This window comes from Bufo bufo, chromosome 6 (assembly GCF_905171765.1).
Source record: "Bufo bufo chromosome 6, aBufBuf1.1, whole genome shotgun sequence".
NCBI classification, from domain to species: Eukaryota; Metazoa; Chordata; class Amphibia; order Anura; family Bufonidae; genus Bufo; species Bufo bufo.
In genome coordinates, this window is record NC_053394.1 from 162,503,122 (window position 1) to 162,575,210 (window position 72,089).

Genomic DNA, 72,089 nt, shown 5'->3' on the forward strand with positions numbered 1-72,089 from the left:
TCCCACTAGGCGGCGCAGGCGCGTGACGTCAGTGAGTGAGCGCCGCCCGCATTGCCTGCTGTTACCGGAGCTATGAGTAAGGTATCCAAGTAAAGAGATCAGTGATGATTAAAGTTAAAGTTACTGATTACAGTTTATAAATGTACTCCTGTGAGCGTCAGGGAGGGGGATCTGTGGATGGCACTGTTTAGGGGGGATCTTTGGATGTCACTGTTTAAGGGGGAGATCTGTGGATGGCACTGTTTAGGGGAGGGGGATCTGTGGATGGCACTGTTTAGGGGAGGGGGATCTGTGGATGGCACTGTTTAGGGGAGGGGGATCTGTGGATGGCACTGTTTAGGGGAGGGGGATCTGTGGATGGCACTGTTTAGGGGGGGATCTGTGGATGGCACATAGGAAGGGGTGGGGTTTAGAGAGGAAAGGGTTTGGCCTTGGCAGGAAGGGGTGGGTCAAATTTATATTAGGGGGGTGCCTGAGTTTAGTCTCGCCTAGGGCAGCACAAAACCAAGATACACCACTGGGTATATGTCACCCAAAAATTGGTGAATTTCACCCGAATATGTAACAGAAAAATTAGTGAATTTTTTTTACCTGTCTACTAGGTATAGCAGTGGTATATCACAGCCAAAAATTGGTTAATTTCACCTGAAAATGTAACAGACAAATTAGTGAAATTGTTTGTACCTGTCTACTAGGTACAGCAGGGGTATATCACACCCAAAAATTTGTGAATTTCCCCCGAATATGTAACAGACAAATTAGTAAAATGTTACCTGTCACTAGGTAGAGCAGGGGTATATCACACCCAAAAATTGGTGAATTTCACCCGAATATGTAACAGACAAATTAGTAAAATGTTTGTACCTGTCTACTAGGTAAAGCAGTGGATTATCACACCCAAAAATTGGTGAATTTCACCAGAAAATGTAACAGTCAAATTAGTGAAATGTTTTTACCTGTCTACTAGGTAAAGCAGTGCTATATCACACCCAAAAATTGGTGAATTTCACCCAAAAATGTAACAGACAAATTTGTGAAATGTTTTTACCTGTCAACTAGGTACAGCAGGAGTATATCACACCCAAAAATTGGTTAATTTCACCCGAATATGTAACAGACAAATTAGTGATTTTTTTTACCTGTCTACTAGGTATAGCAGTGGTATATCACACCCAAAAATTGGTGAATTTCATCCGAAAATGTAACAGACAAATTAGTGAAATGTTTTTACCTCTCTACTAGGTACAGCAGGGGTATTTCACATCCAAAAATTGGTGAATTTCACCCGAATATGTAACAGACAAATTAGTGAAATGTTTTTACCTGTCTACTAGGTAGAGCAGGGGTATATCACACCCACAAATTGGTGAATTTCACCTGAATATGTAACAGATATGTTAGTGAATTTTTTTTACCTGTCTACTAGGTATAGCAGTGGTATATCACACCCAAAAAGTTGAAGGGGCCAGACTTGTCATTCAGTATGTGTAGGCATGTGCACACATACTGCTCCACCATGTTGCTGAAATGCTGCCTCCTGCTAAGAAGAAACATATCAGCTGGTGGTGCTGGTTGTTTTGGCATGCTGACAAAGCTTTTCCACATTTCGGCCATGCTAACCCTGCCTTCTGAGGTGCTGGTGGTGCCCCAGCTGCGTTGGCGACCTCTTCCTCCTCCTCTGCCTCCGCCTTGTGTTTCCATGTGCCCCCGCTGTAAGATGGGAATGCCACCAGCAGCACGTCTACCAGCGTGCGCTTATACTCGTGCATCTTACGATCACGCTCCAGTGACGGAATTAAGGACGGTACGTTGTCCTTGTAACAGGGATCCAGCAGCGTGGCCACCCAGTAATCAGCACAAGTTAGAATGTGGGCAACTCAGCGGTCGTTGCGGAGACACTACAGCATGTAATTGCTTATGTGTGCCAGGCTGCTCAGAGGCAACGAAAGCTGTCCTCTGTGGGAGGTGTATCGTCTGTGTCCTCTGTATCCCCCCAGCCACGCACCAGTGATGGCCATGAGCTGGTTTGGGTGCCACCATGCTGTGAACACGGTTCCTCCTCCTCCATCTCCTTCTCCTCATATTCCACCTCGTCATCCTCCAGAACTGTGCCCTGGCTGGACAATTGTGTACCTGGCGTTTGTGGGTGCAGGAACCCACCCTCGGAGCCCCTTGTGAATGACTGGCTGGAAACCCTATGAAATGATCCCACTTCCTCCTCCTCCTCCTGTGCCACATCCTCTTCCATCATCGCCAGCAGCGTTTTTTCAAGGAGGCATAGAAGTGGTATAGTAACGCTGAGAACGGCGTTATCGGCACTGGCCATGTTGGTGGAGTACTCGAAACAGTGCAACAAGGAACACAGGTCTCGCATGAAGGCCCAGTCATTGGTGGTGAAGTGGTGCTGTTCCGCAGAGCAACTCACCCATGCGTGCTGCAGCTGAAACTCCACTATCACCTGCTGCTGCTCACACAGTCTGGCCAGCATGTGCAAGGTGGAGTCGCATATGAGGCGGTGAGCGGAAAGTCCAAAGTTACGCTGCAGCGCGGACAGGCAAGCAGCAGCAGGATGAGAACGCCGAAAGCGCGCACAGAAGGCCCGCACTTTATGAAGCAGCTCTGACATATCTGGGTAATTTTTAAGGAACCTCTGCACCACCAAATTCACCACATGCGCCAGGCAAGGGATGTGCGTCAAACTGGCTAGTCCCAGAGCTGCTACGAGATTTTGCCCATTATCGCACACCACCAGGCCAGGCTTGAGGCTCACTGGCACCAACCACTCATCGGTCTGTTGTTCGAGGCCTGTCCACAGCTCCTGTGCGGTGTGGGGTTTGTCCCCCAAACAGATATGTTTTAAAACTGCCTGCTGTCGTTTACCCCTGGCTGTGCTGAAGTTGGTGGTGTTACGCTGACCGGATGAGGGGCCGGCAGAGGATGAGGAAGTGGAGTAGGAAGCAACAGGAGGCAAACTGCTGAAGCGCCCTGCAATCCTCGTGGTGGAAGGACATGCGCCAAACTGCTATCCGCCTCAGGCCCAGCCGCCACTGCATTTACCCAGTGTGCTGTTATGGAGATATAATGTCCCTGACCATGCTTACTGGTCCACGTATTCGTAGTTAGGTGGACCTTGCCACAGATGGCGTTGCGCAGTGCACACCTGATTTTGTCCCCCACTTGGTTGTGCAGGGAAGGGATGGCACGCCTGGAAAAGTAGTGGCGGCTGAGCACGACGTACTGTGGGACAGCCACCGCCATAAGGCTTTTAAAAATCTCCGTCTCTACCAGATGGAATGACAGCATTTCAAAGGACAGTAATTTTGAAATGCTGGCATTCAGGGCCAGGGATAGCGGGTGGGTAGGGGGGTACTTCCTCTTCCGCTCCAGTGTTTGGGAGATGGAGAGCTGAATGCTTCTGTGGGACATTGTGGAGATCCTTGGAGACCCAGGTGGTGGTGTTGCTGGCAGATCCTCTGTTTGCGGGGTGGCAGGTGGCACTGTCACTCCAGAGGTGGATGAAGAGGCCGAGACTGCAGCAGAAGAGGAAGCAGGAGGAGCCAGAGACCTTTTTTTGGTTTTTGAGGTGTCTACTCCACTGCAGCTCGTGCTTTGCACTTAGATGCCTGGTCATGCAGGTTGTGCTCAGGTTGAGAACGTTTATGCCTCGCTTCAGGCTCTGATTGCACAGCGTGCAAACCACTTGTGTCTTGTCGTCAGCACATTGTCTGAAGAACTGCTACGCCAGGGAACTCCTTGGAGCTGGCTTTGGTGTGCTCAGTCCCTTGCTGCAGTGGGCAGTAGCAGGTGTACTGTCTAGGGGACAGCCGCTCCGCTTTTGCACCCTGCTCCCTCTTCTGCTGTGCTGGTTGCTCTGTGCGACCACCGCCTCTTCCTCCGAATTACACAGGTCACTCACATGACCTTGATTCCATGTGGGGGTCGAGGACCTCATCGTCCTCCACATCATCTTTCACCCAGTCTTCACCCCTGCCCTCCTTGTCGGTCTGCACACTTTCGAAAGCCACAGCAGTTGGCACCTGTGTTTCGTCATCATCCAAGATGTGCTGTGGTGGTCCTCCTATGTACTCATCTTGAAACATAAGTGGTTGGGCATCGGTGCACTCAATCTTTTACACTTATGGGGCAGGTCTAGGTGGATGGCCCTGGGAAAGCCTGCTAGCAGAGTCATCAAAAAGCAGAAGAGACTGCTGCATGACTTGGGGCTCAGACTGCTTGGCTGATTTGCAAGGGGTGAGGTGAAAGACTGATGGACATCGGCTGCAGGTGCCAACTCTGATCTTTCAGCAGGAGACTGGGTGGGAGACAATGTAAAGGAACGGGAGGCACTGTCAGCAACCCAATCTACTATCGCCTGTACTTGTTATGGCCTCACTATTCATAGAGCCGTATTAGGCTCAACCAAATACTGCTGAAGGTTCTGTTGCCTACTCGCACCTGAGGAAGGTGTTTCACTTGTGCGTGTAGCTGGCACAGATCGACCACGTCCTCTCCCTGCAACAGGAGCTCAACCAGCAGCACCACAACCGGGGCCACGTCCCTTATTTGATGCTCTCCTCATATTTCTTAAATTTAAGATCTTGCCCAAAATGGGTGTTTTTTTAATAACAGAATAGAACAACAGTATCTAACGCGTGTATTTCACACTGACAGATGCAGCGAAGGCTGCAGTATTAAGTACTTTGCCCAAAATGGGTGTTTTTTTAAACCCAGAATATTATTGCTGTAATTCAAGCTTGTATCTCACACTGACAGGTGCAGCCAAGGCCGCAAATTTAGTATTTTGCCCAAAATGGGTGTTTTTTTAATAACAGAATAGAACAGCAGTATCTAACGCGTGTATCTCACACTGACAGATGCAGAAAAGACTGCAAAATTAAGTTTTTTGCCCAAAATAGGTGTTTTTTTAAATAACAGAATAGAACAGCAGTATCTAACGCGTGTATCTCACAATGACATATGCAGCAAAGGCTGCAAAATTCTCTATTTTGCCCAAAATGTGTGTTTTTTAATTACAGAATATGACAGCAGTATCTAACGCTTGTATTTCACACTGACAGATGCAACAAGGGTTGTAAAATGTAGTATTTTGCCTAAAAAGGGTGTGTTTTTTTATAACACAATATGACAGCAGTATCTAACACTTGTATTTCACACTGACAGATGCAACCAGGGCTGTAAAATTTAGTATTAGCCCAAAAAGGGTGTTTTTTTAATAACAGAATATGACAGCAGTATCTAACGCTTGTATTTCACACTGAAAGATGCAACAAAGGCTGTAAAATTTTGTATTTTGCCCAAAAAGGGTGTTTTTTTTTATTACAGAAGAAGACAGCAGTATCTAACGCTTGTATTTCACACTGAAAGATGTAACAAGGGCTGTAAAATTTAGTATTTTGCCCAAAAAGGGTGTTTTTTAAAACCCAGAATATTATTGCAGTATTTCAAGCTTAAACTTCACACTGACTAATGCTGCATAGGCCCCAGATGGAGGGTATTGCCAAAAATGGGTGCTTTTTTAAACCCAGAAAATTATTGAAGTATTTCAAGCTTATATTGCACACTGACAAAACCTGCATAGGCCCCAGATGGAGGGTATTGCCAAAAAGGGGTGCTTTTTTAAACCCAGAAAATTATTGCTGTATTTCAAGCTTGTATTTAACAATGACAGATGCAGCCAAGGCCGCAAATTTTGTATTTTGCCCTAAATGGGTGTTTTTTAATAACAAAATATGACAGTAGTATCTAACGCTTGTATTTCACACTGACAGATGCAACAAGGGCTGTAAAGTTTAGTATTTTGCCCAAAAAGGGTGTTTTTTAAAACCCAGAAATTATTGCAGTATTTCAAGCTTAAATTGCACACTGACTAATGCGGCATAGGCCCCAGATGGAGGGTATTGCCAAAAATAGGTGTTTTTTAAAACCAAGAAAATATTGAAGTATTTCAAGCTTGTATTTAACAATAACAGATGCAACAAAGGCCACAGATGTAGGGTCTTGCCAAAAATGGGTGATTTTTTTAAACCCAGAATATAATTGCAGTATATCAAGCTTCTATTTGAATGCCACAAAAGCTCAGATGCAGTGCTGGTGCACTGAGCTTGCATAAAATGGCCGCGGCCGCCCACCTAACTAACAGACGGATAAAAGTTATTTTTCTGGGTCACTGGGCTCAGGGCAGGTTAAAAAGATTGTGCACTGCACCCACAAAACAAAATCTAGGTGGATCGCTGAGTTAACAAGCACTTCAGATTAAAGATTCTGTCCTGTTCTCTCCCTCACAGCAGCAGCATCTTATCCCTACACTAATCAGAGCAGAGTGACATGCAGCGCTATGTGACTCCAGCTTATATAGAGGCTGGGTCACATGCTGCACTGGCCAATCACAGCCATGCCATTAGTAGGCATGGCTGTGATGGTTTCTAATAGCACCATTAACTCGCCGAACACCGAACCCGAACCCAAACTTTTACTGAAACGTTCGGGTTCAGGTCCGGGGTCCAAAAATCCTAAAGTTCGGTACGAACCTGAACTTTACAGTTTGGGTTCGCTCAACCCTACTCAGCAGCCGTAACTCCAGCAGAAACTTCATCTGCAGTCTCCTGATGGCATGCTGTGGCAGAACTTGGAATTGAAGTATCGTCTTCTTTTGGAGAATCCTCTGTAAGCCTTGGCTTTTTCCTTGTAGGTGACAGATTCTCTGGACAGCAATAAAGAACGGACCCTTGGTCTTTCATAGCAAGGAGCTTCGCATTTGGGGGTGGCTCTGGAGTGCGTGAAGCAGTATCAGTGGACTCCTCACTGGTGGGTAGGTCACTTTCAGTGGCTGTCGGATCTCATAGAGTCATATAAGGTGTGCTGTCTTCAGCAGGCAGCTAAGAAGAAGACTTGGAGGCTTCATCCAATTCCCTTTCTCTGTGCTCGTTTTTCTCCACAATTTCTTTATGTTTTTATGCATTTTCTTCTTTCTGACAAGTCATCTTCTCCACTAAACATCCTCTCTATCTTTTTCCGTTCTTCCGCTCCATTTAGCAAGTCCTGTAATGTACTTCACCTGCGGACTTTCCATCGAGCAAGGTCATCCTGCCAGGTGACCTCCTCATCACTGTTAGAACTGTTGAGGAACACAAGAGGGCGCTCCTGTATCTTGTAACTCAGGCTGGCTGCTGTGATGGAGCTACACTGACCTCTTGTGGCGGTTCCTGGTACTGCTTCCTGGTACTGCCTGGGTAGTGAGGCTGGTCAAAGCTACGATGAGCTGCTGTACATCGGGAACTCCTGCCGGGGCAGAAGGGCTCAGAACTGCTGGCTATAGTGGCTCTGGCAAAGGTATCACCAGTGGTGGTGACGGCAGGGAAGGAGCGCTCTCTCTGGGCAGCAGAGTGGGAGCTCCGTCCGCCTCCGCCATGCCAACCGGCGTGATGAGGGGCATCTTACGGACCTCCTTGGGTAGGACGTGTCCTTGTACTCTGGGACTGAAAGTCAGTACTAAGTAATTTATTTGCCCCACCTGTAGAGTTGAGACCGCAGGGAGTTCAGGGATCACTATGGGGACCTCCCAGGGTCTGGTGACCTGTTCCGGGACCACCGGGCACGGTGTAGGGGCAGCTGCGGGCTGGAGCGGGGCCTCAGGGAACGGGTTGGTTACTACCTGAGGTTGCGGCCGGGTGGCCAATTCCAGTGTCTCGTCCTGCAGTGCTGCTGTCATTGCGGACACAGTTGCGGCTTGCTCTGGTGCTGTCGCACTGGTCCCTGCGCCAGGCGGTGAAGGCTCAAGTATAGTTGTCCCCTCCGGGGCCTTTTCAGTCAGAGTCGTCGCCTCCGCGGGAGTGGACTTGAGTGCGGTGGCCATATTGGTTTCCGGGGTGGCGGCCATCTTTCTTACTTCCTCTGTCATGATGAGTGCAGGAGGTAAGGGTGGAGCCTGAGGGGAGGAGTCTTCACTCCCTGGGCTTACAGTGCAGAGTTCTTGGTGGGCAACCACATGTGAGGTAACATACCAGCAGTCCTCACCATGTGGTTGACAACAGACCAAACCGCAGGCAACTGCATGCGGGGGAGTCACGACCATGACCATGGTCGTGACACCTGTTGGCACACAATTCGATCCTGTTCTAGTGACGCCAAATTATGCAATGACCAGGAACGGGTACACTGACACCACTTATGCAGTGGGTCAGGATATGGGTGGTTAATAGTCTATAGTTTGTTCGTGACGCCAATTGCAGCGTGCGCAGGGTACTATCACAGGGAGCTCCCAAGGTGTTATAACGCACGTCCCAGGTTAGGAATGCCAGAGTGGTGTAATGGCCTATAATGTCTCTATAGGGTGGGATAATTGTGTCAACGGTGTCTCCTACCTGTGTACGGCTGGACTCCTGGCTCCTGGCTCACTTTCAATAAATTTGAGTGTAGTGATAGTAGGAGTAATAGAGGAATTTTGCAGCAGAAATGATGTCCAGACCTTTAGATGAAGTTCAAACTTTTCTTTACTGTCGATAACTTGAATCCAAGCAGTATACAGCTTTGGTCTTTGGTCCCAGCAGGTTTTAGCAATCATTGGCAGTAATAAATGCTTATGCTTGGTATGTGGGGTGCTTGCAGGATAGGACATCTGCTTGGTAGCTCTATAACTGTGGCAGGAATTAATCTTCTGCACTTTTCTGTACCTCTGCTGTATGGGGACAGACTAGCTGAGGAGGAATGGCTTCTCCTAGGTCTCTGGACTTGACTCTCAGATAGGTTCTCAGGGAATGCTTTCGTCCTGGAACTCTGGAGGTTGTCTGCTTTCTTGTCATCCAGCTGAGGCTGCAGGCTCAGACTGGGAATATGATCAATGTCTCAGCCGAGACAAGATCCTGGCTTTCTTCCCTATGCAGGGAGACTCCTGAAGGCTATCACACAGCCTTCCCCAACAGGGGTGGCTGGCACACTGAATTAACTTCCTTCTCCTCCCATGCTGAAGGATGTGGGAACAGTCTACACCTTCACAGAGGGGGGGAGCTAAGCTGGAATAATCCATTCCAGCCTAGACATAATGAACTGAAACTAATACCTTACCAACGCATTGCTGCCACCTGCTGGTCAACCTGGAAAACTACAACAATAATTGTATTTAATACAGTGTTTAGATGCACAGTTGTGAAGACATGAGCAAAATCATATCAGATGACAAATGTAAAGGCTCTTAACAGATAGTAGCGGGGTAGAGGAGTGTAGTAACACAACTCTAGGGTGTTACAGAGTCACCAAAGCGGCACCAGGCCACCGCCCATAATGTTTTAGATGGTCAGATCAGAAGGCCCTTGCTCCTAATGTTTTTGAGGGACACCTGCAGGCCATCAATCATAATTTTTAAAGAGTGTGAATGATGCCCTCCTTTATGTGTAACTAAGGGTGTATTGGAGTGCCTCTTCCTTGTAATTTTTGGCAGCACTTGCACTTTATATACAAGTAAATATTCAGGAAAGAATGTTTTATATAAATTTTTCCTGTAAAATCGTTTTTTCCCCCTTGGTTTTGTGCGTATTATTGTCATTATGTAAAAGTGGCTTACTATTCGGACAACATAGTTCCCAGCAGTGACCAGCGAGTCCAAGATGCAGCCATACATCCTCCCCATGCTGTTACAGAAGCATTTTGGTGGTGTTACCAACAATTTCTGACATTTTCTTATGAACCAGGCACCCTCCCCTCTTCAGAGCAGGGGGTACCTGGTTTAATGCTCGGGTTCTCCCATTGATTTCCATTATATTTGGGTGCTCGGTCGAGCACCCGAATATCACGATGTGTTCGGCCCGAGCACTACGGTGCTCGATCAACACTACTGTAGACCTCTCTGGACTTCCGCATCAGTGTGCCAGTTTAGTGGATGTGAAGATAAAAGAGAGATAGGAGGCAGCGCCTCATGTGTGGTGTAGTATAATAATTGGTACAAGAGGTAAGTAAAAACTCTTACCAGACGATGTTGTCAGGAGTCACAACACCTATATGAAGCTTGTGCTGATTTTCCCGATCAGCGTGCGGGGTGCCTGCGCTGCTGCCTAGGTTCCAGCCCTGTGCCTTGGAAGCATTTGTCGGGGAGAAGTTCGTTGCAGAAGAAGAAAGAAAATGAACCTTTTGGATGGCGCTTTCAGCAGGAGTCAGAAGCAGGTAGGTATTGATAACACAATACTTTTTATTTATTATTTACCATAGTTTTGTGGATGTAAGAAAGAGTCCAAGACCCTGCCTCCTCATCGTCCATATGATAGTCCGATTGACCTTCTGGCTGGTGCCACTCCTCCTTATGGTCAAGTCTACTCACTCTCGCTTCCCAAGACCCAAGAATTTTGAGAGGTGGTTTATCCGGAAATCTACTTCACCAGCCGGTGCAGGGTTCTTCTTTGCGCAGAAAATTATGGATCCTTACGGCCCTGTATCGACTATTGAGGTCTGATTAAGGTCACTGTCAAGAATCAATACCCTCTTCTGCTAATCTCTGAACTCTTTGACAGAATCTGGGGAGCTAAGGTAGACCTGCGCAGGGCATACAACCTTATCTGCATTCGAAAGGGCAATGAGTGGAAGACTGCTTTCAACACTTGTGACGGTCACTGCGAGTATCTCGTCATGCCCTTTGGGCTGTGCAATGCTCCCATGGTAATCCAGGAGTTGGTAAACGATATCTTCTGGGACCTACTCTATGTCTGCGTGATAGTTTACCTGGACAATATACTGATCTATTTTCCAGATTTGACCACTCACCGGAGACATGCACGTTTAGTTTCAATCAACTTTATGCCAAACTCGAGAAATGCATCTTTGAAAAATCTTCCGTACCGTTCCTCGGATACATCATCTTTACTGAATGCAGTAATGGACGGGCTCCGCCCACAGGGTCTTCGTGCCATACAGCACTTTCATTGGATTTGATAATTTCTATCGTCAGTTCATCTTGAATTTTTAATCTCTTACATCTCCGATCTCCCCTCTTACTAAGAAAGGGGTGAATGCTAGAGTCTGGACTCTTGAGGCTGAAGCCGCATTCGTCCAATTAAAGAGGTTCTTTGCTTCTGCACCTGTTCCGCGTCATCTCGATGTCTCCTGCCAATTCTTTTTAGAAGTGGACACCTCCTCCATAGGAGCCAGTGCTGTTGTGCTACAGAAAGATTCCAAGGGTAAGATGTTTACATGTGGATTTTTCTCCAAGCTCTTCTCCCCTATTGAGAGGAATTACTGTATAGGAGATAGAGAGCTTCTGGCCATAAAACTTGCCTTGGAGGAGTGGTGTTATCTATTGGAGGGGGCCCAGCATCCGGTGATAATCTTCACCGACCACAAGAACCTTACATATCTGCAGACTGCCCAGCGTCTGAACCCTCGCAAAGCCAGATGGGCACTCTTCTTCTCCCGTTTTGATTTTGAGCTTAACTTTCACCCGGCCGAGAAGAACATCAAGGCAGATGCTCTGTCTCGGTCATTTGACGTCTCCGACCAGCAGGAGGAGCCCTAGTACATTATAGATCCTGCTTGTTTGATCACCGTGGCTCCGGTCCTGCTCAAAGACATCCCTCCTGGGAGGACATTCGTGCCATCTGACAAAAGAAGACGTATTTTAGCGTGGGGGCACAACTCCAAACTGGCTGGTCACCCAGGGATCCGCAAGACCTTAGAACTTTTGTCACGCCACTACTGGTGGCCCACTCTGCTTAAGGATGTGCATGAATATATGTCTGCCTGCACTTCCTGTGTTCAGAATAAAGTCTCTAGGACCAAACCACCGGGGCTCTTCCTGTTCCTGATGCCCCATGGCAACACATTGCCATGGATATTGTTATGGATCTGACCTCTTCGACCACATGTACAGCTATCTGGGTGGTCATAGACTGGTTCTCCAAGATGGCGCACTTTGTTCCTTTGGGTGGACTGCCCTCGGCTGCTGAACTTGCTAAACTGTTCATGAAACACATATTCTGGTTGCATGGACTACCTTGGCATATTGTTTCCGATCTCAGTGTCCAGTTTACTTCTAAGCTCTGGATAGCTCTTTGCCGGCTGCTTAAAATTGAGTTCCGGTTATCATCCCCAGACCAACGGGCAAGTAAAGCGAGTCAATCAAATATTAGAGCACTATCTCCGACAACTGGGTACAATTGCTACCTTGGGCTGAGTTATCCTATAATAATCACTCTAGTCAGTTTATGGACAACACCCTTGTACTCCTCTACCTGTTCCTACATCTTCTGGGTTACCAGCTGCGGATTCCTCTTTTGGGGATTTTTTTTGAAGATTTGGCGTGACACCAAGGACTGCATCAACAAAGTGTTGACTCGCATGAAAACTAATGCAGACAAGAGAAGAAGAAAACCGCCTCAGTTCTCGTCAGGAGATAAGGTATGGCTCTCCTCTAAAAATATCCGCTTAAGGGTTCCAAGTTTAAAGATTGCTCCTAGGTTCCTTGGACTCTTTGAAGTATTGAGCAGGATCAACGAAGTGACATATAAGTTACATCTGCCTCTCTCTCTCTGTATATTCCTAATGCTGTGCGCCGCTGTTCCCCTGCTTACTGCCGTGGTCCTGGGCGCTGTGTTCAGCAGTGATATGCTGCCTGTGCTTCCCCATTCACTGCTGCAGTCCTGGGCTATGTCCTTGTAGGTACTGTTTGTTCTAGGATCCTCTCCACAGTTTCTTTTCAGCCCTGGCCACAGCATGCTTGCTGCTTGTTCCCTGCAGCACTTCCTTAAGGGCCAGGGCTCGTCATTTCCTGTGCTTTATGGGTTAGATCATGTGACCTTGCTGACCAATCCTAGCCCTTTTGCACGTATATTAGCGGCTCAGCCCCCTTCCCAGATGCCTCAGCGTCAATGTGTCCTGCTAAGGTTGCTGATATCTTTGCTTGTGTACCTGACTCGAACTTGTGTTTCTGGACTCCGCTACCTGTTTGATCCCTGCCTGCTTACCTTGACTGTCCTGTTGCCAACCTAGATTGCCTGACCTTTACCTGTGTTGCATGCCCTAACCTATTGCTTGTTCGGTGTCCTCCTGATGGTAGATTCATGAACATTAGCATTAGCTAATGTGAGTAAGGCCTTTTGTTGCTTAAAGGATAACTGTCACACTTAGACCCTAATTTCAATTTTCATATATGTAGTTACTAATAACATGATATTCCAGAATCAGTTACTGTTAGACTGACTTACCCCATATTTAATAAGATTCAGCCCTTAGCAACCAGTCTGCATAAAACTGCAATTTCACTAAACAGTTAAGATGGCCGCCACTGCCCTCACCCTGAGGCTAATCCTGCCTGCCCTCACTAGCCAGTAACAATAGCCCCCCAAAAGTGTCAGTAACCAGAGCCCTCCCCCCTAAATGGTTAATCTCCTGCAGCACAAAGGGGTCCTCTTACCACATGTTGCTTTCATTTATACACTGAGCATATGGCAGATCTCCCTTCCTTGCTGTGCGCTGATTCAACTCTGCATTCTCCAAGTCTGCTGAGGGAGAAGTGCACACAGCCCAGGCACTGTTATCAGCTGCTGGGGAGGACCTGGCTTTAATAATTTATTTACAGTCCCTGGCTGTCAGTAATGTGACCTTGCACGCAGCCTGCTTCTGCGTCCTTCAACAGATAGACGGAACATGCCTAGCAACCCTATTTTAAGCACAGGCAAAAGTAGGCAGTATAGGGAATAAAAATGTGGAATTAAGGGGTAATTGAATACACAGTGAAAAGTTCAAATAGGGCCACCAAGGTGATATTAATCACCACAATCCAATACTCCAAAAAAAATATATACGACAGTTATACTTTAAAGGTTACCTTGAGTTTCTTTGCGACCTCGTGGACTATTACACAACTTACTCTTGGTATGATCTTTGTTGATGTACTACTCCATTTGTACATAATCCATATGACTGCGGATTTGTGGAGTCCACACTCTTTAGAGAAGGTTTTAGAACCTTTTCCAGCCTGATAAGCATCAACAACTCTTCTTTTGAGATCCCTAGAAATCTCTTTTGTTTTGTGACATGATACACTTCCACAAAACATGTTGTGAAGACTATACTTTGACTGTTCTTTAAATAATACAGGTTGCCTACTCACACCTGATTGTCGTCCCATTGAATGAAAACAACTGCCTCTAATTTCACCTTCAAATTATCATTTTTGTCATGGTAGGGATCAGTAAAGCCCTAAACTCCACCCACAGCATTGCCCCTACCTACTTGCATGATCCATTCCAAATGCTGGCCCACAACTGGATGACCATCCCTCCCTAACTAGGTGCTGTGGTTTATGAGGGAATAGAAACCAAAGAGAAAAATAATAAATGTAGTGACAGACAGGCACAAAGAATACAGGAACAAACACTGACGAGCAAAGAGGAACCCAGCAGAACTGGATCAAGACCAGGAGAGTTAAAACAAATCAACAGACAAAAATCTGATACAATACCATTCCAAGGTAAATACCAGGAGAGTCCACAGATCCAAATAAGACTGGGTTCACATCATGTTTTATGCCTCCGTTTGACATATACATTAGGGGGAAAAAAAGGATACAAAACCGTAGCACACCACGTTCTTGTATCCTGCAAAGTTCGTTATAAAACGTATACTTTTTCTTTTACAATGGAACTCTATGGTGAATGGATGCCACTGTATGGCATCAGTCTGAGGCATCCATTTAATGTATACTTTTTTTATATGTTAAAAGAATGGGAAAAACGTGGACCAGAGGCAGTGTTGCAGCAGTGGCTAAATGTTCGAGCATTGTGTTTTTTTTCTTCAATTCTTAAACCATTTCTTGCCTTTTGAGAAACATGTATATCATTGACATCCTCTTTAAACAGTTAAAGGCCTTCCAATTTACCTGTTGAATACCATCTTCTTTATTTATGTTAAGTCTTATCATCTTTCACTGTGTGAAAATTTTAAGTTATTCTAATATTTCTTCCAAGTAACTTATCGTTCTGCTGCTTGCTTTTTGTGCCACTCGGGTGTGGTATCAAGTGAGGACACACAGGAAGTATATAAACTAAAGTGTGAAGAGAAAAAAAGTCATTTACAAAGCAGACAGAAACATAAGCGAGAGGAAGCCCACACTCACCAGTAAGTGTCTTTTTAAAATCTACTGTATCTGCTTGAGTCTTTGATATTACTGTAACTCCATCTCTTTCAATATCTTTTCATTGGCCAATTTATTACTGTTCACTTTGATGTCCAGCAATAGATCTTTAGGTCTTAAGATGCTCTGTTGCATATGAAAAGGACCAGGCAGCTGATATTCTACGGTTATGGACCAGGAGATTTAGTAACAAGATCAACATGTGCTCATTGTTTCATTGCATCACTAGTGTAAAGTAGCTACTGCACCTCAAATATCTCAGATATCATACAGAGACACACTGAAGTTCTTCATATGAATATAGAGACTGTAGAAGCCATCTGGATCTGCATATTTCAGCATATATGGAACCATCAAGAGGATATAGTGCTTGCCCTACAGATGTTATTACTGGACTTTAATCTTCCTGAATGTTCTTAGTAATGTCTTGGATTTACCATCCTTAATATCGCTTCAGGGAGCCTTTTCTATGTATTAGCTGTGCCACACGTGCCACAATGCATAGAGTTAACATCTTGTAAAGTTGATTTGTAGCCAAATGCATAGTATATGTATTTAGATTATTTGATGATATGTTCCACAAAGGAAGTTTTCCACCAGTTATGGCAAATCACTAAAAGTGCAGTCTTTTCTGATTTTGCACTAAACTATCTCTGACTTTGCAAGAAAAAATTCTTGAGAGGCTGGTGTGCTTTACTAGCACTGTGGTCTTTTTGGTTAAGAAATTATTAGGGTCCTAGGACACTTGGGAGTCTTTTAGTTTTTTTCCTTAATGCATTCTGACTACTATCACTTTTTTCGCTGATGTAGCTGTGTAAGATCTTCTTCTTTGCAGAAATAATTTTTTGATGGTACTAATTTAAGTTACATGTGCATTGGCTTATAACTTTTATTACTCTTGTAGAGGCAGGGGATGCAATTCAAAAAATGATCTATTTCTTCACTCCGTATGCCATGCAGTATAAATAACCATATTAATTTAGTCTGTGTGTCATTATAGTTGTAAATGATGCCAGATGTTGATTTCTTTTTAGGATGTTGGCTGTCAAGCCCATCCAGCTCCCACTTGTAATGGTGCAAGCACTGATCCTACACACATATCACTACTGGCATTTACTGCAAGTGAATCTATATCAAAATGGCAGCATGTCGGTTAGTACTGTTGCCTTGCAGCGCTGGGATCAGGGGATTGAATTGTAAGAAGAATAACATATGCATGGAGTAGGATGTTCACCTTGTGTTTGCATGGATTTCCCTCCACACTCCAAAAATATAAGATTTTCTTTTGTATGAAATTCACTGTAGTGTGTGTGTAATTATAGTCCCACTGGAAATGGTGACAGATGTGAGTGATAGCAATCTCTGTATGTGTCTTAAGGCTGTATTAGACAGCCTGATTCTGCAGGTGATTGTCGGGAAGGAAGCGTTCCTTTCCTGCTTGCTAGTGGAGGAAACCGCTGCTATTACATGCAACGGTCTCCTCCACAGCATGGGGAGGAGTGATCGTTATGCCATTGCTCGTCCTCATGCTGTCTAGTTATTTGCCGGCAGCTGATCATGATTACACAGCATGATCTGCCACCAGCAAATCGTTTGCTTATTCATCTGGTAATCAGCGTTACTACTGCCAGTGTAATACAGGCATTATAAGCCAGGGCGTCTCAAACTTTTCCAACTCAAGCCCCACCAGCCAATGCATGGTGATACTGGGTCGTCACCAGTGGCAAAATACTACTGTGCAGTGCCCATATTACTTCTGTAGCACCATGCATATTTATTCTTTAGTAGAGCCAAACATATACTACAATATCACCCAAATACATCCCCAAAAAAGCCAACTACTACCATGCACTACAACATGCTTTCTCAAAAGTGTCAAATACCACAATGCAACACAAATGCTTCCCAACAGTGCCAAAAAACACAATACTGTGCAAAATACCTCCCCAATAGTGCCAAATACCACAGTGCAGCACAACACCCCCCAACAGTGTTGAGTAACACAAGAGAGTGCAAAATATCTCCCCAGAAGCAACAAATACCATAGAGCGGTACAAAACACTGCCCCAGCAGAACCAAATACCACAATTCAACACAAAATACTGCAACAGCAGCACAAAATACCTTTCCATCCTCTCCATTCAGCCCAGACCTCTATGATGAATTCTTCCAGTCACATCTTGTCTCTTCAGAGTATGCCACACAGACATCTTTGGTCCCTCACTTTTATATCATCCTCCCCAACACAAATTCTTCTCAACACAAATTCACCAACCTGGTGCCCCAACAGTGTCATCCCGAGTTTGAGTTGGCGTGCATATCTGGTGCCAGGATGGCTGCTGTATGGAGTTTTCACCTCTTGTCTATTTGATTACTACTTGCAGTGGACAGCTGTGGTGTCGGCTCAAAGATATAACTGCTTGTATCTGAGTTAGCTGACCATAATTATTTAAAGGTGGTGTGGTTCTAGTGGAGATCTGTCATTTAATTTTGGGAGCCTACAGCCATTTATCATCTGTAGTCTGCGGACTTCATTTCTTACTTGAACATACATCTTTGCTCTCAATCGAAACTGATTATTGTGTCTCTTCCCTGATAACTAATGGACTGTTTTCTGGGACCTTCATTTTAAGTCTTTATCTTCAGTACATTATTTGCACTTTATGTTTATAGAAACTTTACATGAATCACCTTATCTATCTGAGAGAATCAATAAGATCTAGGTTGGATTCACATCACGTTTCAGACAGATGCCATACGATTGCATTCGTCACCATAAAAAGACATATACATTAACGTATACGTTTTTTTTTTACTGGACTCTGCTAAAGGAAAAGCGTGGCTTTTGTATACCTTTTTTCCCAACATACAGTATATGTTAAACAGATGGCAAAAACATGATGTCAATCCACCCTTAGTGGCAGCTCCATATCCTCTCCTCCTTTTTTGCTATGTTAATATATATCATATTTATTCAAGCCATGTATATACATGTTTTATGCAAGCTGTCTTCAAGTCAAATGGTGGAGAACTATCTAACCACTATTTTTTGTCTAGATAAGTAAGGAATTTACCTGCATTACAACAATAACGAGGAGATTTGGTCTGAAAGGCCCTCTTTTAAGACGTGCTCTTATATGTGTCAGATTGGTTAATTGTGCAGTATATGGTGATGAACCACTGATCCTAGGGAGACAGTTAACCATTATGGGGCCAAAGGTGAGGCCTGTTTCACGTGGTGATTTTTTTAATGGATGTAATTATTAGTCCTAATTTTGATATACAGTACAGACCAAAAGTTTGGACACACCTTCTCATTCAAAGAGTTTTCTTTCTTTTCATGACTATGAAAATTGCAGATTAACACTGAAGGCATCAAAACTATGAATTAACACATGTAGAATTATATACATAACAAACAAGTGTGAAACAACTGAAAATATGTCATATTCTAGGTTCTTCAAAGTAGCCACCTTTTGCTTTGATTACTGCTTTGCACACTCTTGGCATTCTCTTGATGAGCTTCAAGAGGTAGTCCCCTGAAATGGTTTTCACTTCACAGGTGTGCCCTGTCAGGTTTAATAAGTGGGATTTCTTGCCTTATAAATGGGGTTGGGACCATCAGTGGCGTTGAGGAGAAGTCAGGTGGATACACAGCTGATAATCCTACTGAATAGACTGTTAGAATTTGTATTATGGCAAGAAAAAAGCAGCTAGGTAAAGAAAAATGAGTGGCCATCATTACTTTAAGAAATGAAGGTCAGTCAGTCAGCCGAAAAATTGGGAAAACTTTGAAAGTAAGGGCTATTTGACCATGAAGGAGAGTGATGGGGTGCTGCGCCAGATGACCTGGCCTCCACAGTCACCGGACCTGAACCCAATCGAGATGGTTTGGGGTGAGCTGGACCGCAGAGTGAAGGCAAAAGTGCAACAAGTGCTAAGCATCTCTGGGAACTCCTTCAAGACTGTTGGAAGACCATTTCAGGGGACTACCTCTTGAAGCTCATCAAGAGAATGCCAAGAGTGTGCAAAGCAGTAATCAAAGCAAAAGGTGGCTACTTTGAAGAACCTAGAATATGACATATTTTCTGTTGTTTCACACTTGTTTGTTATGTATATAATTCCACATGTGTTAATTCATAGTTTTGATGCCTTCATAGTCATGAAAATAAAGAAAACTCTTTGAATGAGAAGGTGTGTCCAAACTTTTGGTCTGTACTGTATATATATACAGGGCTTTTTTCTGGCGGAACGCACCGGAACGGCGTTCCGCCACCTTTTGACATCGCAGCCTGCCATGCTCCAGCATGGCAGGCTGCGATGTAATATCAGCGGGGAGGGACTGGGAGGAGGAGCTGGGGGCCGGTGCGTTCACTGTGCTCCGGCCCCCAGCTCCAGTACAGTTATAGAATGTGTAAAATTTGAAATGATTCCTATTCATTAGGCCCCCTCTGTAGTAAAACATTCAATCTATCCATCCTACTCACAGGGCTGTTATCGTAATCCCGGCCGGCCGGGCAGACGAGCGGCAGCGTCACTGACTGACGTCACGTGCCTGGCCGGCCTACTTTATGAATGAAGCAGGCGGCGCAGGCACATGACGTCAGTCAGTGATGCTGCAGCTCGTCTGCCCGGCCGGCCTGGATTACGATAACAGCCCTGTGAGTAGGATGGATAGATTGAATGTTTTACTACAGAGGGGGCCTCATGAATAGAATCATTATTAATTTTACTGTACACATTTTATAACTGTACTGGAGCGGCAATGGGGGGGGGTCTGTGTATGGCACTGTTAAGGGGGGGTCTGTGGATGGCAGTGTTATGGGGGGGTCTGTGGATGGCACTGTTAAGGGGGGGTCTGTGGATGGCACTGTTAAGGGGGGGTCTGTGGATGGCACTGTTATGGGGTGGGGGGGCTGTGGATGGCACTGTTATGGGGTGGAGGGGCTGTGGATGGCATTGTTATGGGGTGGGGGGGCTGTGGATGGCACTGTTAAGGGGGGTCTGTGGATGGCACTGTTATGGGGTGGGGGGGTCTGTGGATGGCACTGTTAAGGGGGGTCTGTGGATGGCACTGTTATGGGGTGGGGGGTCTGTGGATTACACTGTTATAGGATGGGGGGGTCTGTGGATTGCACTGTTATAGGATGGGGGGGGTCTGTGGATGGCACTGTTATGGGGTGGGGGGGTCTGTGGATTGCACTGTTATAGGATGGGGGGGTCTGTGGATGGCACTGTTATAGGATGGGGGATCTGCGGATGCCATCCCCAGATCCCCCATTAACAGTGCCATCCCCAGATCCCCCATTAACAGTGCCATCCCCAGATCCCCCATTAACAGTGCCATCCCCATCTGGGGGGTTTCTTTGCTGGGCTGGACTTTTATAGTCCCCCCAAATTTTACTTGCATCCCTGTTCTCTAAAGGGGCGAATTTAGGGGGCGGTCCTAGGGGTGGGTAGGGGCGTGGCCAGGGGAGGGGGGCTGAGTTCCACCACCTTTTCTCTGAGAAAAAAAGCCCTGTATATATATAAATATCTTTTGTATGTCAGTGATTTCTCTCCTCTTCCTTGCCTGCTGTGTTCCCCAATGCCTCAAATACTATACTGCACAAATAATAGTGCAATACAGATAGTCCCCCTGAAAATACCAGTATCACATAGATGCCCCTTTAAATAATAATTGACACACAATGTGTTCAAAAATAATTGTGCCCAGAAAACAGTCCCCTGACAGTAATAGTGGCACAAACATAGTGTTCCCCAAAAATAACTGTCCCTTGACAGTTATTTCACTCCCATAAGGTGCTTCCAGTAGTAATAAAGCCCCCATAACGTCCCCAGTAGTAGAAAGCTCCTCCATAGTAATATGCTCTCCCAGAGTGGCCCCTGTAGCAATAGTCCCCTGCTGGCCATGCCCCTCGGTGCACTGAAGCCCTTAAAAATCTTTATTTTCTGGAATGCCGCTACTGATTTTCACAGGACAGGTATCATTTTAATCAATAGGATAAATGATACCAGGCACAGAGGGACTAGAGACAGGGGGCTCCTTGAATAGTAACTTTCTAAAGCTTCAAAAGACCCTGGTTATTTGCAAAAGGATTTTTGGCTGAAGGATTTTTATATGGAAAACACACTGAAAACCTGTATTACCATAAACTGCATCTCACTTTTGCAAATAAAAAAACAACACACAGAAATTTGTAATTTGGACCACACATGAACTGGCCTCACTTTTAGGCTGAGACTCTTCAGCGACTTAAAGGGCTTGTTCAACCCTCTAAAAGTGATTGTCTATCCTCAGGATATGTCATCAGATCTGATTGACATGGGTCCAACACCCCACACTCCCCACAAATCAGCTGTTCTGCCGTGGACAGAGCTGGGTCTCAATATCATAATATTACATATATTTATATCTCAATAATAATTTCTCAAAAATGGGATTTCCAGTATGTGCAACGTATATCCAGTTTATATCTATATACCACACCATTGCTGCTTCGCCTCACAGTGCACCTTGCTGCTGATAGACAAGCACATCTACATGGTAAGTTGCACACCTCTTCCTGTTTGGCAGGGTTAAAAACCTCAAAGCCTTCATCTCATATAGTTACTGTTCAGAGGAAACATTCTGCAGTTTTATTCTCTGCTATCTCAGCATCTTGTGTACGATCTGGATGACTCCATTTAAAATATATAAAACTTACCCAAGTTCTTATCTCCAGGTCTTTACCAACCTATAAGGTCTTGAACTTTGGTTAGTGTGTATTAGAGAGGTTATCTCATGAAGACAACCTCTTTCTATACATCTCATTAGAAATAATAGTGGATACTCACTTTAAGCCCCCTTATGACTCAGGGTGGAGAGCTACTAACAAAGCGCGGCTCTTACTCAGGCAGACCTGGCCATTGCATGATTGGCAAGTCATTAAAATGGCCACATGTAACACTACATATTCCCTGTATTGGCTACAGCTCTGGAAATACATAGCCATGACTTTCACATTCTTCATGAAGAAACCCTTTAATTGTACCCGTCTGTTCAGTGTCTGTAAAAGCCAACCTATACAGTAAATACAGGAGCAGCTCTTCCATAGCTATGACATTACGATTACTCTTGTAAGATATAGACATAAGAAGGAATGTATCTATACACATTTGCCTCAGTGCTCTGCAACCTGTAACACTACAGCTGATACTACAAGTTCCAGCACAGGATCATACAACCCAAAAGGCTGTTCACTTCCATAGTCACTGCTCATATGGGAAGTACACATAGGTATTTGCACCTGAACTACAACAATCATTGGTTAGGGGGTAGTAGGAATAATACACTCAGCAAAGTCCACTACAACTCTGTAGTTTCCCCAGTACTGCCCGGCCTGCAAAGTAATTGATGCCAGGAGAAAGATGAGCATTGTAATCACATAAAATTGACTTCCTGTAGGGGAGATTCTGACATTAATCTCTTCTTGCCCTAGACCACCAGGGATGATTACATTACCACCTTCACTACACTAGACCAGCAGGGATGCTGACATGAAGCCTAACTGTGCCCTAGACAACCAGGGATTTTGCCATAGATTTTTTTCAAAACACTAAACCACCAAGAAAGTTGACAAAGACCCCCTTGAGTACCTTGACCACCAAGGGAATGGTCAGACTCCCGGCATCGCGTTGATCAACTATTTGAAGGGACCAGAGCACTCTAGCAAGCATTTCGTCTTCTTCAGTGTTTACCTGCGAGCTGTCTAGATTGTAGTAGTGGTGCAGTATAATTACAGCTGTGCGTTCCATTCACTTAAATGGGAGAAGTAGCTGTATTTACACGGCTCCCGCAACTACAAAGTAGTTGTGCAGGTAAACAATGAAGAGAATGCAGCACTCGCTCCAGCTCCGCAGGCCATTCAGACAGCTGATCGGCAGGGGTGCCGGGAGTCGGATCCCTGCTAATCTGATATTGAACTCCTTTTTAGAGGCTGTCCCACCTCCAAATAAAAGCCAGGTCCCTGGCAGAATGGAAGTGGTGAAATCCCGTACTTGGCCATGTGACTATATATATATATATTGATGGATGAAATATTTGGTCAATATTACAGCAGCTTGTTCCTTGCAATCAAACAAAAACATAGTTATGGGTTTATTAAATAGACGGATCACTTTTTTTTTTTACAAGCCAACTTTACCCATTAATACTGCTCATAATAACCAGATGCTTATTATTGATCTTCCACTGGTTGCTAATGTGTTTTTTGTGTCACATTTCATTGAATGGGGGTAAGCTGCAATACCAGACATGGACCATGGACAGATGTGTTGCTATTATGGCAGGAAAAATAAATAATTTGTCTTCTGATCCTGGTCTACCCCTTTGATCCTGTACTGTTAATCATATTCACAACCACCTGTGTACTGTATGTGCATGTAGCGCAACTCCTGAGATTTATTTATTTATTTCCCTATATTAATTGATTGACACTGGTATGTTGTAAAGAAATGATCATTTTTATGTCTATATTCACAGTTGACTTTTATACGTATTTATGTATTAATATACATTGTAATGTCTTCAATTTCATACTTTTATGATAGGAAGAATACAAGAAGGTGGGCTTGCAGACCTGGTAATGGAAAACAAAGTCAGGAATTTGGTAAGAATTGTGCACCAGTAGCAGGGAAGTACACAGAAATTATTGGGCCCCACACTACAGATGAGTGAATTGTTGTTGCTCTGATTAGCAGATAAAGGGCTGAGGCTCTGCTAATCGGAGAAGCGGCGCAGGCAGTAAATTGTCTAGGCTGGGCGAACTTTCCGGCCCTGTCAATCTTCTTCTTTCCAGCCCTGTCAATCTTCAGCCCCCCACAGATAAAGTAACACTGATGATAAGATGAATTGATTCCTTAGAATCGATTCACTCATTTCTACTTCACACCAAAAATTTTCTATGAACAACACTTAAAACCTATCCACAGAATAGTTGAAAAGTGTCTATTTGCTGGGGGCCCTACTGCTGGTATCTCCATTGGCTTTTAGAAGGGGGTTTGCTAGTGCAAAGATCGGGCATGCACATTGTCTCTTCTTTCAAACTCTAGAGAACTGAAGGAGACAGCTGAGCACCAGAGGCGTAGCTAAGTGTTTTCAGAATGGGAGGGGGGCAAAACACATCCAGTTCCTGAGTGGGCCCCTAATTCAGGTAACGATACACCATGACTACTACCAATACCAACAAATAGTAACTGAATAATACTACCATACTGTTACTAACTAAAAACACAGTTCAAGGGGGCGTGGCCAGCCATGAGCAAGTGAGGACGCGCTCTGCCACATCCCTGGCGAATTTTCCCTATACCCAACTGCTTCTAAATGGGAAAAACCTTAAAGAAGGGTAGAGTCCGACCACCGGCTCCCCTGACGTCCTCTCAAGGTGACATACCTAGTCTCTTTACGCGGCAATCCGCCTAACCAGGCTCCGCTCCCCACAGCCGCACCATGCGCTACTAAGATGGCGCCGGCACCCGGGCCATGCAATCTTCAGATGCACTGCAAGAGGCACCTGGGAGCCCCTGGTTCACATTCAGGCAGGCACCGTTCAGCATCAGTGCCCTCCCTTCTTGCCTCCACTGACCTCCAGGCACTACTCCACACCCCAGACCGGACCCTCCCGGTTATTCCTATATCACGCTTCCCCCGTGCACGCACCTATCCTGTCGCCATCCACCTGCTGGAACCTCTGCTCTCCTCTGCAGCACCATCGGCCATGGCTGCATACCAGGTCATCCTCCTCTTCACAGGCTGCAGCTCTAACAACTACTAGCCCTGCCACTTTAATGAATCTTGCTCCAAGACCCCCAGTTAAGCCCTTCTGGCCCAGTGGGCACTCGCCTATAGCTCCCACCGTGCCAAAAAATGTAGGCAAAAAAAAATAATTCATGGCACTTGGATATGTTGATGCAACTTAAAGTAGATTATTTATTCCATCCATATGTAATTTTCAATATGCATGGCGTACGTTTTGGTCCGTCCCGGACCTTGATCACGGCCAAAAAGGCAGGAGATTGCTGCCTTCAAGTTGCATCAACATATCCGAGTGCCGTGAATTTTTAATAAATATATATATATTTTTTTAAACTTCTTTTTATTGAGAGGTACATGTACAATTACATATCAATCAAGCAGGACATACTTTAACGAACATCGAGATGTTAACATGTTCCTTCTCCATTAGTCCTCATTGTTCAATAGAATGATTACAATTTTGTACAAGCTCAAAGATTATTCTGTACATAAGGTATTGTTTTTATTTTTTCTCCCCTAACACCCTTACCCCTTCCCTCCTACCCTCCCAAAACCTTACTAACCAGCATCTCAAATATATCATTGTCTTGAATATTTTTCTTTTCTCTTTGATGTGGCATCTTGAATCCAAAAATGACCGAAACTACACTTATTAGTCTAAGGACCCATTTTCGGCAGTCTCTCCCTTCAATATCAATCAGTTAGAGATAACAGCCAAAAACAGTTCCCGTCTATTTCCCTCAACACAGTATTCAATTAGGTGATAATAGCTTTTTATGTATCTGAAACCAAGAATCTGTAGGTTCCAACTTTAAATACCATTCTGTATGTATAAACGGCATCACATGCATTATTATTTCTTGATTTGACATTAACCCCTCCATGTACTGTCTCCACTTCTTGAAAAAGGGTACTGTCTTTTTCGTCTTAGCCTGTTCTGCCTCTATTCGTTCAAGTACCATGCAATTTGTAGTTTGCTGCACCACTTCTTCCATCACTGGTACCTTGGGTTGCAGCCAATGGCTTAATACAGGGTTCCTCAACTCCGGTCCTCAGGGCCCACCTACCAGTCATGTTTTGAGGATTTCCTTAGTATTGAGCAGGTGATATAATTAGGGTCCATCCATCAGGACTTACCACAGGTATTCATTCTGTGGGATATTCTCAAATCATGACCGGTAGGTGGGCCCTGAGGACTGGAGTTGAGGAACACTGGCTTAATAGACACCTCTTGGAAGCCAAAATCAATACATGAAAAGCTGGCGGAATTTTAGATGATTCCTCTGATCGCCCAACATGAAATAATAATATCTCCGGAACCATATTGATCCTTAACCACCTCAGCTCCCCTAGCTTAAACCCCCTTAATGACCAGACCACTTTTTACAATTCTGCACTACACTACTTTCACGGTTTATTGCTCGGTCATACAACTTACCACCCAAATGAATTTTACCTCCTTTTCTTCTCACTAATAGAGCTTTCATTTGGTGGTATTTCATTGCTGCTGACATTTTAACTTTTTTTGATATTAATCGAAATTAACCGAAATTTTTGCAAAAAAAATGACATTTTTCACTTTCTGTTGTAAAATTTTTCAAATAAAACTACATTTCTATATAAATTTTTCTGTAAATTAAATGTTCTACATGTCTTTGATAAAAAAAAATGCAATAAGTTTATATTTATTGGTTTGGGTAAAAGTTATAGCGTTTACAAACTATGTACAAACTATGGTGCAAAAAATTTTATTTACGCACTTTGACTTTCTGAGCACCTGTCATGTTTCCTGAGGTTCTACAATGCTCAGACAGTAGAAACACCCCACAAATGACCCCATTTCGGAAAGTAGACACCCTAAGGTATTCGCTAATGGGCATAGTTAGTTCATGGAAGTTTTAATTTTTTGTCATAAGTTATCGGAAATTTTTTTTTCTTTTCTCAAGTCTCATATTCCACTAACTTGTGACAAAAAATATAATTTTCCATGAACTCGCCATGCCCCTCACGAAATACCTTGGGGTGTCTTCTTTCCAAAATGGGGTCACTTGTGGGGTATTTATACTGCCCTGGCATTTTAGGGGCCCTAAAGCGTGAGAAGTAGTTTGGAATCCAAATGCGTAAAAAATGCCCTGTGAAATCGTAAAGGTACTCATTGGAATTTGGGCCCCTTTGCGCACCTAGGCTGCAAAAAAGTGTCACACATGTGGTATCGCCGTACACTAGAAGTAGGGCAATGTGTTTTGGGGTGTCATTTTACATATACCCATGCTGGGTGAGATAAATATCTCTGTAAAAGACAACTTTTCCCATTTTTTTATACAAAGTTGTCATTTTACAGAGATATTCCTCTCACCCAGCATGGGTATATGTAAAAAGACACCCCAAAACACATTGCCCTACTTCTCCTGAGTACGGCGATACCACATGTGTGATACTTTTTTGCAGCCTAGGTGCGCAAAGGGGCCCAAATTCCAATGAGTATCTTTAGGATTTCACAGGGCATTTTTTACGCATTTGGATGCTTTTGGAAATATCTCTGTAAAAGACAACTTTTCCCATTTTTTTATGCAAAGTTGTCATTTTACAGAGATTCTTCTCTCACCCAGCATGGGTATATGTAAAAGGACACCCCAAAACACATTGCCCTACTTCTCCTGAGTACGGCGATACCACATGTGTGACACTTTTTTGCTTCCTAGGTGCGCAAAGGGGCCCAAATTCCAATGAGTACCTTTTAGGAGGGCATTTTTAGACATTTGGATTCCAGACTTCTTCTCACGCTTTAGCGCCCCCAAAATGCCAGGGCAGTATAAATACCCCACATGTGACCCCATTTTGGAAAGAAGACACCCCAAGGTATTCCGTGAGGGGCATGGCGAGTTCATAGAACATTTTTTTTTTTTTGCACAATTTAGCGGAAATTGATATTTTTTTGTTTTTTCTCACAAAGTCTCCGTTTCCGCTAACTTGGGACAAAAAGTTCAATCTTTCATGGACTCAATATGCCCCTCAGCGACTACCTTGGGGTGTCTTCTTTCCAAAATGGGGTCATTTGTGGGGTGTTTGTACTGCCCTGGCATTTGAGGGTCTCCGCAATCATTACATGTATGGCCAGCATTAGGAGTTTCTGCTATTCTCCTTATATTGAGCATACAGGTAATGAGATTTTTTTTTTCCATTCAGCCTCTGGGCTGAAAGAAAAAATGAACGGCACAGATTTCTTCATTCGCATCGATCAATGTGGATGAAAAAATCTCTGTCAAAAAATGTGCAAAAAAAAAAAAGAGGGGAAAGGCGTCTGCCAGGACATAGAAGCTCTGCCCAACATCCAAACCCACTCAGCCCGTATGCCCTGGCAAACCCGATTTCTCCATTCACATCAATCGATGTGGATGAATAAATTATTGCCGGAATTATTATTATTTTTTTTTATATAAAAAGTGTTTGCCAAAGCATATGAACACCGCCCCTCAGCTCATAAGCCTCGGCAAACGTATCTTTTTTACTGCAGAGGAAAAATCTCGTCTTGCAGTGCCGCATACACCGACTTTTGTGTAATCTGACAGCAGCGCAATGCTTCTGTCAGAATGCACATCAGTGCTGCAGCTGGTTGATCGGTTGGTCCACCTAAAAGGTAAAAAAAAAAAAAACGCAATAAATTTATTAACATTAACTTTATATAACATTTGAAACAGAATATTAACTTTTATAAACTTTATTGAACTTTTGGAACATTAACTTTTTTGCTTACCTGTTTTTTGTTTTTTTACCTTTATAGGACAAACCTCTCCTTCCCCATGGGACAATGTGCAAAGCGCAAATCGCGCAGAGATGTGGCGAAGTACATTATGCACTTTGTCCCAGGTGAAAGGAGAGGTTTGCAGCAGCTCTGTGTGAAAGGGCCCTAAGACCCCTGTGTGCCTGTCCTGTGTCACGCAATCCCTATATTAAGTGTACCTGTGTGTGGTACTTCCGTAAACACTCCCCTAAGCATAGGGCAGGGTAGTCAGGGCAGTCAGGACAGAAATAGCGGGTGCCATGCCTTATTCAACTCCTGCTACAGACACAACATCTTTTTCGGGGTGGCGCTTGGTTTGAGGTACCAGCAACGACATTGGGGAAATGTCGCTCGTGTAGACGGCTCACTACACTGGTGGATAGGGCCACGGAACCTCCTGGATACAGGAGGTTCTCAATGATTTCTTCCTGAAATTTGAGGAAGGATCCTGTTCTCCCAGCCTTACTGTAGAGAACAAAACTATTGTACATAGCCAATTGAATTAGGTATACAGACACCTTCTTATACCAGCGTCTGGTCCTGCGGGAGAGTAAATAAGGAGCCAACATCTGGTCATTGAAGTCCACCCCTCCCATGAGCAAATTATAGTTGTGGACACAGAGGGGCTTTTCAATGACTCCAGTTGCTCGTTCAATTTGGATTGTCGTGTCTGCGTGAATGGAGGAGAGCATGTAAACGTCACGCTTGTCTCTCCATTTCACCGCGAGCAGTTTTTCCTTACACAAGGCAGCCCTCTCCCCCCTTGCAAGACGGGTGGTAACGAGCCGTTGGGGGAAGCCCCGGCAACTAGGTCACGCGGTGCCACAGCAGCCAATCTGTTCTAGAAACAAATGCCTGAAGAGGGGCACACTTGTGTAGAAATTGTCCACATAAAGGTGGTACCCCTTGCCAAATAAGGGTGACACCAAATCCCAGACTGTCTTCCCACTGCTCCCCAGGTAGTCAGGACAACCGACCGGCTCCAGGGTCTGATCTTTACCCTCATAGACACGAAATTTGTGCGTATAGCCTGTGGCCCTTTCACAGAGCTTATACAATTTGACCCCATACCGGGCGCGCTTGCTTGGGATGTATTGTTTGAAGCCAAGGCGCCCGGTAAAATGTATTAGGGACTCGTCTATGCAGATGTTTTGCTCAGGGGTATACAAATCTGCAAATTTGGTGTTAAAGTGGTCTATGAGGGGCCGAATTTTGTGGAGCCGGTCAAAAGCTGGGTGGCCTCTGGGACGAGAGGTGCTATTATCACTAAAGTGCAGGAAACGCAGGATGGTCTCAAATCGTGTCCTGGACATGGCAGCAGAGAACATGGGCATGTGATGAATTGGGTTCGTGGACCAATATGACCGCAATTCATGCTATTTTGTCAGGCCCATGTTGAGGAGAAGGCCCAGAAAAGTTTTAAATTCGGAAACTTGGACGTGTTTCCACCGGAAAGACTGGGCATAAAAGCTTCCCGGGTTGGCGGCTATAAATTGAGTGGCATACCAGTTTGTTTCTGCCACGACTAAGTCAAAGAGCTCCGCAGTGAGGAACAGCTCAAAAAAAAACCAGTGCCGATCCGATCTGAGCGGTCTCAACCCGAACTCCAGACTGGGCGGTGAAAGGGGGAACTACTGGTGTGGCTGAAGATGGGGGCTGCCAATCAGGGTTTGCCAGCACCTCAGGGACTCTAGGGGCTCTACGGGCCTGTCTGTGCGGTGGCTGCGACGGGGGAACTACTGCACGTGCCACCGTACCAGCTTCATCTGCCCTTCTGGTGCTCGCCACTTCACCATGTTCTACAGCAGTGCTGGTACTAGGTCCAGGATGGGCTGCGCTGCTGGTGTATGCCTCACCACGTAATCCGACAGCGCCAGCCCCACTCTGCTGCCCTAGAAGCGGATCCTGCGCAACCTGTGGTCTAGCAACACAGGGCCTGGTGGTATCAGGGGCCTCAACCTCATCGTCGGAACTTTGGGTCAGACTGCCACTGCTTTCTACAGGTTCGTATTCTGACCCGCTGGATTCGTCAGATGAGGGTTCCCATTCCTCATCCGACTGGGTCAGAAGCCTGTAGGCCTCTTCAGAAGAATACCCCTTACTTGCCATTTGGTCAACTAAATTTTGGGGGTATTCCCTGAGACTACCCAAGAAAAAAAGCAAACCTGTCTTACAAATGGGAGGCTAGCGAAGTACAGGAAGCCGCTGCGATTGATAAAAAATATCAAAAATGATTTTTTTTTTATCGCCACAGCGCTTGTGTAGTGATTGTGCAGTGATAAAAAAAAAATATTGCGTCACTGCGGCGGGGCGGGCGTGGGTGAACGCACGTGTGGGCGACTGATCAGGCCTGATGGGGCAAACACTGCGTTTTGGGTGGAGGGCGAGCTAAGGTGACACTAATACTATTATAGATCTGACTGTGATCAGTTCTGATCACTTACAGATACTATAAAGTACCAATGCTGATTAGCAATACGCTAATCAGCGAATCAGTGACTGTGGTGCGGTGCGGTGGGCGCTAACTGAAGCTAACTTCCAAAGGGGCCTAAACTAATCTAAACCTAACAGTCAATACTGGTGAAAAAAAAAGAGTGACAGTTTACACTGATGGCGCGCCGATGCGTCTACGAGGAACAAACCGACCACCCGCAGGGCGCATCCCTGCGTTAGGCGGTCGGGAGGCGGTTAAATTCCATTTAGTTTTTATCATGTCAAGAAGGGCTTTCCAAAAGGTGTTAACCATGCTACATTCCCACAGCCCATGTGTGACATCAGTGTCCGAAATTTAGCATTTCGGACAATGCGTCAGTTTAATCTTAATATGTGATTTCGGCTTGTAAAATACGTATATTGCTCTATGTATTAGCTTAAAAAATGTTTCTCTCCATACCTCACTACCCACCACTTTTCTTATGAGAGTCCACCCATCCAGAAGCTGATCAGGTACCATCAGATCCGGGAAAAATCGGAGCCATGCTCTAAATAGTGAAGAATCCCCTAATTTAGTATCAATATCTCTCAGAGAGCCATATATAGTACAGTGGGGGAAATAATTATTTGACCCCTCACTGATTTTGTAAGTTTGTCCAATGACAAAGAAATGAAAAGTCTCAGAACAGTATCATTTCAATGGTAGGTTTATTGTAACAGTGGCAGATAGCACATCAAAAGGAAAATCGAAAAAATAACTTTAAATAAAAGATAGCAACTGATTTGCATTTCATTGAGTGAAATAAGTATTTGAACCCTCTAACAAAAAAAGACTTAATACTTGGTGGAAAAACCCTTGTTTGCAAGCACAGAGGTCAAACGTTTCTTGTAATTGATGACCAAGTTTGCGCACATTTTAGGAGGAATGTTGGTCCACTCCTCTTTGCAGATCATCTCTAAATCCCTAAGGTTTCGAGGCTGTCTCTGTGCAACTCTGAGCTTGAGCTCCCTCCATAGGTTTTCGATTGGATTAAGGTCCGGAGACTGACTAGGCCACTCCATGACCTTAATGTGCTTCTTCTTGAGCCACTCCTTTGTTGCCTTTGCTGTATGTTTTGGGTCATTGTCGTGCTGGAACACCCATCCACGACCCATTTTCAGTTTCCTGGCAGAGGGAAGGAGGTTGTCGCTCAGGATTTCACGATACATGGCTCCGTCCATTTTCCCGTTTATGCGAATAAGTTGTCCTGTGCCCTTAGCAGAAAAACACCCCCAAAGCAAAATGTTTCCACCCCCATGCTTGACGGTGGGGACGGTGTTTTGGGGGTCATAGGCAGCATTTTTCTTCCTCCAAACACAGCAAGTTGAGTTAATGCCAAAGAGCTCTATTTTGGTCTCATCAGACCACAGCACCTTCTCCCAGTCACTCTCTGAATCATTCAGGTGTTCATTGGCAAACTTCAGACGGGCCTGCACATGTGCCTTCCTGAGCAGGGGGACCTTGCGAGCCCTGCAGGATTTTAATCCATTGCGGTGTAATGTGTTTCCAATGGTTTTCTTGGTGACTGTGGTCCCTGCTAATTTGAGGTCATTAACTAACTCCTCCCGTGTAGTTCTAGGATGCTTTTTCACCTTTCTCAGAACCATTGACACCCCACGAGGTGAGATCTTGCGTGGAGCCCCAGAGCGAGGTCGATTGATGTTCATTTTGTGCTCCTTCCATTTTCGAACAATCGCACCAACAGTTGTCACCTTCTCTCCCAGCTTCTTGCTAATGGTTTCGTAGCCCATTCCAGCCTTGTGCAGGTCTACAATTTTGTCTCTGACATCCTTGGACAGCTCTTTGGTCTTTCCCATGTTGGAGAGTTTGGAGTCTGCTTGATTGATTGATTCTGTGGACAGGTGTCTTTTATACAGGTGACTAGTTAAGACAGGTGTCCTTAATGAGGGTGACTAATTGAGTAGAAGTGTCTAACCACTCTGTGGGAGCCAGAACTCTTAATGGTTGGTAGGGGTTCAAATACTTATTTCACTCAATGAAATGCAAATCAGTTGCTATCTTTTATTTAAAGTTATTTTTTGGATTTTCCTTTTGATGTGCTATCTGCCACTGTTACAATAAACCTACCATTGAAATGATACTGTTCTGAGACTTTTCATTTCTTTGTCATTGGACAAACTTACAAAATCAGTGAGGGGTCAAATAATTATTTCCCCCACTGTAGCTAGATCTTTTTTTGGTTCTTTGGAGAGCAGGAAAGAGTCAAAGTTGTTAGCTGAAAATTCACGAGTTAGCTCCTTGATTCTAGAGGTTAAAAATGATGTCATTTGCTGATAGGCCAGGAAGTGAGACATCGGTAACTGATATTTCAACCTTAAGTCACGAAAAGTATAGAACTTACTATTCTCTCGGTTCCAAAGGTGGTCCACAGTATTGATCCCCCTAACTTTTGATTGCACAAATTGGGCATTGATGGATAAGGCCTCAAACTCCGGGTGACCCCAAAGGGACATACGTTTGGAAACCAGAAAAGAAAGATCAAACAATTTTCCATGCGGCTATTGTATCTCTGAATAAAATGCTGTGCTTTATACTGGGAGGTAATTGCGCAAATTTGGTGTGTAACAGCGCATTTAAACACCAGGGTCTAGCCATCTCCTTCTCAACCTATAAGATCGAATAATGTGATGTATCATGCATCCAATCTAAACTATGTCTCAATAAACTAGCGAGGTTATATTTTCTGATGTCAGGAAATCCCACTCCACCTCTATCTTTTTGTCTAGCTAGAGTCCTCAAGGATATTCTACTCCTTTTGGATTGCCAAATAAACAATCGAAAACTTTTTTGAAGGTTTTGGATATCCTTATGCTTCAGGAGTATCGGTAACGTCTGCATAGGATATAAGAGTTTACTAAAACTCATCATCTTTAGTAGCGAGCATCTACCCAGGAACGAAATAGGTAAGTTCTCCCAGGATTTGAGCTCTGCGGTGATTTTTTAAAATAAAGGAGGGTAGTTTAGAGTATAAAGGGTATCAGGTGTCTTGCCTATTCTTATACCAAGGTATTTGATATTGGAGTTTGTCACAGCAATTGGTAAACTTTGTAACCCTCTGGGACTTATATTAGGTGAAGGAGACAAGTTTAGTAGTTCACACTTAGTTTTGTTAACTTTAAAGCCCGAGAATTTTCCAAAATGCTCCAGTAAGTCGAACAATATCGGGACATCAGTCTGGGGATGGGACAGGAATAATAAGAGATCATCCGCAAAAAGTGCAAGTTTAAGGGTCTGGGATTTGATGTTAATTCCTCTAATTGACTGGTCTTGGTTGAGTGCTCTAGACAATGGCTCCAAAGCTATATTGAACAACAGGGGTGAGAGCGGACACCCCTGTCTGGTGCCTTTTTGTAGTACAAAGGGCTCTGACAGGAATCCTGGTATTGAGATCCTAGCTAGCGGGGAGTTATATAAAGTTTTGATATATTCCCTAAAAGGACCCTCAAATCCTATCACATCTAGCACTTCGTTCAACCATCTTCAGCTCACATTGTCGAATGCTTTTTCTCCATCAATGGCAAGTAAGGCTGGAGATGGGTGTCGATGTGGGTTTATTTTGATGTCATCCAGCACTGCCAGGACTTCGCGGATATTGAATACCGCTGACCTGCCCTGAATAAAACCTACTTGGTGAGAGGAAATGAGTCGGGGCAGGAAGGCGCCCAACCTATCAGCTAGGATTTTGGATATATATTTTAGGTCATTATTTATCAGGGATATCGGGCGGTATGATGAGGGCAGAGTACTGTCTTTACCTTCTTTCGGTAGGACTTTTATGTATGCCGTATTCATATCTTGAGGTATCCCTTGTCTTTGCAAGATTTGATTATATAGAGACACAAGAACTGGTGCTAACTGAGGGGCTACCGCTTTGTAAAACTCATTGGTAAACCCATCCGGTCCCGGTGCCTTCCCATTACTAGAGTTTTTAATCACTCTCAGTACCTCTTCTACCGTTATGGGTTTGTTCAAAATATCTAACTCTTCCTGAGAGACCTTTGGAAGTGACAAGCCATTTAGCCACAACTTTCCCTGTGTTTCAGGTGTCTCCATGGATGTATAAAGATCAGCATAAAACTTCTTGAAGAGATCTACAATTTTTGTCAGGTCTTGTGAATATAGATCCCCTATTATCTCTTAACGCTGCTATTTGCGTAGATGGTTTTAAACCTTTCGCTAGGGAAGCTAATAGCTTTCCCGCTTTGTTACCATATTTGTAGTATTTCGCTTCCTTCTTTTTACCCTCTAGTTCTTCTCTTTTTTTTAGCCAACTCTCATGTGTTTTTAGCCTCTATCCAGATTGTCTTGCTAACTGCAGATGGATGTGACAGATGTTGTGTGTATTTATTCCTAAGTACCTCTGTTAGCTCACGCAATTTTGTATTTACTTTTTTCCTCAAGTTGGCAACATATGCCAATATCTTGCCCCTAAGCACTGCCTTTCCTGCTCTCCACACTAATTGAGATTCACTCGTGGGCGAGTTCTCTTCCCAATATTCTAACCACCAATGATTCAACATTTCCACAAAGTTCTCATTGGATGTTAAATCCGAAGGGAACCTCCATAGGAAATCTTTCCTCCTTGGTATTGAATCCGTAATTTCTATGGTCACCGGGGCATGATCCGAAATTACTAGATCTTCAATATCTGCTGATATAGTGCTTTGTAATATAGAATCAGAAACTAAGAAATAGTCAAGACGCGACCAGGAGTTATGTGGTTGGGAAAAATGGGTAAACTCCCTTTCTTCTGGATGGGTGGATCTCCAGACATCATGCATGTGTAGGTCAGCCGTTACCCTACTCAATATGACATCTCTATGTCTAGGTTTAAAATGCTGTCTTGCATTGCTTCTTCTATCCTCCGAGAAGGACATAACCGCATTCATGTCCCCTGCTATCAAACACTGTGGTGTTGTATCTTGCAGTACCATATTACATAGGTTATTAAAAAAAAACGTATTGCTCTCATTTGGTCCATAGACGTTGTAGATACTTAAATTTTCTGAATGTAATTGAAGGAGAACATGAAGAAGTCTGCCCTCGTTATCTTCCATGCTTTTCACAATTTTACATTGTAAACGCCTATGTACCAAAAGCAACACCCCTCCCTTGGACCCCTTTGCTGGAGAACCAAGGACCTGGCCCACCCACAGACGTCGCATGCAATGGAAATCGGATCTTGACAAGTGCGTCTCCTGGAGCAAGGCAACGTCTGTGCGTAGGCGTTTTAAGTGTCTCAGGACCATGATTCTCTTGTGCAGGGATTTCAACCCCTTCACGTTCCACGTGACGATTTTTTGTCATAATTGTATTCCGACAAGGCTATAACTCGTTTCGATTTGATCCAAATGCTTAAATAATGACCTCAATATCTGAGATGAAGTAACATTTAACCCCTGAAAAACATACCCCCCCTATCTATACATCCTCCCCCATGAGAACACAAAGAACCCACCATTATAGTGTTTAGACCTCACTTCTTCCCAACATAGCATTATGGCGCGAATCTTTGTCGCGCTGAGGCAATGAATCTAATCAGTACCCCGCTAGGGACCCTGTGCCGATACAAGAATTTGCATCAAGGGCATCGTTAAATCTGAACAAGAAACTTGAGGTAAACTCTGTCCAGGTCAATACAGACAGTTCAGACAGTTCCCGACATTCGTATGTTCTTCACCATACTGCCAATAGTTCTGAAATATACAGAGCACAATCCGCTTCAACCACGCACTGACCTTCGCGCTACAGGGAAGCACGTCTTAGGATGTTGTCGCGAGGAGACCGCTCTCCCTCCTTGCGGAGAATGTGTTGCAAGGCGCTCCTAGCTTCTTGAGGGTCTTGGTATGTAGCTACGGAGCCTTCCATATCATGGACTCGTAGGGTCACGGGATAGAGTAGGGCGAATCTCACTTGAGCGTTGTATAGATCCGAGCAGATCGAGGAGAATTCCCGTCTTCGTCTGGTGACTTCCGCTGAAAGATCTTCGAACAGGAGAGCCCGGGAACCCCTTAACATCAGGGGAGCTTTGCTACTTTTGTAGGCTCTCAGTATGGCTGCTTTTTCCAAGTAATCGAGATAGTGTACTATCACCTGTCTCGGCCTCTGATTAAGAGCCGCATGAGCCGAGGCGTCTCGGTCTTGTCTCCCTGTCGATAACCGGCGCCTGCATGATTCTGTGAGCCCTCTCCACTTTACAGCGGGCCGATATATTCAATGCCTGAGGGAGTTCTTGTTCACATAGCTGTATCAGCTCATGCAGAGGGATTGTCTCTGCTATGCCCACCAACCGCAGGTTATTTCTTCGTGAACGATTCTCCAGATCATCCAACTTTAGCATAATTATTTTGTTTTCTTGTTGGAGTATGGAACATTCAGAGCGGTAGTGGGTCTGCTCATCCTCTAACGAGGTAATTCTCCCCTCTGTTTCGTCTAGGCGGCGGCCATGTTCTGCCAGGTCTTGGCGGATCTGTGACAGGGAGGCCGAGACCGTGGTGTAGAGAGATTCCTGAAGATCAGGGAGGATGCTCGCCGCTACCTCTAAAGCCAGTTGTTTATAATCTATAGCAAAGTCCTCTGGCTGATCCACTTCAATATCAGGATCCTCTTCCGATTGTACCTGCGGCACTTCTGCCTGTGACGACTGAGGGAAACGATCCGCTATGCTTCGCGCCACAGACTGCGACCTGGTGACTTTCAGTGGCCCCTTCTGCTTGTTTCTGCTCCCTATCGTGATTAAGAACCGGTCCATACGAGACCAGGAGATGTCTGGTAAAGGTAGTCCCAGATCTTGACCACTGTCAAGTCCGGTATTGCAGGGAGTTAATTTAGTAAGGCACGGGTGTTGCGGAGCTTCACTCAGCGTGTCCTGCCATGTTGGCGCCGGAACCGGAAGTCCCCTTAATTTTTTAAATAATTGTGGGATATCCTCTCCCATCACTGAGCACGGGAATCTCTGAAATAGTGGAGTGCCAGCCAGTTATATATTTTGGTTAAACAATTTAGGCACACGTGAAGAGCCCCCCTGTGACCAGCTATCGCCGCACCCAGGTTCCCATCTACATGAACAGCCCTCAGACAGCCATCAAAGGGTCCCCCACTCAACCCACGATTCATGTCTCTTCTCCTCCCACTGAGCAGGACCTGCTTCACTCCCCTACCCACTCTCCCGGACCCTCTCTGGCGGCATCCCCACACTGGTCCATTGGATCTTCATGGGACGACTCCCATCCACAGTCCTCTGGAGCACCCTTGGATCCAAGGTCACAATTGACCCTGCAGCTCAGCCCCTTCAGGGACTCTCCCTGCACCCCTCCTTGAGACCTCCACCCTCTATTTAATGGATTCCTTTAATGGAATGGGTTCAATCCTTTAATGGAATATTTAATGGAATCCTAGGACGCCCGCCAAACTCCCACATAGAGATTGACAGAGCGCATGGAGCTCTTAGGCCTCCTAACCCTGATGGCGCCAAACTAAGAGACGTTATTTGCAGAATTCACTTCTACGTCATTAAAGGGCAAATCTTAAACAAAGTTTGACAATCCTCTCCAATGTCTCATGAAGGGGCCTCCATTATGTTACTGCAGGACCTTTCACGCCACACCCTGTCTCAACGATCTGCCCTACGTCCACTACTGGACCTTCTCAGGAACCATGAAATTCCTTACCACTGGGGTTATACATTCGCCCTATTTGCTGGCCACAAAGGTCATATTGCCACTCTCCGTCATCCCTCGGACTTGCCACACTTTCTGCAACAACTGGACCTACCGCCTGTCGAGCATGGTTCCCTGGCCTACTTACCACCAGCTCCAACAACACGTCAACATGCCTTGACTATCACAGGCTGCCAGTACCGAGACTCCTGGACTGAGCAAGTCAACCCCTCGTGGGCAACGACGGCGACAATAAGCTGGTCCCCGACAAGGATCCCCATTCAATTCCATCACCTGAAAGACTGCCTACTGTTCCTAATTGAGACTGATGCTTTGTAGCCACTGCAGCTCTTCTCCTTTTCTCGCCTTGCATCTCTTTGCTTCTTCTGCTCCCTCTTAGCAGTTGGTGATAAAGACCTGACAGTTTACTTTGACAGGGTATGTAGCATGCCTGCTCTTCTCGGGCTGTAACTTCCCCCCAATAGTTCGAGACACTCCCCCAGGGCTGTTCAGACCTTGGTGACTGTCTCTACAGACCTTTTGGTCACACTAGTTACCCACCTCCTCTTTTCTCTCTCTCATTGTGGTTGTTTTTTCTTCTACTCTTTTCTTGTTCTCTATTTGTTCTCCCACTCCCTTGTTCCTTGTGTTCTCCCCCCCCACAGGTATGATGTCACTCAAGATAGCGTCCTTTAACGCGAAGGGGCTTAACACCCCTGAGAAGAGAGCCCAAGTACTTCATCACTTTCACCGCCAGAAGGTACACATTGTTTGTTTTCAATAAACACACTTCAAGGAGGGTGGTGTCCCTGGCATCCGTCATCAGCACTATACCACTTGGCACCTCGCAAATAACCCGGTGAACAAAACAAAAGGAGTCGCCATAGTGATCCATAAATCCTTGCCTCATCAGGTGCTGAGTTGTACTGCCGATCCTGGGGCCAGGTACCTGATTATTACGCTTTTGATTGGCGGCCGTGAATTTACATTTCTTAACGCTTATTCCCCCAATCAGAACCAGGCCTCCTTTATCCTAGACTTAGTTGACACGGCGTTGCCCCTCATTCGCGGAATTGTTGTATTCTGCTGCGATTTTAATCTAACCCTGGACCCCACGCTTGATAACTCAACTGGACGCGCTTCCCTTCCCTACTCGACCATTAAAAAAGTCAAAAGAGCACTACTCCAACTACAATTATATGACTCATGTGGCCTCCAACATCCGGTGGACAAGGACTACACTTTCTATTCTGCCCCTCACTCCTCTTATAGCCGCATAGTTTACATCTTACTTCAACAATCGGCCCTTTCATGGCTGGATTCTACACAAATAGTCAATATTCTGTGGTCAGACCACGCCCCGGTATTCTGCACCTTAAGACTCCCTTTCCTCGCCAAACGCGAGTGGACCTGGCGCCTGAATGAATCGCTCCTTCTTGATTCGGTATGTGCTGCGGACCTGGCTACCACCATCACTAACTTTCTCTCTGATCACAGCGCAGACCCTTCCACATCAATGGGAAGCCTTGAAATGTGTTCTGAGCGGGGTTCTAATCAAACACAGCTCCCGTCTCAAGAAGGAGAAAGCACATTCCCTTAAACTTGCGCTACAGAAGGTTGCCTCCTTGGATCTTGCCCATAAACGAGCACTTTCCTTGCCGACTCTTTGTTATCTTAATAATGTACGTCTAGATGCTAAACGCCTCCTAGAGACGTCTTATAAGCGCATGATTCAATTATGTCTACGAATTTGGAAACAAGAGTGGGCGTTTGCTGGCAAGGGCTCTCAGGGGACAATTGGCCACTTCACACATCTCCACTATTAAAACCTCTGCGGACCGAATGGTACACACCACTACAGAAATTGCTTCTTCCTTTTACTCTTTCTACTCTGAGCTCTACAACTTACCCAGCCCCTCCCCAGCGCAACCTGACCATATGTCTGAACCCCTCTCTCAGCCCCCTAGGTTATCTGAATTGGAGTCTGTTAGCGTAGAAGCGCCATTCACAGAAGCCGAACTCCAAGCGGTCCTCAGATCTCTACCAGGGGGCAAGAGCCCAGGCCCGGATGGGTTTACAGCCAGGTTTTACAAGTCCTTCTTTACTTCTCTCTCCCCTTTCTTGCTTCAGGTCTTTAATACAGTGTCCCCTGGGCTTCTCTTTCCTGCACAGACCACTGGGTACATGTAGCGCACAATTCCTCCCCCTTGCACTTTAACAGTACTCCCGTGGTTAACAGGCACTTCACGCTCCACCTCTTCTAAGCTTACTTTCCTGGCCCATCACACCTTTGCGATATTAGCATCCATAAACTGTCACACCTCTCTCATTGATCCTAAAGGTCCCATGGTCCCAATCACTGACAATACGCTTTTCCCTCCAGGGCACTCACCTCATCCCTTCCTCAATGGTACGAAAACACACCCACTTTGATTTTGCCATGTCCTCTCGGGCTCTTCCCTGAAACCCCTGGCTAAACTGCTAGGGACCCCCCCCCCCTCCCCTTTACCACGTAGTTTCTTTGAGTACCTGCAACTACAGCACTTCTATCAGGGGCGTAGCTATAGAGGGTGCAGAGGTAGCAGTTGCTACCGGGCCCAGGAGCCTAAGGGGGCCCAAAAAAACTTGTGCCCCACATAAGAAGAAAGTGCATGCTGGTCAAGTTACACCTCTGGCTGGAGGGAAGGGGTTAGGTCAAGAATTTGGCATGGGGGGGGTGGCATTAAAATTTTTGCCTCAGCCAGCACGAAGCCTATGTGCTTCCCTGCCCCTGGCCACATAGCACTGAGGGAAGGGGGGCCCAAGCTGAACTCTTCCACCAGGGCCCATGAACCTTTAGCTACACACCTGACTTCTACTCTTCTATCAATAAGTCCCACACATGAAATCAAAAACTCACAGCATTAGAACAAAGGTGCATAGCCCTCTCAGCGGTATTTCGGATATTATATATAATATCCAGCGTTGAAACAAAAACCCCCCAAAAAATTGACCAATAGCCACATCCAGAAATAAATATACCAGGTATATTTATTTCTGGATGTGGCTATTGGTCAATTTTTTTTGTGTGTACACCTACTAGTAATTATCTAGTGGACCCCCATGGGATCCTTTTAACGCATACCAATAAAGTATTTGTATTTTTAAGGGGTTTTTGTTTCAACGCTGGATATTCTGCTATATACCTACCCCCATTACATCAATGTCTATTGATCTTGCTGGAATTGGATATTATATATAAACTACTATTAAATCAACGTTCCTTACAGCTCCCCCCCCCCTTCTGTCAGGCCTGGGAGCGAGATATAGGTATACAGTTCACTCTGCCTCGGTGGAATAAGAGTTTTCTCTTGTCCCATAAAGCGCTGGTCTCTACTAAGGCCCAGGAAACAAGTTATAAAATCCTATCCAGGTGGTACAGGGTGCCCGCGCTTCTCCATCAGTGGTTTCCTACAGTGTCTGACCGCTGCTGGAGATGTCACACAGAAGAGGGAACTATGATCCATATTTGGTGACAATGTACTGTCTTGCGCCACTTCTGGAAATTTGTACATAAAACCATTTTTGTACGGGCATTCCTGTTCAAAACTCTCCTGAAACTCTTTTACTATTCGTACTTGACCTAAACATTCCATCTAGCACAGACCACCATGATGACTTCTTTCATCCTTGATGTGTCGACAGAGTTTACAACAAAGATACCTTTGGCTCCTTACTTTTCTAGCAAATACTGCATTTCAGATATAATGTTGTCATAACTACAATTACACCCCCTAAATAATAGTGGCAGATAAAAAGCACCCCAAAAAAACAACAGTGTCATTAAACCATCTTAGTAAATAATAATGCCCTTTGTGCCCCCTTAATAAATAATAATGTCCCATTGTGCTCCCTTACTATATATAATCATGCTCATTGTGCCCCCTAAACAAATTGTCCCTTGTGCTCCCATAATATATAATTAGCAGCCATTTTGCCCCCTTACTATATATAGTAATCCTTGTGACCCCTTAGTTTATAGTAATGTCCCATTGTTCCCCCTTAACATATAGTAATGCCCCTTGTGCCCGCATAATATATATTTTATTGTCCCATGAGCCCCTTAATATATAAAAATGCCACTTGTGGCCCTTATAAAACTTGTAATCACCTTGCTTCGATCCCCAAATGTTTATAGCAAGTCATGTTCCTCTATGCACAGTTAGCAGGGTCTAATACCCCTGGCGTAGACAGCTTAATAGAGTGATGTCATTGTGCCGCCAGCCCTGGGGTGCAGACATCCTGTGCTTGGTCCATTGTCCTATAGGACACAGGTTTAATGTGGCATGTGGCCTACAAAAGGAGGAATGATAAGACAGGGACCCAGCTCCACCATGGCCCTTAACTGTATTAGTGTCCCATCTGCCCGAACATTGGGTAGTGAAAAGGGGTCTTTAGATGCAAAACTACATGGACATCCATGTGTAAAATGCTGCATAGTAGTTTTACAATGCATCAAAACTGGTCAAATTTTACTTTATTTCATATATAGCAACAAACAAAATGAATAAAAAAGAATACTTTGTAATCCCGCAAAAAATCCATCCCAGAAGCAGACCAGTTGGCAACTGCAAAGAGTGATAAAGAAATAACAGAATATTTCATTCTCTTTCCCCCTATTTTCTTTTTTTCTTTTTCTCCCCCTCTCTCCCATCTTTTTCAATAAACTTAATCCAAGGTTCCCATAACTTTCATTGCCATTGGAATTCATAGCAGTTTTGCTATGTTCTTTTGAAGATCTGATACTTGCGAGGGTTCCATAGGAACTACAACAGCATAGTCTTGGTCTTTCTGAAGAAACCTATCGCTAACAATGAATGGGTCCCCCGATTACCATACCGGGGGAGCCGTTCAGGCCCTAGCAGGGCTGGGACAAGGCCATTTGGTGCCCAGGGCGAAGATGGCAAACTGCGCCCCCCCCCCCCCCCCCCCCGTTTTTAAGAAAGAATCAATGTTGTTTCAAAACAAGAATATACTTGAAGCAATAGAACAAAGGACTGTGGGACTTTGAAAGTCACAGACACTATAAAGTTCCCCCCCATCATCATGTGCCAGTATAAAGTCCCCCCCATCATCATGTGCCAGTTTTGTAATAAGCCCCCCCAATGTGCCAGTAACACTATTGTAAAAAAAAAACAAAAAAAAAACACTTATACTTACCTAAGTGTCAGCGATGCGATGCAGCCTCTTCCTGTGTCCCACGCTGTAATGTAAGGCTCAGGCGGCACGATGACGTCATTGCGCCGGCCTCTGATAGGCTGCCGGCCTAGTGCCTGCAGCCAGGGGCGTACATAAAAATCACTGGGCCCCATAGCAGGAATCTAAATTGGGCCCCCATTCCCCTTTTATAGCCCCTCCCTTTGTTCCATGAACTATTCTTGCTGCTGCGTTTTATAATTTATGCCATCAGGGCCGGAATGGGATTACAAAACAGCCCTGGCACACAAAAGAGGTATAATAGATGCAGATGTATATTATATACAGCAGTGTACAGTTATGTGAGGTACGCGGTATAATAGATGCAGTGTGTACAGGTATATAGTATATTCCCTAGTGTTCTGATATGTGAGGTACAGGGTATAATAGATGCAGTGTGTACAGGTATATAGTATATACAGCAGTGTACTGATATGTGAGGTACGGGGTATAATATATGCAGTGTATACAGTATATACAGTAGTGTAATATGTGAGGTACGAGGTATAATAGATGCAGTGTGTACAGGTATATAGTATATTCCCTAGTGTTCTGATATGTGAGGTACAGGGTATAATAGATGCAGTGTGTACAGGTATATAGTATATACAGCAGTGTACTGATATGTGAGGTACGGGGTATAATATATGCAGTGTATACAGTATATACAGTAGTGTAATATGTGAGGTACGAGGTATAATAGATGCAGTGTGTACAGGTATATAGTAAATACAGCAGTGTATTGACACCTCGTACCTCACATATCAGTACACTGCTGTATATACTATATATCTGTACACACTGCATCTATTATACCTCGTACCTCACATATATAGTATATACAGAAGTGTACTGATATCTGTACACACAGCATCTATTATACCTCATACCTCACATATCAGTGCACTGCGGTATATACTATATATCTGTACATATTGCATGTATAATACTGTGTAATATATGCAGTGTGTGTGCATGTATGTGTGTGTGTATATATATATATATATATATATATATACAGAGCAGTGTATTGATGTGACACATAGAAGGTATAATACTGTAGATGCAGTGTTTATAGAAATATGTGGTCAGTTATGCATTATAGTCACTGTGAGGTACATGAGGTAGTGGTAACTGTCTGAAGTAGTATACATGAGTGAGCAATGAGTAAAAACAGGGCATGGAGGGGGGGGGGGGTAAATGATGAAAAGTGGAGGACCTCCTCTTACCTCTCCATTCCAGTCTGTATGGATCAATACAGAGCTGCTTGTGAACTTTTAATACTTGCTGTTAGGGGTTGAAGGACCTGTGATGATGTCATCACAGGTCCTGGCAGATGTACCTTTGAAACCTAGGAACTACACCATTTTTGGTGCAGTTCCTTTGCTAGATTCTGCAGGACCTGTGATGTTGAAGATGATGTCATCACAGGTCCTGGCAGATGCACTGTTCTAACCTGGGAACTACACTTTACACTGTGCAGTTCCCTTACAGGACCTGTGATGACATCATCAAAGGTCCTTTAGCTTTAGAAAGGTAAACAGGAGTAATTAGGGGGCGGGGCCTCTCCTCCACTTCGGTGCCTGCCTGCAGCCTATCAGAGGAAAGGGAAGGGACACGCCTCTCCCTCCCCTGCACCTCCGCTGGCACAGACAGTTTACAATGGAGATGAGCGCAATGGAAGCGCTCATCTCCCTGTGCCCGGCGGCGGCTGCTCACTTGGGGGGGGGGGGGTCATTTTAGTTGGGGGGGCACATGGGGGGGCACAGCATGATGTAGGGGGGGCCGTGGCCCCCTCTGGCCCCCCCCTGGCGACGCCACTGCTGCTGGCACTTCACCTGCGCCCCCCTCCTGTCCGCAAATGGTAGCGCCCAGGGCACCCGCTCCTTCGGCCCCTGCCTTGTACCGGCCCTGGGCCCTAGGAGCACATCGCTTTCAAGGGAAACTGCATCAGATGCCGTGGTCACAACTGAACATGGCACCTGAGAGATTAAATGTATGCTACCAGCATTATAATCATCATAGAGACATATCAAAAGTTTTGATTGGTGGGGGTCTGAGAGCTGTAGAACGACGGATGAGAAGTGCAATGTCTCTCCTCACTGCACGAGACGGGCTTCATAAGTTTATGGGCTGTCTCGATTTCATACTCTGTAGCGAAGAGAAAGAGCACAATATGTGCAAGCTTTTCTCACCTCATTCTAGGGATCAGTGAGGGTCTTAGTGCTCAGATCCCCACCAATCAAAACTTTTGATATGTCTCTGACATATCAAAAGTTTTGCAAAAAGTTAGTTAGTGAAAGTTGCGCGCGCAATACAGGTGTGGGTCTCTTTTGCTACATTTTTCAAGCTGCTAGATGATTCCTGAGACTTGAGAAAATGGTTGGCACGACAGAACATTACAATAGCTTTATAATTAGATAGAGTGCTCCAATATATTTGCAATTGCGCAAGTTTGGGCAATTAATTATGCTCATATTTTGGCGCAATACGTGCAACTTCACATTTTAGCAGGTCTGACTACATATTACTGATTGGTGCACTAAGTATTGTGAACTTGTGACATCACAGCACTATGTCTGTAGCATATATGTATGGACAGCAGTACCTACCACCCTGCACTGGAGACTATCAGCTACACTATATCACGATCCACTGGCGTGCCCAGGTGTGGGGGGGGGGGGGGAATTCGGTCCGCCCCGGGTGCCGGCTCTCACAGGGGTGCCAGCAGGCCAAGAAGCAATGAGCGCTTCCATCAATACAGATGGAAGCGCTCATTGCTGAAGCGCTGACACCCACATACTGCGGCGGGGCAGGGAGCGAAGCGCATAGTTCCCTGCCCCGCCGCCGATCACCGCGTAGGCCTGAAGCCTATGTTGTAGTGAAATCCCGGCGCAGGTGCACGTGATGGCGTCATCGCGCGCGCCTGTGCCGGGACTCTGCGAGCAAGCGCAGGTGAGTATTTAGCTTTTATTTTATTTTTTATTATTTTTTTATTTATTTTATGTGCCAACTTTGGGGGACATAAGGGGGCCGGGGTGCACACAGGAGGACGTGTGGGGGGAAAATATGGTGGGATACTGTGTGGGGGCAAATTTTTTTATTTTATTTTATGTGCCAACTTTGTGGGACATGAGGGGGGTGCACACAGGGGGACGTGGGGGGGGGAAATATGGTTGGATACTACGTGGGGGCAAATTATTATGGGAGGGATTACTATGTGGGGGGAAAATTACTATAAGGGCAATGTGGGGGACACTACTTTGTGGGGGGCAGTGTGGGGGACACTACTGTGTGGGGGCAGTGTGGGGGACACTACTGTATGGGGACAGTGTGGGGGACACTACTGTGGGACGGACACTACTGTGTGGGGGACACTACTGTGTGGGGGGCAGTGTGGGGGACACTACTGTGTGGGGGACTGTGGGGGACACTACTGTATGGGGGCAGTTTGGAGGACACTACTGTATGGGGGACACTACTGTATGGGGGCAGTGTGGGGGACACTACAGTATGGGGGCAGTGTGGGGGACACCACTGTGTGGGGGGCAGTGTGGGGAACACTACTGTGTGGGGGACACTACTGTGTGTGGGGCAATGTGGGAGAAATTACTGTATGGGGCAGTGTGGGGGCAAATTACTGTATGGGGGCAGCGTGGGGGACGTTGCTATTGGGGAGGCACTGCAGGGGCAATTCTATTATTTCTGGAGACACTATACAGGGATTATTACCTGGAGCACAATATAGGGTGTTATTATTACTGGGTGCACTCTAGGGGACATTATAGCTGCTGTAGACACTATAGGGACATTTGGGCTAATTTATCAAACAGGTGTAAAGTAGAACTGGCTTAGTTGCCCATAGCAGCCAATCAGATTCCACCTTTCATATTTGACAGCTCTTTTGGAAATCCAGTTCTACTTTACACCAGTTTGATAAATGACCCCTATTATGTCTATTAGGGTCACTATTTTTTCAGCAGTATAGTACCTGGGGCATTGGGGGGCACAACGGGCACTGTATTGGGGGTGGCAGCAGGATGACACTGTGGGGACACCAGGATGGGGAGGTTGATGGAAAAATTTTGAAATCTAACGTGTCTGTGTTGCAAACTCTGTAGCGACGAGATGTGGCTGAAAGAGGAGGAGAAGAGGAAAGAGAAGGTCTACATGACAGGAGATGTCCCTGGATTTAAGAGGTATGTGGCCATGTATTGGGGGGGGAGGGGGAGCCAGAGAAATGACCCGTCCCGGGTGCCAAACAACCTGGGCACGCCACTGTCACGATCTAACCTACACTGACTATGTCCCACTAACTATCTGTATTATATATATAAGCTAACTAACGAACTCACTAACTATCTAATGTAATGACACAGCAAAGCACAGAGCACAGCAATGACACTGCTGTCACTCTCAGAACTACAAAAAAAATTCAGAAAATAGCTGCTGGGGAGGTTCTTATATAGTAAGGGGTAGGCAACTTTCCTATTGGTTGCTAGGGATGTTGCTAAGCTCAGACAAAGACATTGCAGCCTTCTCATTGGCCCACAAGCAAGAAGCAGGGAGGGGTCATGGGTTCAGATGAAAAAAAAAATCTAGAATATTCGCGAATACGAATATATATCACTATATTCAAAATTTTTGCAAATTCTTGAATTGGCGATATTCGCGATTAAAATTCGCAATTCGAATATTCGCACCCAACACTACTCTGATCTGGATTCACCGGTGTAGTTGTAGTAGGGGTAGCAGCGACTGGTGATCCTGCAGTGGCTGGAGAAGAGATGGCATCCAGACAGGCAGCAACATTTTGCATGAACTGCATCAAGACATCCTGCTGTTCGCTCTGGCACTTTAATTCCTGTAACAGATCATGAACGACAGCCTTGGGATGACCAGCGGGGTCCATGGCCTGAGTGTACTATCACGGATCAGCGGATGTGAACCCACTGTGCTACTGACTGGCTGTACCCTGGAGGGGCGTGACTAAGCAACTACCTGGTCTTCGCTAGAGCCTCTGATGGTGAGGATAGACTTGGGCCGTTAGGGTAGTTGCCAGGTGCCACTCCAGAGCAGTTCCAGAGTCAGTAGCAGCTGGTCCAGGTGGATACTTGAGATAGGTACCAGCAGTACAGGCGTGGTAGACAGGCAGGGTCGTTACCAGGAGCAACAAAGCAGGAACCGAAGGATGAGGCAGAGGCGTAGTCAGACAAGCAGGTCAGGACAGACGGCACAGGTACAGGTCAGGCAATCTGGGTCGGCAATGGGAGAGACAAAGCAAACAGGCAGGGATCAGACGATAAGCAGAGTCCAGGGAGGAAGTATAGATCAGGAACACAAGTGGTTATCAAGCTCTTTATCAACAGACTAGGACCTTGACACTCAGGCATCTGGGAAAAGGGCTGAGTCCCTTAAGTATGTGTAGGAGAGCCAGGGTTGGACAATGAGGTCACCTGACCCAACCCAGCCCAGGGAGTGATGCGTACCGCCCTTAGAGCAGTGACACATGAAACCAGCCGAACACATGCTGTGTCCAGGGCTGAATGGAAGCTGTGGAGCGGAATCCTCAGAAGCAACATCACTCACACAAACAGAGTGTCCCGGACTGCAGCGGAAACTGGGAAGCACTGGCCACCGATCACCGAAGAACGCGGTGCCCGGGACCGCGGCGGTAAGCAGGGGAACAGCGTCGCACAGCAGTCGCTGTTACCCAGTGCATTATTTCTATTCAACAACAGTATAACAGTTAATTCAACATATTTCATTGGATCTGTTAAACTATTTACCCCTAGGAATTAGAATTTTTCTCCAGCTGTAAGTACTTTTAAGGGACCCATATAATTTATTACTTGATCCTTTACTGGTAACAGTAGAGATTTTGCACAGTTCATCTGTACTCCTAAGAAATAACCAAATCTGCATAACTCCCTTTAAGCTTTCTGATGAATTCTTTAAATATATCAGTATATTGTCTGCAAACAAACATATTTTGTCCTCTTTCTAGGCACTGAAACTAGTATAAATGTCCCGTTCAGATTCCTGATCTGGGTGGTCATGTCTTTTTAAAAAAATTTTTTTTAGAAATTCTCTTTTTATTGATAAGTAAACAGAACATACACTGACGAGCAAAAGGGTAACGATGTTTGGAAATTTTGAATTTCAGGCTCCATATCTCACCACCCACTACAGCTTCAAACGTGAGACTACCATCATTATATAGACAATCATCTTGGCTATCTCATACATGAATTGGACTTGCAGCTATTTAGCATATGATTAGTTATGCAGGTTCTTGTCATGTAACTGCATTGTTACTGTTTTGCTCCTGGTGGTGGAATAATCTTTTCCTTCTTGTATACTACAAATTACAACCTGTTCTCACATTCCCTAATAGCTCATCCAGCTCATCGATAGCGGTATCTCAGCCAAGAAAAACTGCATCATGTGAGCGCCATGACAGTTGGAAGAAATACGAAATTAACTCCGTCCATTCATTCCAAAATCAAGAGGTGGACATCCAGGCTCATCTCAAGGTCTATCAGTTGTGACTTACAGTTGTGGAGGTGGCTCGTATGCTTTGTAATAGTGAGATCCCAGACATCCATGCAAGCACCGTGCGATGCACATTACACAAGTCAGAAATGGTGCCCCGAAAAAAGGTGAAGAAGCCTTGACCTCAATATCGTCATAAGCGTCGGCTCGAGTTTGCAAAAAAAAGTATGAACAGTGGACAGTAGAAGATTGGAAACGGATGATTTGGAGAAATGAGACGAAAGTCAATAGAAACACAGCGTGCCCAGAAGGATTCAGGCAGTGTTGAAAGCGAAAGGTGGATTTACAAATAAAAATTTAAATTTAGAATTTTAGGAGCAAAACAGTAATAATGCAGTTACATGACAAGAATCTGCATAAATAATCATATTCTAAATAATTGCAAGTCCAATTTTGTATGAGATAGCCAAGATAATTATGTCTAAAATGATGGTAGTCCTCACGTTCGAAGCTGTAGTGGATAGTGAGATATGGAGCCTAAAAATCAAAAGTTCAAAACATTGTTACCCTTTTGCTCGTCAGTGTAGTTGCACAAAACATGCATATCCAATAAACTTTAGATATTCAAACATTTGTAGAATGTACAAACAAATCATGGAACATGCATTCAAATAAATAATATTCAACTTGCATAGAGTCTGAAAGCATTCACTTTATGAACAATAATAAATCATAAAGGAGCAGGAAAGGGAAAAAGGGGTGTGGGTGAAGAGATGGAAAGAAGCTGAAAAGCAGAAGGAGAAAAAGAAAGGAGAAGAGAAGAGAAGAGAGAAGGAGACTCTTCACAAAAGACTTGCAGCAATCTGCAATGACTGGTCTCCTGTTCTGTACATAAAGCATGCTTTCATAAGATGGATCAGCTACCAAGCTCCCCAACATCCTAGGGTGCTCGTACACATTGTGGCCGAGCCACATGCATGCAGACTACCACTGATTGCCATACTGCACCTCCACATGAAACCACAATTCACACGACTGGGCTCAGTAAAGGAAACACTGTCTGTGTGTTGGCCGCATCTCTCAGACTGGCCATGTCTCCCCTGACTGGAACTAACTACGTCATAGTGATTTATGACACAGTCGGTTCCTATCTGATGGCATGTCAACAACGTGTCTGTAGGGCTAGTTCACATGGTGGATTTTACTAACTCAAAATATTCCACATGTTCTGTGGCAGATACTCTTGTCCTCCTGTTTCTGCTGCGTTTTTTCAATTTGAATTCTGCAGACCAGTGTGTAGTTGAGCTAAGTTGCAGGAGGACACCCACTGTGGTTTCCAGTGGCATCCGTGTGGACTCTGTGCCAAGAAAGGACATGTCCTTTCTTGGTATGTATGCAGCTATAAGCCAGAGCTTCATAAACTTCAGTGTGGCTGCCAGTGTTTTTTTTGGTACAAAATGTGTACCAAATTTCTTGAGCAAAAGACATGTGAATAGGCATAAACCCCTTAATGACTTCCGCTGTACATGTATAGCGAAAGTCGTCACTTTAAAGATGGCAGCCGCCCATGAAAGCAGCGGGCGCCATAGCCGCTGGGTTTGTGCTGTTTTAACCACCTCAGCCCCCATGGCTTAAACACCCTGAAAGACCAGGCCACTTTTTACACTTCTGACCTACACTACTTTCACCATTTATTGCTCGGTCATGCAACTTACCACCCAAATGAATTTTACCTCCTTTTCTTCTCACTAATAGAGCTTTCATTTGGTGGTATTTCATTGCTGCTGACATTTTTACTTTTTTTGTTATTAATCGAAATTTAACGATTTTTTTGCAAAAAAATGAAATTTTTCACTTTCAGCTGTAAAATTTTGCAAAAAAAACGAGATCCATATATAAATTTTGCTCTAAATTTATTGTTCTACATGTCTTTGATAAAAAACAAATGTTTGGGTAAAAAAAAAAATGGTTTGGGTAAAAGTTATAGCGTTTACAAACTATGGTACAAAAATGTGAATTTCCGCTTTTTGAAGCAGCTCTGACTTTCTGAGCACCTGTCATGTTTCCTGAGGTTCTACAATGGCCAGACAGTACAAACACCCCACAAATGACCCCATTTCGGAAAGTAGACACCCTAAGGTATTCGCTGATGGGCATAGTGAGTTCATAGAACTTTTTATTTTTTGTCACAAGTTAGCGGAAAATGATGATTTTTTTTATTTATTTATTTTTCTTACAAAGTCTCATATTCCACTAACTTGTGACAAAAAATAAAAACTTCCATGAACTCACTATGCCCATCAGCGAATACCTTGGGATGTCTTCTTTCCAAAATGGGGTCACTTGTGGGGTAGTTATACTGCCCTGGCATTCTAGGGGCCCAAATGTGTGGTAAGGAGTTTGAAATCAAATTCTGTAAAAAATGGCCAGTGAAATCCGAAAGGTGCTCTTTGGAATATGGGCCCCTTTGCCCACCTAGTGTAACGCACCTAGTTGATCAGTTAGGATCTCAACTGCGGAAGCAATGGACATGCACTATTATCCCACTGCCCTTGTTCTTGGCTGTGGGATTCGCGGTTACTCAGTATGTACCCCAGGCGTCTCTCTCAGTCTTGCGCGGAGAGTTTGGGGTAACAAAATCATTTACCGCTATCCATCTATTTAGTATTACTGCTGGAGAGGAAGGTCTCCCAGTATTACAGGAGTCACAAGTTAGTATAAGCTTGTGCACAGTTCAGAGTTAGTATCTAGTATGCAATAGGTTCAGGGTTAGTATATAGCATGTCCTCAGTTTAGTATATTGTATGCCATAGGTTCAGAGCATGTCCACAGTTTAGTATATAGTATGCAGTAGGTTCAGAACATGTCCACAGTTTAGTATATAGTATGCAGTAGGTTCAGAGTTAGTATAGCATGTCCACAGTTTAGTATATAGTATGCAGTAGGTTCAGAGTTAGTATAGCATGTCCACAGTTTAGTATATAGTATGCAGTAGGTTCAGAGCATGTCCACAGTTTAGTATATAGTATGCAGTAGGTTCAGAGTTAGTATAGCATGTCCACAGTTTAGTATATAGTATGCAGTAGGTTCAGAGTTAGTATAGCATGTCCACAGTTTAGTATATAGTATGCAGTAGGTTCAGAGTTGGTTTGGGAGTATCGTCTCACACCAGTCAGGAACCACCCCACTCAGAGTTCCAGGACATTAATCACAGCAGGTAACAGGCATATACTTGCGGTTAGTTGGTCCTGGCTAGGAAGCCAGCAGTGGGGAAGCCAGTGGCAAGAAGGTAGACAGTCCTTCACGCTGTTGTTAGGGATCCAGGTCTGGATATGTGGACAGAGTCCTCAGATGCAGTGGAGCTAGCAGGGTGCGCACTCCATTAGTGGAACACCCTGCTTAGCACCTGTCTTCTATTTAAGGGCCGGACGGGGACTGGAGGGCCCAGCAGCCACTGCGTTCCACGCTGGAGCACAAGCCAGCGTAACAACACATGCGGTCGCTGCGTTCCACGCTGGAACGCAAGCCAGCGTATCATCGCAGACGGCCGGTGCGTACCACGCTGGAGCGCAAGTCAGCGTATCGTCACAGGGAGCCGCTGTGATCCAGGCTGTACTGTTACACCTAGGCTGCAAAAAAGTGTCACACATGTGGTATCTCCGTATTCAGGAGAAGTTGGGGAATGTGTTTTGGGGTGTCATTTTACATATACCCATGCTGGGTGAGAGAAATATCTTGGCAAAAGACAACTTTGTATAAAAAAATGGTAAAAGTTGTCTTTTGCCAAGATATTTCTCTCACCCAGCATGGGTATATGTAAAATGACACCCCAAAACACATTCCCCAACTTCTCCTGAATACGGAGATACCAGATGTGTGACACTTTTTTGCAGCCTAGGTGGGCAAAGGGGCCCATATTCCAAAGAGCACCTTTCGGATTTCACTGGTCATTTTTTACAGAATTTGATTTCAAACTCCTTACCACACATTTGGGCCCCTAGAATGCCAGGGCAGTATAACTACCCCACAAGTGACCCCATTTTGGAAAGAAGACACCCCAAGGTATTCGCTGATGGGCATAGTGAGTTCATGGAAGTTTTTATTTTTTGTCACAAGTTAGTGGAATATGAGACTTTGTAAGAAAAAAATAAAATAAAAAAAAATCATCATTTTCCACTAACTTGTGACAAAAAATAAAAAATTCTAGGAACTCGCCATGCCCCTCACGGAATACCTTGGGGTGTCTTCTTTCCAAAATGGGGTCACTTGTGGGGTAGTTATACTGCCCTGGCATTTTCCAGGGGCCCTAATGTGTGGTAAGTAGGTAAATGACCTGTGAAATCCTAAAGGTGCTCTTTGGAATATGGGCCCCTTTGCCCACCTAGGCTGCAAAAAAGTGTCACACATGTGGTATCGCTATATTCAGGAGAAGTTTGGGAATGTGTTTTGGGGTGTCATTTTACATATACCCATGCTGGGTGAGAGAAATATCTTGGCAAAAGACAACTTTTCCCATTTTTTTATACAAAGTTGGCATTTGACCAAGATATTTCTCTCACCCAGCATGGGGATATGTAAAATGACACCCCAAAACACATTCCCCAACTTCTCCTGAGTACGGCGATACCAGATGTGTGACAATTTTTTGCAGCCTAGATGCGCAAAGGTGCCCAAATTCCTTTTAGGAGGGCATTTTTAGACATTTGGATACCAGACTTCTTCTCACGCTTTGGGGCCCCTAGAATGCCAGGGCAGTATAAATACCCCACATGTGACCCCATTTTGGAAAGAAGACACCCCAAGGTATTCAATGAGGGGCATGGCGAGTTCATAGAATTTTTTTTTTTTTGGCACAAGTTAGCGGAAATTTATATTTTTTATTTTTTTCTCACAAAGTCTCCCTTTCCGCTAACTTGGGACAGAAATTTCAATCTTTCATGGACTCAATATGCCCCTCACGGAATACCTTGGGGTGTCTTCTTTCCGAAATGGGGTCACATGTGGGGTATTTATACTGCCCTGGCATTCTAGGGGCCCTAAAGCGTGAGAAGAAGTCTGGAATATAAATGTCAAAAATTTTTTACGCATTTGGATTCCGTGAGGGGTATGGTGAGTTCATGTGAGATTTAATTTTTTGACACAAGTTAGTGGAATATGAGACTTTGTAAGAAAAAAAAAAATAATTCCGCTAACTTGGGCCAAAAAAATGTCTGAATGGAGCCTTACAGAGGGTGATCAATGACAGGGGGGTGATCAATGACAGGGGTGGTGATCAGAGAGTCTATATGGGGTGATCACCCCCTGTCATTGATCACCCCCCTGTAAGGCTCCATTCAGATGTCCGTATGTGTTTTGCGGATCCGATCCATGTATCCGTGGATCCGTAAAAATCATACGGACATCTGAATGCAGCATGACAGGGGGGGGTGATCAATGACAGGGGGGGTGATCAATGACAGGGGGGTGATCAGGGAGTCTATATGGGGTGATCACCCCCCCTGGAAGGCTCCAGGGAGACGCCTGTATGTGTTTTGCAAATCCGATCCATCTATCAGTGGATCCGTAAAAATCATGCGGACATCTGAATGGGGGTTGATCAATGACAGGGGTGTAATCAATGACAGGGGGGTGATCAGGGAGTCTATATGGGGTGATAACCACAGTCATTGATCACGCCCTTGTAAGGCTTCATTCAGACGTCCGTATGCGTTTTGCGGATCCTATCCATCTATCAGTGGATCCGTAAAAATCATGCGGACATCTGAATGGAGCTTTACATGGGGTTGATCAATGACAGGGGTGTAATCAATGAAAGGGGGGTGATCAGGGAGTCTATATGGGGTGATAACCACAGTCATTGATCACGCCCCTGTAAGGCTTCATTCAGACGTCCGTATGCGTTTTGCGGATCCGATCCATCTATCAGTGGATCCGTAAAAATCATGCGGACATCTGAATGGAGCTTTACAGGGGGTTGATCAATGACAGGGGTGTAATCAATGACAGGGGGGTGATCAGGGAGTCTATATGGGGTGATAACCACAGTCATTGATCACGCCCCTGTAAGGCTTCATTCAGACGTCCGTATGCGTTTTGCGGATCCGATCCATCTATCAGTGGATCCGTAAAAATCATGCGGACGTCTGAATGGAGCTTTACAGGGGTGTGATCAATGACAGGGTGGTGATCAGGGAGTCGATATGGGGTGATAACCACAGTCATTGATCATGCCCCTGTAAGGCTTCATTCAGACGTCCGTATGCGTTTTGCGGATCCGATCCATCTATCAGTGGATCCGTAAAAATCATGCGGACATCTGAATGGAGCTTTACAGGGGGTTGATCAATGACAGGGGTGTAATCAATGACAGGGGGGTGATCAGGGAGTCTATATGGGGTGATAACCACAGTCATTGATCACCCCCCTGTAAGGCTTCATTCAGACGTCCGTATGCGTTTTGCGGATCCTATCCATCTATCAGTGGATCCTTAAAAATCATGCGGACATCTGAATGGAGCTTTACAGGGGGGTAATCAATGACAGGGGTGTAATCAATGACAGGGGGGTGATCAGGGAGTCTATATGGGGTGATAACCACAGTCATTGATCACGCCCCTGTAAGGCTTCATTCAGACGTCTTCATTCAGACGTTCATTCAGACGCGATCCTGCGTTAGGCGGTCCGGAGGTGGTTAAACAGCAGAGGCCCAGGTCTAATATCTGCGATTGGCCATAATATGGCGGAAAAAAACCAAAATGTAATAAAAAGTGATCAAAACTTAAAACACACTCCAAGATGGTATCATTGAAAAGTACATATCACCCCTCAAAAAAATGAGCCTTCACAAAGCTCTATAGACATAAATATAAAAATGTTATATGGCAATAGAAAGGAAAAAAAAAAAAACATTTCAAAGTTTTTTGGTTTTTTTTTGCATTAAAATAGGGAACACCATAAAAATGAAACCTATAAAGTTAAAAAATTAAATGGTGCCATTAGAAAGTACAAACCCTCATCTGACTAAGTGGATGGAAAAATAAAAAAAAGTCATGGCTCTGGGAAAGGCAGGGGGTGAAAAATCGCAGGGTCCTGAAGGGGTTAATAATAAAAATACTATGACACCAGTTAATAAAATTTCGCATCCAATAAACTGGCAGATTGTGGAATTGAAGGAGTTAGTATTGTTGAATTAGGGTAAGGTTAATTTGATTAATTTCATTCCAATGAATTCATTCCATTGTTTCATCCTTTCTACCCAGGGTGCTCTATTAGTAGCTACATGGTTCAGCCTGCTGCCAGTTACACAAGCATTATCCTCTGACCAGGCTAGTGACAGCACCGTCACGGTTGTCATACTGGTACTACTGCTCATCCTCCTCTGTGTAGCTCTCATCGTGGCCTGGAAAAAGCTGATTCGCACAGAAGGAGGTGAAGTCTACCATCCACAAGAGCTGTGGAGAAGAGCACAGGATAGCATGGAAAATGCTACAACTAGATGGAGTCACGGAGAACAAGAAGAGGACAGCACAGTGGAGGACAGCCAGGATGAGGATGAAGAAGAAGCAGCAAAGGAGGAGGAGCCAGATATTACAGCCTTGTAATAGGCGTAGCAGTGGGGAATGTACCTGCATTTGTTATACAGTGGAATTCATGGGGTAAAATTATGAAGTTGGTTCTAGTTTGTGTCATGGTGTTCAAATAAAGACACACCTTTTTATGTTGAATGTATTCTACCATCTCGTATCAAAACATAGTGGACTCTCAACTGCCCTGGCTTCAAGAAGTTTCAAGGTCTAAGGCCAGAAACTTGTGGGAAATTGAAAAATAAAACACTTAGGAAATATGGTATTTGCATATTAAACTAAGCACAGTGGCATGTAGGGCTTGGATAGACAATTAAAACAGTGTCTTTGCCTTGAAAATCCAAAGCTGAATTTAACAGATAAATCACCTGTTTGGGGGCACCGAGGACGGACCTCTTCCTCTTCGTGTACCAAAGTTCCATCCCTCTTCTCACTGAGTCCCTCCTTTATCTTGTATATTGAGAAGGCCAGATGTCTATATCCTTCTCTATCCTGGCTCTGTAATTTCACACCTGTGCCGCACATCAGAATTTTGGCACGTAGTCGGTAATGAATCTCATTCCTGCACAGGAGAGAAGACCTGTACAACGCATGCACCAATTTTATCATTGCACACCCGGAAGGAGCCTTGCCATTACATACCTTTAAAACCTCTCTCTTACTGCATACAGTCTCAAAGGGCAACGTCACCACAGCCGACTCTTGTCATTTAGCTGTTAGTTAAAGTTGACAACCTTTATTTTTAACAAAATTATGAGGGTTTTATTTTTCAGTTTCCCCAAGGTAACTCCCCCATTCCCCACATGTACTGGACAAATTCAAACTTTTTTTTTTAGGAACAGTCTTTTGCTTCAGTTTTTGGTGGATTGGTTTCTTTTTCTGGGAGAGATTTTTCTCTGGAACAAAGGTATCTAAACCATTGAAAGGTCACCTGCCTATTAAAAAGGGACTGTCCAAAAAGGGCAATCCCTTCAGTATATGGGCTCATTCAGACGGCTGCATGCTATCCGCAAAAATGCAGATTCTTTTTTTGGGGATTAGATGCTGACCCATTCACTTCTATGGGGCCTTTTTCTATTCCACGGTTCCGCAAAACAAATGAAACATGTCCTATACTTGTCCGTGAAAATCAGGACATGGCCCCATTGAAGTCTATGGGTCCGCAAAAATACTGAATACTATCCGTTTTTTTGCCGATCTGGAAAAAAAACGGATAGCATTCAGTATTTTTGCAGACAGCATACGCCCGTCTGAATGAGCCCTAAGCTGAAGTACAGCATTTACAGTTTCTTCAGCAACCTGTACAGTATAGTGTGTGATCAATAATGTACAACCCCTGCCATGATCAGTGTCAAGAGAGATAAGGAGATAAGTACCATCTTGCTATTCTCCTATGAGCACTATGTTTGCCAATGACCTAGAAATATGTACATAGTACAGGGTGATCCAAAAGTATGGAGAAACCCGAATAAATGGAAAGCGGTGGTTGGGAACACCATCTTGTGTGTGACATGTTGCTAAGAGGAAGTGGGTAAATCTGTGAGGGGTGGTGTCCAACATGGCGGCCATTTGAAAAGCTGACATCTTGGAATCAAGTGAATATTTTCAAATGGGAAGGGGTACATGTGACATATGTATTTGATAGAGAATTAATTAAATGGGAAGTAACTTTATTCCTGCCAAAGTTATTAACAATTTTCTCTTTGTTACAGACACAGATATTGCTGTGAAATTAACACACGAGAATAGTACAGAGATTTTGCTGATCTCCGGGGGACGCAGTACCCGAGTCATCGGTCAGCGGATTACAACGCTCAGCACCCTTACAGACCACCTATCTGCCATGGCACAATTGGCAAATTGCCTGTTTCACTAAACAGGTTCTTGGACATGGTAAAAAGTTGACGTAACAAAAACTCACATAGATGAAGCAGCCACAATGTCCATATTGTCGCCCTTTAGCAAGAGCCCATATCGTATCACCTGTGTCTGTCAAATGGGAGCGTGGTGAGTTGAACCACCATCCGGGGGATACTGGCTACGCACAGAATCCAGTAGTTGAATCACCTCAATGAAGATGATCCTGATTGCTATGTTTAATTTGCAGAATGGGTGTCACAGCAATTATAACACGACCCACATTTGGGAGATCCAACACAGAACCTGTTTGATGAAATTTGGCAAGTAATTTGTGTCATGGTGGATGGGTGGCCTGTTTGGGTTCTCAGCAATGACTCAGTACACTGCAATGACCCTCGAGATCAGCACAATCTCTGCCTCTCCTCACGTGTTAATCTTGCAGCCATATCTGTGTCTGTAACAGAGGAAACTGTTAATAACTTTGGCAGGAATAAGGTTATGTCACAGATTAGGATTCCTTGTCAATTTCTCTATCAGATACATATGTCACATGCACCCCTTTCCATTTGGAAATATTTACTTGGTTCCAATATGGAGGCTTTCAAAATGTCCACCATGTTGGACACTGCCCCTCAAAGATTTGCCCCCTTCCCCTTAGCAACATACTACACACAGGACGATGTTCCCAACCACCATTCTGCATTTATGTAGGTGTCTCCATACTTTTGGACCACCCTGTACATGTATTGAATATTAATATTTAGAGGCTGTAGAAGCTAGGTAGGCAACAAATAGATCAAGATACTCGTAGATCTGATATTCAAGTCCAGATCGCCTATCAGGATGGTATTCTGGGGGCACAATATTAATTTAAACTGGGGGTAAAATAACAACCAATACTCACCTTACTGATCCCCCACTGCTGCTGTTTGGTCCACAGTCCTTTCCACCCGTTGTTGTCAGGCTCAACATGCCAGAAAAGGCTTGGACTGCCCGCTCAGCCAGCCTCTGTTTTTCCTTTCTCTGCTCCAATTTTTCTCAAGTTGTGTAAATACTGCCAATATTCTGGGTTTTTTACTAAATTTTGTAGTAAAAAGTAGCAGACTTGGAATATATATTAATGAATAATAAAAATCATCATGTGCAAATGTTTGGCTTGTTACTTTGCAACAACCCTTTAGAATCCTAAGAAATGTATTTAAAAATATCTAGCTCATTGTAGGGTAGTTCCTCTGTTAAGATTTTGGAAAACATTTTAAAGGAGTTCTCCGGGGGTAAATATTGATGAACTATTTTCAGGATAGCTCATCAGTATCTGATTGCTGGGGGTCTAACTCCCAGCAACTTCACTGATCAGCTGTTGGAAGTGGTTGCAATACATGAGAAGCTTGTAATGTTACATCCATTGGGCCTTTGTAAAACCTAGTTCCGTTCAAGTGAATGAGCTACAATACCATGCACAGCCACTACACAATGTATGGCGCTGTATTTGGTATACTATGAAGAGGATGAGCGCTGCAGCCCCTTCAAAACAGCAGAAGTCACGGGAGTCAGACCCCCCCCCGATGAGATATTGATGATCTATCCAAAGCATAGCTCACTAATACTTATGTCCCAGCACAGTACCGTTCACTGGGTAGCGGCTGTGCTTGGTGCTGCAGCTCAGCTCCATTCACTTGAATTGGACTGAGCTGTGGCTAGGCCATTTTACATCATGATGAATATGACGTTACTGGCCTGGAAAAAGTAGAAGGCCACAGTGCTCATTGGACCACCACGTTCTCTTCAAACAGCTGATCGGCAGGGGTGCCAAGAGTTGGACCCCTACCAATCTGATATTGACCTATCCTGAGGAAAGGCCATTAATATCAAAGTTGTGGACAACCACTTTAATGTTGTGTAAGGCCTCATGCACACGACCGTTGTTTGGGTCCGCATCCGAGCCGCCATTTTGGAGGCTCAGATGCGGACCCATTCACTTCAATGGGGCCGCAAAAGATGCGGACAGCACTCCGTGTGCTGTCCGCATCCTCTGTGGCTCCCTTCCGCGGCCCCGCTAAAAAAGAATAGGCATTTATATTGCCAGCGCCCGTTCCGTTCCGTAAATTGCGAAAGGCAACACGGGCGGCTTCCATTCTTTGCGGATCCGCGGTTTGCGGACCACAAAAAACGGCACGGTCGTGTGCATGAGCCCTGAGAAAAAGCGTAAAAAATTATTACATTTGTGCTAAAAGCCTGATCCAATCAGAGCCTTGTCTGCACACAAGTCAGAATGACCGAAAATGTAAAGAACCTATAAAATCTTACCTAGCAGATTACTGTCATGATCACCTTCATGTAACTTTTGCTAAAACTAGATAAAAGGTTTAAATGGTTGCTGTACTTTCAACAAACTTTGCATAAGACAATAGTACAGGTGACTATAAATTGTGATGGGGTTTTGATTCAGTTGCAGTTTTTACAGGTGAAACAAGTTGAATAAATCTGTTTCATCTGTAAAAAAAAACTTTATTTAATTGAAAATCATATCAAACTGCATCATGATTGTTCTGATGGGGTTTTTACCACACTAGAGCCGCTACATGTGAGCATACCCTAAGGACTCTTTTACAGGAGAGTGTGCAGTCTGGAAATCACGCTCCATGTGTGAGCGTGATCCTCCGTTCTCGACACTGCTCGTCTTGCAAGAGTGCACAGCATTAGGCCTCATGCACACGACAGTATTTTTTCACGGTCCGCAAAACGGGGTTCCGTTGTTCCGTGATCTGTTTGCCTTGAAAATGATAGGAAATAAACGGACACGGATCACGGACGCGGATGACAATCTTGTGTGCCTCCGTGTTTTTTCACGGACCCATTGACTTGAATGGGTCCGCGAACCGTTGTCTGTGAAAAAAATAGGACAGGTCATATTTTTTTCACGGACTGGAAACACGGATCACGGACGCGGATGACAAACGGTGCATTTTCCGAGTTTTCAACGGACCCATTGAAAGTCAATAGGTCCGCAGAAAATCACGGAAAACGGAACAACGGACACGGACGAATCTGTCAAGATGGAATGTCACCTACTGAAGAATCACATTACATGCTGCCCCCAGAATTCTATGGAGAGGTGAAGGGCGAGGAGTGAGCTGTTAATACTAGTAGTACACAGTTTGATTTTGACTAGTTTAAAGGGAGTTTGTCACCAGGAAATTTACTGTTAAACCAGTCACAATGCCTTATAGGGCTAGTCCGGCTCAGTGTAACAATACAATTCACTTAAGGTCCTTTTACATTGTTTGATCTTCAATGGAGATAAGGGCTGCATTTACTTGCAGAAATCACCTCTGCTGTATGGGGACAAGCAATCACTAAAGAAATTGCTTGCCCCATAGAGAATCATTGTTCCTGGGCAGCAGATTATAATTTAAAGGATAACTGTCATATTTTCACTCAAAATGAAATTTTCATATATGTTGTTGCTGCTGTGGTGATAATCCATAATCACTAATTATTGTGTTTACATACCACTTGTTTAATAAGATTCCGTCCATAGCAACCGCCCCTCACAAGACTTCTTTCTGACTATCTTCTCAAGATGGCCACCGATGCCCTTACCCTGAGGCTAAGACCTCTCTCCCTAACTACCCAGAACTAATTCGGCTCATCTGCGGAACGCGCAGTCTCACCCCAACCAATCGGCTTTCTCCAGACTTAAACACGCCCTCTTCCTCCTGAGTAATCGCAAATTTTTATCGCAAATATTCTAAACGTGAATTTTTATCGCGAATATCGGCACTATCCCGGTCCGATGGGAGCGCGCGCACAGCTTTCGGGACTGCCCACTACTACGTCCTCCGTCTTCTGTATATAGAAGATAGGAGACGGAGGACACCTAGCAAGCTGTTTTAGCTGCACCACTGAAATACCTGGGGGAGGAAAGAACATGCTGCAATTACTAGGTAATTCAATACCTATACAAAAGTATTAACTAGGGAACTAAGGTAAACTTACAGACCAATCCAATTACATGAAAAAAAAAAATATGACAGTTACCCTTTAACCACCTCCGGTCCGCCTAACGCACGGATGCGTCCGGAAGGTGGTTGATTCATTCCTCCTGGACGCATATACGCGTCCTCTCGCGAGACGCAAGATTTCCTGTGAACGCGCGCACACAGGCGCGCGCGTTCACAGGATCGGAAGGTAAGCGAGTGGATCTCCAGCCTGCCAGCGGCGATCGTTCGCTGGCAGGCTGGAGATGCGATTTTTTTAAACCCTAACAGGTATATTAGACGCTGTTTTGATAACAGCGTCTAATATACCTGCTACCTGGTCCTCTGGTGGTCCCTTTTGTTTGGATCGACCACCAGAGGACACAGGTAGCTCAGTAATAAGTAGCACCAAGCACCACTACACTACACTACACCCCCCCCTGTCACTTATTAACCCCTGATCACCCCATATAGACTCCCTGATCACCCCCCTGTCATTGATCACCCCCCTGTCATTGATCACCCCCCTGTAAGGCTCTATTCAGACGTCCGTATGATTTTTACGGATCCACTGATACATGGATCGGATCCGCAAAACGCATACGGACATCTGAATGCAGCCTTGCAGGGGGGTGATCAATGGCGGGGGTGATCACCCCATATAGACTCCCTGATCACCCCCCTGTCATTGATCACCCCCCTGTAAGGCTGCATTCAGATGTCCGTATGATTTTTACGGATCCACTGATACATGGATCGGATCCGCAAAACGCATACGGACATCTGAATGCAGCCTTACAGGGGGGTGATCAATGACGGGGGTGATCACCCCATATAGACTCCCTGATCACCCCCCTGTCATTGATCACCCCCCTGTAAGGCTGCATTCAGATGTCCGTATGATTTTTACGGATCCATTGATACATGGATCGGATCCGCAAAACGCATACGGACATCTGAATGCAGCCTTACAGGGGGGTGATCAATGACGGGGGTGATCACCCCATATAGACTCCCTGATCACCCCCCCCTGTCATTGATCACCCCCCTGTAAGGCTGCATTCAGATGTCCGTATGATTTTTACGGATCCACTGATACATGGATCGGATCCGCAAAACGCATACGGACATCTGAATGCAGCCTTACAGGGGGGTGATCAATGATGGGGGTGATCACCCCATATAGACTCCCTGATCACCCCCCTGTCATTGGTCACCCCCCCCTGTAAGGCTGCATTCAGATGTCGGTATGATTTTTACGGATCCACTGATACATGGATCGGATCCGCAAAACGCATACGGACATCTGAATGCAGCCTTACAGGGGGGTGATCAATGACGGGGGTGATCACCCCATATAGACTCCCTGATCACCCCCCTGTCATTGATCACCCCCCTGTAAGGCTGCATTCAGATGTCCGTATGATTTTTACGGATCCACTGATACATGTATCGGATCCGCAAAACGCATACGGACATCTGAATGCAGCCTTACAGGGGGGTGATTAATGACGGGGTGATCACCCCATATAGACTCCCTGATCACCCCCCTGTCATTGATCATCCCCCTGTCATTGATCACCCCCCTGTAAGGCTGCATTCAGATGTCCGTATGATTTTTACGGATCCACTGATACATGGATCGGATCCGCAAAACACATACGGACATCTGAACAGAGCCTTATAGTGGGGTGATCAATGACAGGGGGGTGATCACCCCATATAGACTCCCTGATCACCCCCCTGTCATTGATCACCCCCCTGTCATTGATCACCCCCCTGTAAGGCTGCATTCAGATGTCCGTATGATTTTTACGGATCCACTGATACATGGATCGGATCCGCAAAACACATACGGACATCTGAATGGAGCCTTATAAGGGGGTGATCAATGACAGGGGGGTGATCACCCCATATAGACTTCCTGATCACCCCTCTGTCATTGATCACCCCCCGGTAAGGCTCCATTCAGACATTTTTTTGGCCCAAGTTAGCGGAAATTATTTTTTTTTTTCTTACAAAGTCTCATAGTCCACTAACTTGTGTCAAAAAATAAAATCTCACATGAACTCACCATACCCCTCACGGAATCCAAATGCGTAAAAATTTTTAGACATTTATATTCCAGACTTCTTCTCACGCTTTAGGGGCCCTAGAATGCCAGGGCAGTATAAATACCCCACATGTGACCCCATTTCGGAAAGAAGACACCCCAAGGTATTCCGTGAGGGGCATATTGAGTCCATGAAAGATTGAAATTTTTGTCCCAAGTTAGCGGAAAGGGAGACTTTGTGAGAAAAAAAATAAAATATCAATTTCCGCTAACTTGTGCCAAAAAAAAAATAATTTCTATGAACTCGCCATGCCCCTCATTGAATACCTTGGGGTGTCTTCTTTACAAAATGGGGTCACATGTGGGGTATTTATACTGCCCTGGCATTCTAGGGGCCCTAAAGCGTGAGAAGAAGTCTGGGATCCAAATGTCTAAAAATGCCCTCATAAAAGGAATGTGGGCCCCTTTGCGCATCTAGGCTGCAAAAAAGTGTCACATATCTGGTATCGCCGTACTCAGGAGAAGTTGGGCAATGTGTTTTGGGGTGTCATTTTACATATACCCATGCTGGGTGAGATAAATATCTTGGTCAAATGCCAACTTTGTATAAAAAATGGGAAAAGTTGTCTTTTGCCGAGATATTTCTCTCACCCAGCATGAGTATATGTAAAAAGACACCCCAAAACACATTGCCCAACTTCTCCTGAATACGGCGATACCACATGTGTGACACTTTTTTGCAGCCTAGGTGGGCAAAGGGGCCCACATTCCAAAGAGCACCTTTCGGATTTCACAGGTCATTTACCTACTTACCACACATTAGGGCCCCTAGAATGCCAGGGCAGTATAACTACCCCACAAGTGACCCCATTTTGGAAAGAAGACACCCCAAGGTATTCCGTGAGGGGCATGGCGAGTTCCTAGAATTTTTTATTTTTTGTCACAAGTTAGCGGAAAATGATGATTTATTTTATTTTTTTTTCCTTACAAAGTCTCATATTCCACTAACTTGTGACAAAAAATAAAAACTTCCATGAACTCACTATGCCCATCACGAAATACCTTGGGGTGTCTTCTTTCCAAAATGGGTTCACTTGTGGGGTAGTTATACTGCCCTGGCATTTTAGGGGCCGAATGCGTGAGAAGTGGTTTGAAATCAAAATCTGTAAAAAATGGCCGGTGAAATCCGAAAGGTGCTCTTTGGAATGTGGGCGCCTTTGCCCACCTAGGCTGCAAAAAAGTGTCACACATCTGGTATCCCTGTACTCAGGAGAAGTTGGGCAATGTGTTTTGGGGTGTCTTTTTACATATACCCATGCTGGGTGAGAGAAATATCTTGGCAAAAGACAACTTTGTATAAAAAAATTGGAAAAGTTGTCTTTTGCCAAGATATTTCTCTCACCCAGCATGGGTATATGTAAAATGACACCCCAAAACACATTGCCCAACTTCTCCTGAGTACGGAGATACCACATGGGTGACACTTTTTTGCAGCCTAGGTGGGCAAAGGGGCCCACATTCCAAAGAGCACCTTTCGGATTTCACCGGCCATTTTTTACAGATTTTGATTTCAAACTACTTACCACACATTTGGGCACCTAGAATGCCAGGGCAGTATAACTACCCCACAAGTGACCTCATTTTGGAAAGAAGACACCCCAAGGTATTCGCTGATGGGCATAGTGAGTTCATAGAAGTTTTTATTTTTTGTCACAAGTTAGTGGAATATGAGACTTTGTAAGAAAAAAAATTAATAAAAAAAAATCATCATTTTCCGCTAACTTGTGACAAAAAATAAAAAGTTCTATGAACTCACTATGCCCATCAGCGAATACCTTAGGGTGTCTACTTTCCGAAATGGGGTCATTTGTGGGGTGTTTGTACTGTCTGGGCATTGTAGAACCTCAGGAAACATGACAGGTGCTCAGAAAGTCAGAGCTGCTTCAAAAAGCGGAAATTCACATTTTTGTACCATAGTTTGTAAACGCTATAACTTTTACCCAAACCATTTTTTTTTTACCCAAACATTTTTTTTTTATCACAGACATGTAGAACAATAAATTTAGAGCAAAATTTATATATGGATGTCGTTTTTTTTGCAAAATGTAATTTTTTTGCAAAAAAATCGTTAAATTTCGATTAATAACAAAAAAAGTAAAAATGTCAGCAGCAATGAAATACCACCAAATGAAAGCTCTATTAGTGAGAAGAAAAGGAGGTAAAATTCATTTGGGTGGTAAGTTGCATGACCGAGCAATAAACGGTTAAAGTAGTGTAGGTCAGAAGTGCAAAAAGTGGCCTGGTCATTAAGGGTGTTTAAGCTATAGGGGCTGAGGTGGTTAAACAACCTGGGTAATACAACATATAAATATAAATTGTAATTTTTTCTTTCACTGACCAAAAATCTAATATATAGAGCTGAGTGTATATGTGTATGTATGTATGTCCACTAAAGGAATCCGCACCGTCGTATTTACACACAGGTACATCAGGTGTCCTGGAAGGTTTTAGACCAGGTCTCAGCTCTCTAGGACATACCGTTCCTGAGATATTCCCAAAAAATGCATTAGCCAATAGAAGCTTGGTCACATGATCCTTATCAGCCAATAGAAGCTTGCAGGTCCTCCAGCCTCCACATACACAGTTTTCCTCCAAGTTTCCATAACAACCCAGCCATTTATCTTCACTGCTGTAGGAGAGCTTTAAAGAGGACCTTTCATCAGTTTTGACAGGGGCGGACATATCGCCGGTGCAGCCGGTTCAGCTGCACAGGGGTCCGGAGTGTCAGGGGGCCCATTCATACTAGTGAGCGCTCCTGGAAGCGCTCACTAATATCATACTAGTAAGCGCATCTAGAAGCGCTCACTAGTATGCAAGAGATCGGCGCTTGCTTACTTACCCCTGCGGCGCTAGTCTCCTCCAGCCTGACTGCGTACAGCGCGCACTATGACCTGACGCTGTACGCAGTCAGGTCACGTGTGCAGCGCGGGCTGTTGGAGACAGGACAGGGAGAGCAGGAGAGGTAAGTTTTAATTATTTCTTTTAGTCTGATCTGAGGTCTGATATCATGGGGCCCTGGGGTCTGTCACATCATGGGGGGGCCTGAAATAAGCATATGGGGGTGCCTGACTCTGGGGGTCTGACTCCTGACTGAGCAAGGGGGGGGGGGGCCTGAATGAGCATATAGGGGATGCTGAGCCACTGACATATGGGGGGGGGGGGCTGAATAAATAAATAACTGATATGGGGGGGGGGGGCTGAATAAATAAATAACTGATATTGGGGGGGGGGGGGGCTGAGCAACTAACATATGGGGAATAAATAACTGATATTGGGGGGCTGAGCAACTGACATATGGGGAAGGGGCTGAATAAATAAATAACTGATATTGGGGGGGGCTGAGCAACTGACATATGGGGGGGCTGAATAAATAAAGAACTGATATTGGGGGGTCCTCCTGAGTAACTGATATGGGGGGGTGTCCTGGGCAACACTGACATATGGGGGGGCTAAATAAATAAACTGATATTGGGGGGGGGGGGTTCCTCCTGAGTAACTGATATGGGGGGGGGGGTCCTGGTCAACTGGCATATGGGGGGGGGGGGTCTGTGCAACTGATATGGGGGCGTGAATGGGCATCTGATAGGGGAGGTCCTGAGCAAGTGACATATGGGGGGGGGGGCTGCCTATTTTATATACTGTAATATGCAAAATAACTGTTGTATATACTGGCACACATGGGAGGCACTATGGAGGGGGGGAGAAAGATGGGGGCCCTATCTTATATACTGGAACACATGTGGGGGCAATATGGAGAGGGAGGAGCCCTATGGGGACCCTATCTTATATAATGGCACACATGGGGGGCACTATGGAGAAGGGGGGAAAGGAGCACTATGGGGGCATCTTCTGGGGCCCTATCTTATATACTGGCAGACATTGGGGGCACAATGGAGAGGAGGAGCACTTTGAGGGCCCTATCTTATATACTAGCACACATGGGGGGCACTATGGAGAAGGGGGAGGACTATGGGGGCGTCTACTGGGGACCCTATCTTATATACTGGCCCACATGGGGGGCACTATGGAGAAGGGAGGAGAGGAGCACTATTGGGGTCATTATATAGGGAAATTATACTGGCACACATTATGGGGGCATTTTATTATGGCACATTGTCAGGCACCATGGGGATAAGGGGAGGCGCACTATTGGGGCACGATATAGGAGTATTTTATAATGGTGCAAATTGAAGGGCACTATGGGGACCTTGTCTCAACTGGGGGCACTGAAAGTTTTTTGGGACACACAGTAAGGGGCATTGGCACACATTATGAGGGTACTATGGAGACATTGGCTCTACAGGGGGCACTAAGAGGAGGTATTTTTTATACTGCCACACAACAGGGTACTTTTATTTTTACTGTAACACATTATAAAGAGAATTATTACTACCAGGGGGATTATGGTAGGCTTTATCACAGTTGAGGGACTATGAGGAACTTGAATACTAGTATGAGCACTATGGGAGTATTATTACTTCTGGGACACAGTGGGATTTTATTACTGTAGGGGCACTATTACTATGTGCTGTCTGGTAGATAATTATTTCTATTAGTGGGACTTTGGGGATCACTGTTACTGTGGGGGGGGGGGGGGGGGGCACCCTGGCACGATATCAGCTTAGCACAGTTATTTTTGGGGAACCTTATATTTACACTATTAGTGCCAGGGACACTGTTTCCTGGGTGCAGTTATTTTTTAGGACACTGTGTGCCAATAATTATTGAAGGGGAACTATCTGTGTGTAACCTGTATAGGGAGCACAGTGGGCACAGTATTGGGGGTGGCAGGATGGGGTGCTCAGAAGGTGGGAGGATGATGGAAAAGTAGGAAACTAAGATGTCTGTCTTTCAAACTCTGCAGAGAGAAGAGATGGCTGAAAAATCATCATGACGGTGTGGTCTGAAAGGAGAAGATGAGGACAGAGAACATCTACATCAAAGGAGACATCACTGGATGTACGAGGTATGTGGACCTGTATTAGGCTACTTTCACATCTGTGTTAGTGATTCTGGCAGTCTGTTCCAGCAGAGAACAGCCTGCTGGAATTCACTGGATCCAGCACTGTTGGATGCAGACAGAATGCCCGCTGGCCCTATTGACTATAATGGGGTACGGCAGAGATCCGGCCACAATCTGGCAAAAATGCAGAGAATCAGCGGGACTGCATGCTGCGGTTTGTGTCCGGCCGATTCCTTGCATTCTCTGCCGGATCAGGTGGCCGGAGGGTAGTGTCGCAGGTGTGAAAGTAGCCTTACCCTGTATGTTTTGTATTGCTCTAAGTAATGTTAGGACGGAATAGGTTAGGTTGCGAATTTGGCTTGGGGGAAGGGGGGCCCAGGCACATTCTTTGCACAGGGGCCCTCTGCTGTCTGTGTCTGCCCCTGAGTTTTGACATAGGCTAATTATGGTATTACCTTGTAGGGCGGCCCCCACTGATGCCATGGGTGTTTTTTTTTTTCAAAAGCCCCCTGTTCATCCGCTGTGGCCCCCCCCCTTCCCGATGATTTGGCCCGCTGTATTATAATGAGCAGTATACTCGCAATGGGGAGGAGACGCAGTCTTCTGCTGTGGGCGTCTCCTTCTGCCTGGCTGTGAGCGCGATCCAATCAGAGCGGACCGCACACAGCCAGGGAGAAGGAGCTCAAGTTCTCGCAAGATTTCTTCTTTCTGGCTGTGAGCGATCCGCTCTGATTGGATCACGCTCACAGCCAGGGAAAAGGAGACTCCCACAGCAGAAGACTGCGTCTCTTCCCCATTGCGAGTATACTGCTTATTATAATACAGCGCGCCAAATCATCGGGGGGCCACAGCGGACGAACGGGAGGGGGAGGGGGGCTTTTTAAAAAAACCAAAAAAAAAACACCCATGGCATCAGTGAAGGCTGCCCTACAAGGTAATACCATAATTAATTAGTAAGATATAGGTGAGCACTCTGGCACTTGGACTTATTCTAAAAA

At 44.9% G+C, this 72,089-nt stretch overlaps 1 long non-coding RNA gene across 1 annotated transcript; it reads left to right on the top strand.

Annotated features, from left to right (window-relative positions):
- The first annotated feature begins 14,383 nt into the window (after positions 1 to 14,383).
- LOC121003083 lies at positions 14,384 to 58,549 on the top strand. Its single transcript, XR_005779410.1, has 4 exons — positions 14,384 to 14,470; positions 15,019 to 15,117; positions 23,726 to 23,784; positions 57,852 to 58,549. It is a non-coding gene; the product is annotated as an uncharacterized LOC121003083 (long non-coding RNA).
- Positions 58,550 to 72,089: the final 13,540 nt, after the last annotated feature.